At 35.7% G+C, this 72,089-nt stretch overlaps 3 protein-coding genes, 1 long non-coding RNA gene and 1 pseudogene across 7 annotated transcripts; 4 read left to right on the top strand and 1 right to left on the bottom strand.

Annotated features, from left to right (window-relative positions):
• Positions 1–22,200: 22,200 nt before the first annotated feature.
• LOC120359523 lies at positions 22,201–22,819 on the top strand. Its single transcript, XR_005576283.1, has 2 exons — positions 22,201–22,258; positions 22,692–22,819. It is a non-coding gene; the product is annotated as an uncharacterized LOC120359523 (long non-coding RNA).
• A 12,357-nt stretch (positions 22,820–35,176) lies between these two features.
• On the top strand, positions 35,177–36,249 carry LOC120359544 (annotated as a pseudogene).
• A 15,784-nt stretch (positions 36,250–52,033) lies between these two features.
• Positions 52,034–53,495, top strand: LOC120359533 (101 kDa malaria antigen-like). 2 transcript variants are annotated; one of them, XM_039457376.1, is made up of 2 exons: positions 52,034–52,733; positions 53,103–53,495. In XM_039457376.1, the coding sequence occupies exons 1-2, from the start codon at positions 52,712–52,714 to the stop codon at positions 53,372–53,374; spliced, it is 294 nt and encodes a 97-aa protein (XP_039313310.1). In that variant the 5' UTR covers positions 52,034–52,711; the 3' UTR covers positions 53,375–53,495. The 2 variants fall into 2 exon arrangements, with proteins under 2 accessions (XP_039313310.1, XP_039313311.1); XM_039457377.1 differs by having other exon boundaries at positions 53,096–53,495.
• On the top strand, positions 53,320–53,873 carry LOC105206473 (leucine-rich repeat extensin-like protein 3). Its single transcript, XM_026142176.2, has 2 exons — positions 53,320–53,370; positions 53,544–53,873. The coding sequence occupies exon 2, from the start codon at positions 53,556–53,558 to the stop codon at positions 53,826–53,828; it is 273 nt and encodes a 90-aa protein (XP_025997961.1). The 5' UTR covers positions 53,320–53,370; positions 53,544–53,555; the 3' UTR covers positions 53,829–53,873.
• Positions 53,874–56,966: 3,093 nt separating this feature from the next.
• On the bottom strand, positions 56,967–71,863 carry LOC105205445. Of its 3 annotated transcripts, none has more exons than XM_039457195.1 (11): positions 71,658–71,863; positions 60,178–60,365; positions 59,959–60,108; positions 59,738–59,869; positions 59,512–59,646; positions 59,249–59,329; positions 58,958–59,047; positions 58,085–58,189; positions 57,785–57,996; positions 57,299–57,458; positions 56,967–57,195 (listed from the first exon to the last, which is right to left on the bottom strand). In XM_039457195.1, the coding sequence occupies exons 1-11, from the start codon at positions 71,843–71,845 to the stop codon at positions 57,089–57,091; spliced, it is 1,548 nt and encodes a 515-aa protein (XP_039313129.1). In that variant the 5' UTR covers positions 71,846–71,863; the 3' UTR covers positions 56,967–57,088. The 3 variants fall into 3 exon arrangements, with proteins under 3 accessions (XP_039313129.1, XP_039313130.1, XP_039313131.1); XM_039457196.1 differs by having other exon boundaries at positions 58,178–58,189; XM_039457197.1 differs by lacking the exon at positions 71,658–71,863 and adding an exon at positions 60,765–61,096.
• Positions 71,864–72,089: the final 226 nt, after the last annotated feature.

Here is a 72,089-nt window from a genome sequence, read left to right as displayed (position 1 = left end):
GAAGAATAATGTTGTAGCACGAACTATTACCTTTGAAGATTACATGCGTTGTCTGAATGATGAAATAGAATTGACTCGACGTCAAACGTGCATACGTTCGAAGTTACATGAGGTTTATTCTATTAATGAGAAGAAACTTGCGCTTAGTTCTCTAGACGATAAAAGATATGTATTGCCGCATTCAACAAAAACATTACCCTGGAGACATTGGCAGACACAGTTATAATATATTGTATTACATCTCATGTATTGTTTCACATATTTTTTTTTTTTTACACGTTTAATATGTATTATGAATAAGATATTTTGTATTTTTTTCATTTGTTTAAAAAATAGTTTTATATATAAATTTGTAAAATGAGGACAAAAGGAGAATAAAGGAAAAAAAGTGTTTCTATAATGATATATATTTTATTCATGTATACATTTATATCGTTTACAATATATATATTTCATACCAAAAGATAAATCAAATAACATCATTTTTATTTATCCATGAATTATGCGATTCATCGAATCCCAGCCACTTGACGTAAACCTTGTTTCCTTTCTTTCTTTTAATTTTTTCAACGAGATAGATATCCGAATATCTCGCGCGATTTAGCTCATATTCATAGAAGGCACCTGAGATTTGTTTACCGCGATAATCTTTGAGTAAATATGTAACGGGATTAATACACTGCACTTTCACAATCTTAAACACCTCGGTGGTCCAATTGGGGGTGTACCCCTTTTCGAATGCAGCTTTGATCTTGCTCACGCGTACCGAATCGTTTACTTTGAATTTCGCCGGCCCTGCAATTTTGATGCGACTGTATACAGTGGATAAGAGTTTTTCGGCACTCGTTGAAGTTACGTCGGCTGGTCGCATGCCGATAGTACGATGCCTGCGGTTGTTGTAATCCGACACCAGACGCGGCAGGACGTCGACCCACTTGTGCGACCCATTAAGTGTAAACATACGCCACATATCGTTCTTAAGTGTGCAATTCCACCTCTCTATTATAGATGCTTTTAAAACCGAATATGTAGAATAATGATTAATGTTATGTTTTTTCAAGACTTTCTGCACATCGGCGTTATAAAATTCCTTTCCCATATCCGTTTGCAAATTTTTCGGACATCTTCCGCTCTCTCGAATTATCTTGGCGATTGCGTCAGCCGTCTCGCGCCCGGCCTTGCTCTTGAGCGGTACTGCCCAGGCGTATTTACTTAACGCATCGATGACGGTAAGTATGTAATTATGACCTCTATTATACTTTGAATATGGGCGTATCTCGACGATATCAGCTTGCCACAGATCGTCGAATCCTTCGATTATAACATGTCTTCGAGGAAAATTGCGCCTTGTTGGGGCGTGTAATTCCTCGACGAGCCGTCGCCTCTCGGAGCTAATTTTCTTCGACGAACTCATGTTTCGGCGCGTAAACGAGTTATATTACGAGTGACTCGTATCGCGGGCACGCAATTTAATTTATATTACTATCGCAAAGTTCCTCTACTTTGTTTTAAGTTGTTTTGTCAAACGTTTTCTTTGTTACAAATTTCTGTCATCCATCAATAACTTTTCTTTGTCTTCCGGTATTTGGCGGTTAGATACCTGGTGGTAATTATTCTTGACCTGATTTACGGTCGTTCGACAACGATCCAACACTCGTTCTTGAGTCTTTTCATAGTGATCTTGAGCCGATCGGTAGTAATCTAACAATCGTTCTTGAACCGTTATATTTTTATTGAGGAACTGTTCAAAATCATTCGTTAGACGTTCGTAACCGTCTTTTCGATGTTCATTGCCACTCATTTTTTTCCTTTGTGACTCGGCTTTTTTTATAATTATACGCTGAAACTTGTCGTTTTATCGTAATGCTCACACGTCCTTCTCGAACAAAGTCAGCCTCTCGTCTAATTCGTTTTCGCGAATACGCGATTAATTTATAATAATACCGGCTTCGCGAAGTTCCTCTACGATAGACAGCATCTCGTTGCCGTGAGCGTCGTTGCCGGCTTGATGCGAAGCTTCGAGCAATCGAAGTCGATCCACCAACTCGTTGGGATCGTCCCAATAAACGTAATCTATCTTATTATCGTTTAGTATCATAGCTCTAGGTAATCCCTTTCCGGATTTATTCTTTTTCTTTGGTGTAAATTCGGCCGACATCAATGGTGCAATCACGTGTCTGTACTTGTATCCTCTGTTGCCCCGTAATTGCCTTCGCGGTGTAATTTTTTCTATGTGCGCTTGTAGTTAACAATATGCTCTTGTACTTTTGCAAATCGTTTTCCGTATAAATAAGATCATCGGGAATTCTCTTAAAAATCAACTCGTAAAGACCGGGTGTGCCAGCATATCGCACACCATCGACAATTATGTTCTCATTGCAGTCCACGTCAAATTTTTTATTACCTAGCATCATTCTATCCTTGTCGAGACGAACGCCATATATGGTGTCTATAATTTTCTCTTTTCCGCCACCGCTGAGAAAATCTCCAATGTACTTTTGACCCATTGGACCCAAATGCTGCGACAATGTTTTTGACCTTCCAACGTTTGCATCTGATGCTGGACAGATGTTCCGAACGAATCGTCTGTGATTTCGAAAACGTTCTCGGGAGCATCATCCGTTAATTTTACAGTTCCAACCGTCGTACGCGGTGTGAATGTTATCACTGATGAATCCAACGTGACGATTGTCGTTCGATTGTTTCGAACGTTTCTTTTTGCTTGATGTTACTTTCGAAAATTTATAAGATGCGCTATCGTCGTCGTCGTCGTCGTCGTCGTCGTCGTCGTCATTGTTATCGTCGTTATCATCGTCGTCGTCGCTATGCCTTTGTTTCTTCATAGTATTTTTCGACACTTCTGCCTTGATACCTTTAACCTCTCTCTTAATCGGTTGAGATTCCTCGACGATCTGTTTCAGAGGTTCGACGATGGGCTTGAAACGTCTCTCTATCGCAATATCCTCCTCGATCTTACCGGTTTTCAGAGCGCGATGCTTCTTGCGGATCGCCTCGCTCGTCTTTTCGATCTCCATCGCAAGTTTTTCGCGTTTACGCCTATTAACCATGACGAACGTCTCTGCCCAAGATATCGAGAAAGACTAACTGTTTCGCGGTACCGCGAACTCGTTAAATCCTTTTCTATATCGTCCGTTACTAAGAGGGCTGTCCTTGTCTATCACTAGAAATCCGTATTCGCGTTGCCAACAAGTACGGCATAAAGCGCAAAATTCATCGTACGACATATCGGTGTTAACGTGATCGTTGTAAACGTGTTTCAGGTTGGTACCATCCTGTTTAAACAGGATTAGAAGATTCGCGTTATCGCGTATCAGATGTTTAGGTATCCTCGCGTACGTTTGACACAGATAAAAACAATCGACATTTGAGTGGCGACCCATTGAAAAGTATTCTCTCACTGCATCCTGCTTATCGCATGCAACGTCGTCGAAGACGAAGATTGAATTCGGACGCGCCTCGCTCGACGGAACAACATCGCTATTATTTGAGAACGTAAAATAGCCGATTTCGTCGATCGATTTCAACAGATTTTCGAGATATTGATATTTAGGCTGCTGCAGCGATTTGGAATATACATAAACATTCTCGAAACGTACGCCGTGCAGACTCTCGAGCAGGCTTATCAGAACATTAGTCTTGCCGCAATTACTCGGCCCCGCAATTATTGCGCGTATGGTACTCGGTAGCATTTCGCCGTGCTTCTGCAACGGTGCGCTGTCCTCCATCATTCGCAATTTCTCGTCACAGTTTGTGACGCGTATAGTACGCGATTGCCGCACAAATTTCATGTTTCACACTAAACTCGCGTGACACGTCGAGCGCCTATTTACAGATGTGCGAAACCGTGAGTCGCTCAGTATCAAAAATGTTTCTCGCGCTGTCACATTCCTGCGATATTCTTGATCTGAGCACTGAGCAGTTGGAATATATACCAAAAATCGTACTTTTACGCGTATACGGTAATTACATCGACCACGTTTGGGAACGGCTTCCGAAACATATACAAGTAGACCCGGAAGTTCGAACTTATCGTCGCTGCGACAAGCATTATAATCAACCTTGGCAGCGTACGCACATCGACGGTCCGACACTGAGGGTAAAGGATTGCAGCGAATGTCAGCGTCGAGCGAAGACTGCGTCGGAGATCTGTTGAATCGAGCGATAAACGCGCTTCCTTTCGAGTTACATATCCCAGGCTATCAGTTTTGCGGTCCGGGCACTCGGCTAAAGAAACGATTAACCAGAGGAGACAGAGGCGTAAATCCATTGGACGCGACGTGTCGCGAACACGATATTGCGTATTCTGAAAGTAACGAACTCGTCGACAGACACGCGGCGGACAAGGTGCTCGCCGATAAAGCGCTGGGACGCGTCATCGCAAAAGATTCGACTGTTGGTCGGAGAGAGCCGCCGCAGCAGCCGTTTGGGCAGCGATGAAAGCCAAGACCAAAATCGGCATAGGTATGAAAGCAAAGACAAAAAAGAAGAAAACGACGAAGAAAAAACGAATACTTCCGTCGGCGAAACGAGGCGGTATGTTACCAATCCTGCCAATGTTAGGCGTTCTCGGATCTTTGATCGGCGGAGCGACAGGTGTAGCAAAAGCGGTAAACGCCGGCAAAGTTACGCGACGTCAGCTCGAGGAGCTGCAACGTCACAATCGCGCAATGGAACAAGGTCGCGGTCTTGCTCCGTATAAAGGCGGACGAGGATTGTATCTTGGACCATATAAACGCGGACAAGGAGTATCGGCGAAGAAAAAAAAAAAAAGTCGAAAAAACGATAAAAATGCCCGAGGGAGTGACCACCGATGTGCAATTGAACTATCTGGCGAAACGTATGCGCATATCATATTTTAGGGGCGTGTACATGCGTAATGCTTTACCGACCAGTGGCGTACAAAGAAACGAAAGCGGTATCGTCAATCTAGACGATATCGCGGGCCCTGGAACGCACTGGGTGGCTTACGCAAAGAAGAGCAACTGCGTAATTTATTTTGATAGTTTTGGTAATCTTCGACCGCCTCAAGATTTGGTGCAATATTTCGGAAGCAATGTTACGATCGAGTACAATCGAACGTCCTACCAGACGTACGTTCAAAATTTCTGCGGGCAAATGTGCTTGCGATTTTTACAAACTGTCGACCTTTAAAAGACCGACGAAGTACCGCAAAGTCTCAGTATTCGTTGAGCTCTTTTTCCATCATGTCGTTTACGCTAACGCTGAGCGGAAAGAACAGCGTTCTCGCTGCAAATTACTCTCCAGCGATAGATTTAACCGATGCCGAATACGAACTCGGTCTAACGCTTGTTGAAACTTATAACACAATACCGAACGTGAACGCCTCGAACAATAAATTCTATTTCGGCAAAGACGATGCGGAGATTACGATACCCGAAGGATCGTACGAGCTGCCGGCCATAAACGAATTTTTGAAACGCGCAATTTCGCAGAAACGTCCACGACGCAACGCACCCGATGCCGGTGACATGCTAGTTGTCCGCGGTGATATCGGCGTGTTCAATGATGACAACGAGGAAGAAGAGTTCCCGATAATGATTCGCGCAAATTATAACACGATGAAGTGCGAGATTAGATGCGCCTACAAAATAAACTTTAACAAACCAAACAGCATTGGATCGCTGCTTGGATTCTCGAACCGCATACTACAACCGCGTAGATGATACGAATCGGACGAGTCGATCAACATAATTAACGTAAATATAATTCGTATCGAATGCAGTGTAACTGCGGGTGCATACAACAACGGTGCACGTGTGCATACGATTCATGAATTTTTACCGAGCATGCCTTCAGGATATAAGCTCAGTGAAAGGCCAAATCAGATCATTTACCTTCCGGTAATCGTACGGAGCGTTACGACTCTCACCATACGAATTGTCGATCAAAACGGACAATTATTGGACTTTCGAGGAGAAGAGATTACAGTTAGGTTGCACGTTTGAAAGCGAGCGTGACACATGAGATGCTTGTGCTGAGTGGAGCCGAGCGCGCACAGAGAGATAACGCATTCTTTACAAGGACGGTGACATCATCGATTGATAATCCGACTCGGTCAACTGAGAAGAAAAAGCTCAGCGCATCAAACGTTAAATTTTTACAATCACTGGGATTCGCGGTACGAAAATCTTAAAAAAAAAAAAAGACTGATATTCTAAACGTCAGAGACGAGCCGATCTTTGACGATCGAATCGTCAAGATTGAAACCCACGCTTATTCGCCGTATGCAAACACAACGTACGGGCACAGCGACGAGATAAGAATACCCATACAACAACAAGATTTGTATACATTGCCGTACGAGAGCTTCCTATACATCGAGGGGAGAATTACTAAAAAGAAGAGACCTGAAGGGGCCAGCGGTAACGTGGTATTGGGAAATAATTGTGTTGCGTTTATGTTCGACGAGATAAGATACGAGTTGAACGGCGTTGAAATTGATCGTAATAGAAACGTGAGCATAACCAGTACGCTCAAAAACTATGTAACGCTGTCATCCGACAAAAGCGTGATTCTGCGAAATGCCGGTTGGGAAACGCAGATGACTACCGCTGACGGGTATTTTAATTTTTGTGTCCCGCTCTACGTGTTGTTGGGATTCTGCGAAGATTATAGACGCATAGTGATCAATGCTCGTCACGAGTTGATCTTGATACGAGCGCGCAACGATAACAATTGCCTGAAGGGCAATTCGGCGTTGGAGCCCGTTCTCGAGTTGTTTAAAATTCAGTGGCGAATGCCGCACGTGCTCTTGAGTGACATAAATAAACTTTCGATGCTGCGCACTTTGGAGAGCGGACGATATCTTAGCATGGCTTTTCGCTCATGGGATCTTTACGAGTTTCCACTATTGCAATGCACTACCAAGCATTCGTGGGCTATCAAGACCGCTACTCAGCTCGAGAAACCGCGTTACGTCATTTTCGCTATGCAAACCGGTCGAAAAAATAACATGTCTGAGGACACGAGCCGATTCGATCATTGCAATTTGACCAACGTGAAACTTTATCTGAATTCTGAATCTTATCCCTACATCGAAATGGATCTTGATTTTGCCAAAAACAAATGGGCTATTCTATACGAAATGTACGCGCATTTCTGCAAAAACTACCTCGGATACGAGTATCTCGAGCCGAATCTCACCGTCACCAACTTTCTAAACAGAGGTCCGTTCTGCATAATAGATTGTAGTCGGCAAGTCGAATCGATTAAGAGCGCAACCGTTGACGTGCAAATAGAATTCGAAACTAAAAATAACGTGTCGGAGAACACCGGCGCGTATGCTCTCATAATACACGATCGCGTGATTCAGTACAACCCGTTGACAAACATTGTGCGCAAAATCACCTAATTCTGCGCATATACAGGGTGTCCGTCCATAAATGTCCGAGCAAATATCTCGTAACTGGTTGAAGTTAGAAGAAAGTTTAATAAGGAAAATTTACATGGTTTTTAGTCGGCTACAAAATGCACGTAAAGAAATTTTTTTTACTCGTCACCTTTTTGAGTTATGAAGGTCAATGTAGGTTTTTTAAATGGGTACCTATAATTTTTTTTGCATATTTACATAGTAGAGGTAATTTTCAATCAAAATTATATTAAGAAAAAAATTGCTACGACGCATCGTTTACGAGATAATCGGCATGCAAAGTATTAAAGTAATAATTTGGATCGAGTATTGTTGAACAAATTTGGAATATCAAATAGGTTGAGAAAGTAAACATTGTTTTTTCATGAAATATTTATTAACAAATTAATTAAGAAATGGTTCGAAATTGTTACCATCATGATCGATACAGCATTCAACGCGTTTAATGTTTCTTATTGTTAACTGCAGCATTTCTGTTGTAATACTTTCAACAGCTCTAGTGATTTTATGTCGTAAATCTTCTTCATTTTCAGGAACAGTTGCATAAACAATATCCTTAATATACCCCCAAAGGAAAAAATCGCAAGGTGTCAAGTCCGGAGATCTCGGTGGCCATCGTACAGGACCATTAGTACCCATCCAACAATTAGGAAATCTATTATTTAAAAAGTTAATTACAGCACGTGTATTGTGTGCTGGAGCACCATCTTGTTGAAAAATAATATTTCGAAAAACTGATAATGGAAGATCGCGTAAATAATCTGAGAAAGTTGTTTGCAAGAATTCCAAGTATTTGTCACCATTAAGATGACCATGGAAAAAGAAAGGTCCAATAATTTTTGTTCCGATGATTCCGCACCATACGTTCACCGAAAATCTGCGTTGGAAACCTTTATCTCTTTTCGCATGTGGATTCACATCGGACCAAGTATGCACGTTATGTCGATTTTCCATACCACAATTGGAAAAACAAGATTCATCAGACCATAATATTTTATTAAGAAAACCAAAGTCAGTGCGATAATTAACTCGAAGCCAGTGGCAGAACATTAATCGGCGATCTGCATCTCCTTCATGTAAAGCTTGTACTAAATTATCACGAAACGGTTTGAATTTGAATATTTTTAGTACAGCGTGTACGTAACTTTTCGATAATTCTAAATTACGTGCTACTGTTCTTATGGATGTACGTCTGTTTTCAATAAAACTTAATAGCACACTTGTCTCTTTTTCTTCATCTGTTTGGATTGTACGTCGTTGTCTTGTTAGCGATCCTGTTTGACGCAATTGATCTTCAATTCGTCGAAATGTACGATTATTTGGTATTCTTCGTTCTAGATATTTTTGTTGATAAAGTAATCGTGCTTCATTTTCATTACGCATACTTAAATACCAGATCTCGAGCATATCACACTTTTCCGTAATTGTAAACATTGTTCTCACGCGCTCGTATGTAGACGATTGACTAACAGACTCATACTACCCTGTAATTCATATTACGTGCTATACAAATACTTTATTTACAAATCAAACAGTCGTGTATTTTGAAAAGTTGAAGGTCAGCGATCCTGTTCGATATAACAGACTTCATACGAGCGCGTGAGAATAATGTTTACAATTACGGAAAAGTGTGATATGCTCGAGATGTGGTATTACAACAGAAGTTGGGGGTATATTAAGGATATTGTTTATGCAACTATTCCTGAAAATGAAGAAGATTTACGACATAAAATCACTAGAGCTGTTGAAAGTATTACAACAGAAATGCTGCAGTTAACAATAAGAAACATTATAAAACGCGTTGAATGCTGTATCGATCATGATGGTAACAATTTCGAACCATTTCTTAATTAATTTGTTAATAAATATTTCATGAAAAAACAATGTTTACTTTCTCAACCTATTTGATATTCCAAATTTGTTCAACGATACTCGATCCAAATTATTACTTTAATACTTTGCATGCCGATTATCTCGTAAACGATGCGTCGTAGCAATTTTTTTCCTAATATAATTTTGATTGAAAATTACCTCTACTATGTAAATATGCAAAAAAAATTATAGGTACCCATTTAAAAAACCTACATTGACCTTCATAACTCAAAAAGGTGACGAGTAAAAAAAATTTCTTTACGTGCATTTTGTAGCCGACTAAAAACCATGTAAATTTTCCTTATTAAACTTTCTTCTAACTTCAACCAGTTACGAGATATTTGCTCGGACATTTATGAACGGACACCCTGTATATATATATATATATATATATATATATATATATAATACGATACATCGACGTGGACCACAGTCTTCATTTCGACCGCGACATGTCTGTGCCGACGTTCGTGGATCTGCAAGGTTTCCCCCTCGGACGATTAAGTGGTTTTGTCGTAAAAGAATTCGCTGCTCTTAGAGGGGGAAACGTTCTCGCGCATTATATTTTTGACAGCCCCCAGCCATGGGATTGGTTGATGAAATCCGAAAAATCCTGTGCTTCCTGGCTCACTGCCTGTCATCATGGGCTAAGATGGGGCACCGACGGGGTGGTTCCGTACCGGAAAGCGAGACAAGTGATTACAACTGCAGTACTGGGCGCTGAAAATTATGACAACAAGGAGATTGTGTACGTCAAAGAGCACGAGAAACGAGAATGGCTGGGAGAATTGATTCTGGACAGTCGGCGAGAATACGCATACATCGAGAGCCTGGATGTGGATTACGAAGACGTGGATAATCTGAATAATCTAGATGATGCTAATACTTTTCAATGTGGACAACACCGTACGAATAAACATTGTGCTTTACAAAATGTATTCAAACTTTTCAATTGGTGGACACAATTACGTGAATAAACATACGTAATATACGAGATTCGTTTTCTATTCCTTTCCCCCTCCATTACATCGACGTTTCTCCAACGTTTTTTTCATGTTTCATATAGGTTGTTCATATTTTGTTTAACGTTCTTATACATGTTTCATATTTCACGTACGTCATGTACATTATGTTTAACGTTTCGTTTTTATACAACGTTGCCGGACCGCAAAAATTATTTTAAAAAAGAGAGGGAAACCTCCCCTCTCCTTAAAAAAAATGCAGAAGCATAAACGTGTCGTGACATGTGAAAGCGATAACGACGACAATGATGAAATTGTTGAAAGAGGGGGAAGCCTCCCCTCTCCTTAAAAAGTGCAGAAGCATTAATCTTCAAATAAGCATCATAATTTCTTGCAACATCAGTATTGCATCAGAGGCTCGAACGAACGATTCGCAATGTACTTTGCCGAGGGAAGTAACACATTGTACAGTGAAGTGAAGAAGGAATGCAATGGGTAAGTTTCGATATTCTAATAGCGTTTATGCAACGTTGTGTGATAAACTTTTGATTTTTCTTTTACAGCATTTCGACGGAGCGTCGTACAGCGCGCTTATTAAACAGACGTTACGCTTTGACAGCTACGAGTTACAAGTATTTGGAGATTGGAATTAACGTTGGTCCACCGAGTTACGTGGAGATTGCCATAGGAGATCATCAAGGATGAGAATTGATACTGTCTGTCGAAACGTGGAAAGGTCTCTACGATCAACGATGGAATATTTCCAAATTAATTCGGAATGACTACAAGGACAATTTTATAATCGTCGGACCCTTAACAATCAAAGTTAGTGCGATGAATGACGTTAAGCTCATACGTCTCGAATCTTCTAACGTGTATGTGACAGTGATTGAATCCACGTTACGTATGTTCAGTTTGTACGAGTGTATCAACGTGATGTTTGAGCGCTTAGTTAGAATCGTTGATACAGTCGATGTTAAGTACACACAATTCTTAAACATCCCGTCCAATGTAATGAATCAAGAAAAAGCTATACGCGAGAGCAATATCTTCGATATGCGTCAACTCGTCGATTGTGAGCTGTTAGCTTTATTTTTTACTGCATAAACAATGTATTCAAAACAGACAATAAATTGTTTATTATTAAATTTAAATTGCAAACTTTTTTTATTCTTCCTCTTCCAAAAAATCCACAGTTATACATTAGTATCAATACCGCGATATTTAGTTTTGAAATATTTTTAAAAAGAATGTGCGAAGATACGAGAGTAAAGTCAGGCTAAAAAGATGCGAGTATACGAGAGTAAAGTCAGGCTAAAAAAACATGTGTTTCAAATGCTCAGTCGTCTAAGGTTACTTTAGACGAATGGTCGAGATAGGTCGTCTGTTTATATGAAATAGATCTCCTTACGAAAGTCCGCATGGCCCTTAGCGACGAAGAATGCTCTAGCTCTTCAGTCTCAGTCGAGCTCGCGTGACTGTAACAACACAAAAATGGGTTACGGTCCAAATATTCCAGTGCAAATATCGCTTCCGGAAATAGAATTAGGTTTAGTGATGCCTGAGCCTCTTCAACCTATAAGTTTCCGGGAGTTTGTGCTACGTTTTAGTGAGCTGGGTGCCCGTTACCGTTTCTTTAGGCTGGAAGAACCAGCCGTTCGCCATCGTGCTGCGGTTGTGCCCATAGACAATTATGTAAATTGGTGGCCCGATGGACCAATTTTCCATGGTGGTCGCGGGAATGGCCGCTTGGTGCCCCCCCGTATAGACTTGCAGCCTATACGCCGACCTCATCTCGATCGCTACAACGCGCTTCTACGTGGCCGCGGACATGGTCGCTTGGTCCCCCCTCGTATAGACTTGCCACCTATACGCCCGCCTCGTCATCTAGATGATGATAATGCTCCCGAAGTTGCTCCTCGTGGTCAGGGGGCAGCTTTAATGCGGCGTGAGAGGGCTCAAGATCAGTCCGGACCTTCTCAAGATCGGGCTCCGGTCGAGAAGAAGAAGGAGGAGGAGGAGGAGGAGGAGCAGGAGGAGCAGCAGGAGGAGGACAAGGATCCAATATCATTTCGATCCTCTTCTCCCCGAGGACGAGGATTCCGCGGACGAGGACGAGGACGAGGACGAGGACGAGGAAGCCGCGGACGAGGAAACCGCGGACGGGGAGAACAATAACAATAGTAATAGTAATAGGGGAGGGGGGGTGGCAAGCGGCGGCGGGCAGCGGCGGGCAGCAGTTGCAGGCGAGCGGTAGTGGTGGCAGGCAGGAACAATTAAGCGGTAAATTTTTTTTTTTAATTATTTTTTTTTTTATTGTTTTTTTTAATTATTATTTTCTGCGCGGCGGCGTTAGGCCCGCGCGCTTCTAAGAAATTCGCGGATCGGTTCAAAGTCGGACAACGAGGGTTCCTCTCCCCCCTCCCCCTCCCCTCCCACCCAACGGCGGTTATCACGTGTTGAGGTATGCCGCTACCGACAAAGTACCCTGTTTTGATAAACATTGGTCGGTACACTGCCCTTGTTTATCAAAACTGATAAACGGTGCAAGCACGTGTACATTCATACCTACTTCCCCGCACCCACAGTTCCCCCGCACACCTCACCCCCCTCGTTGCGCCTGGCTTTGAACCGGCTCTTATATGCTACTCTGTGGATATGAGTTGGTAAGAATAAATGCGCTTATTTTATGCTGCATTAACTATTAAAAATAAATTTTTTTATAATTAATTAATACAAGGGTTTTTTTATAGATTGAAAGCGATTTTACGTTCGAAAAAGGAAGAGAAGGAGCGCTATATACTAGGTGGCCAGAATTGTCTAAAAAACTTCACAATTTAATGAAAATTGAAATAAAAGATCATGCTGCGAAGGAGTTACTGGAGACTCTTTCTTTTCCTAATGTTTCTGAGGGTAAATTATATTACTATTTTAATTGAATAAATATACGAGGTGTGTTCAAAAAGTATCGCGAATTTTGTGTTTTTTCAAAAATTATTTATTTATTCATGAATATCTATTTTGTCCCCTTCAAAGTAATCCCCATGAGATATTATACACTTGTGCCAACGGTTTTTCCAATCTTCGAAGCACTTCAAAAAATCATTTTTTTTTATCTTGTTCAGCTCCTCCTTCGATGCCGTCTTTATCTCGTCAAGCGTAGCGTAACGTCGTCTTTTCATGGGCCTCTTCAGTTTAGGGAACAAGAAAAAGTCACAGGGGGCCAGATCTGGGGAATACGGTGGCTGCGGCATCATTAGTGTGTTGTTTTTGGCCAAAAAGTCGCGCACAAGCAACGATGTGTGAGCAGGGGCGTTATCGTGGTGCAAAAGCCAATTTTTGTTCTTCCACAAATCCGGGCGTTTCTGGCGGATTGCTTCGCGCAAATTGCGCATAACTTGCAGGTAATATTCCTTATTGACCGTTCTACCCTGTGGCAAGAACTCATGATGCACCACGCCCCTGCAATCGAAGAAAACTGTCAGCAAAACTTTCACATTCGACCGAACTTGGCGCGCTTTTTTCGGTCTTGGTTCGTGCGGCAGCTTCCATTGAGATGATTGAGCTTTGGTTTCCACGTCATAACCATAAACCCACGATTCGTCACCAGTTATGACCCTCTGGAGCAAATTTGGGTCGTCGCGGACAGAGTCCAACATCTCATTAGCAATGTTCATGCGATGCTGTTTTTGGTCGCAATTGAGCAATTTTGGTACGAATTTCGCGGCGACCCGTCTCATGCCCAAATCATTGATAAAAATCGAATGGCACGAGCCAATCGATATGTTTAGGTCCTCAGCAACTTCTCTAACGGTGATTCGACGATTGGCCAATACCATTTTCTCCACTTCATTAATTTTTTCGTCTGTTGTTGAAGTGCTCGGGCGTCCGGCACGCTCTTCGTCGTTCACATCTTCTCGGCCTTCTGAGAACATTTTGTACCACCGATAAACGTTGCTTCGGTCCAAGGTAGCTTCTCCGTATGCCACAGTCAACATTCGGAATGCATCCGCGCACTTAATTTCGTTTTTCACACAAAATTTGATACAGGTTCTTTGATCCATTTTTTTGAATAGATAAAAATCGAAGACGATCCAAAACACGTGCAAGCAAAGCAGCTGTCAACAATTAAGTGAACATTCAAAATGGCCGAGCTTGTCGGCATAAGTGAGAGACATGAGTACCAACATAACGCCACAAAAAGATCAAAATTCGAATATACGTAACCCGCGAAAATTCAAAATTCGCGATACTTTTTGAACACACCTCGTATTTTGATGTGAAATAAATACTTTTTATAATAAATACGTAATTACGTTTTACAGCTGAAAGGGACTTGAAATTGTTATTTCTCTTACCAGCTCTGTGTCCACCAGTATGTAAAATCAGAAAGTCAAAAACTATATGGAAACTAAGTATCGAAGAAGCACAGGCTTCTTTTATTTTGCACGTTAAGGTACATAAATAATTTAGAAATATATATGTATATTTTAAAATAATGCCGAACATTGTTGCTATTTAATTACTATATTTTTTTAAATCTTGATTAAATTTGCAGTAGCACATTTTACTTTCAAATATTTCATTATTGTATCATTATACTTTCTTTTAAAAATTGTAAAGTTAATATATCCTTTTATTTTTAATAAAATAATTATCTTCAAAAATTATTCACTTTACAAAATGGAAATTTAGCAATATTTAAATTTCAGACCCCAGGTGACATCGATAAAACAGTGGCCGAAATGCGAGATAAGTATGCCAATTTTGGTGCTCAACTTCAACCTTTCGTCATTGTGGTAGGACCAGCATTGTCAGAAATTACTGGATTCTACGTGAACATAGATGACACAAGATATCGTTTTGAAAGTATTCTCGCTGCTGTGGACTTATGCTTCAAAAGCTTTCATGTTTTGCACGCGGAATACCCAAAACCAAGTGAGCCAATTTGGCTGTTTCTCCAAAAAGTGTGTATTTTTTAGACACCCCCTGGGATAAAAAACTGTCTTGTGTCGCAACTCTCGTTGCTTCTGTGCAAAATATTAATAATCTTCCAATGTAATATTAATTATCTTTCCATTTAACAACATAATTTAGGACTTGTTACAGTTAGACGAACTTGAATGCACAGACATTAGCGCACCATTATCCCACAGCAGAGTCAGTCACTTTATATAATTATTTGTTAAAAATCTAAACGAGCATTAGCAATTATCTCTCTAAATTATAATATCAAAATGTTCATTTGCTATATTTGTCGTTTTTCAGCACTTACTTCATCTCTTTTATGGCGTCATTTTAAAATTCATCATTTTATCATTTCTCGCAATAAATATGTATGTAAACAACAAAATTGCATTAGTGAATTTCAAGACGCATGGGCTTTTAAAAAACATCTTGATAGAAAACACAGCCATGAAAAAAAAAAGATATACACGAGCCAGACAATTCTTCAGATACTAAATCACAATCTCTTTCTTTTCCAATATTGTCAACAGAACCTATCTTAACTTCCCCAGATGAAAATGAATCTTTTGAAAATGTTAACAGTAATATGTCCAGAGATTTAAAAACTCTAATAAAGAATTCAGCAGGACTTTTTGTGGCTAAATTACATAATCAAACAGCAGTTCCTTGAAATGTCGTACAAAACTGTATTAGTTTTACTGAAGAATTTTTTAAATGTGGTATGTTCGATATTTTATTATAAAAGATAAAATTTTCAATATTCTTAAAAAAGAAAATTTTACAGAAATGGATAAGAATAATTTGGAAATTATATTCAGTAGTGCAAGAAACCCTCTACAAGATTTCAATACAGAATATAAGAGAATACAATATTTTAAGCAGACAGGATATTTCACTGGACCTAAATCATATATAATTGGTGAAGCTAAAACCTATAAATTAATTAATGGTGTAAAGATGGAGGAAACTGTAAATGTCAAAGGCCAATTTATTTCAGTAAAAGAGGTTCTCAGCATTTTTCTTAGTTTACCTAATTTTTTACAAATTATTTTAGATTACATGGAATATTGATACAACAAAATAGATACACAATTCATGTGCAATATTGTACATGGAAAATTATGGTCTCAAATAAGAAAAAATTTTGGTGATAAAATTGTAATTCCACTCATCGTATTTATTTTGACGAATACGAAACAAATAATGTTATAGGTTCTCATACTGGGGTTGACAAGATAGGAGCAACGTATTTTATGTTATCTACTTTACCTCCACAATTTCAGTCTATGTTAAATCATATTTTTTTAATTTTATTATTTCGTGATATGGACAGAAAAACTTTTGGAAATAAAGCAACTTTCAAGCCTCTCTTAGAAGAATTACATGATTTAGAAATAAATGGATTGCTAATTAATAACGTTAGAGTTTACTTTGCTTGTATTCTCGTTACAAGTGATAATTTAGGAATACATCAAATTTGTGGGTTTGTTGAAAGTTTCTCAGCTAATCGGATTTGTCGTTTGTGTAAGATTGAGATAAAACAACAAATTGTGGAAGATCCCAATTTATTCCGTCAAAGCCGAGATTATGAGGAAGATCTTAAATCTGACGTTTCTGAAACAGATTTAACTGAATATTGCATATGGAATGATTTACCCTCTTTTCATATAATGGAAAACGTGTTTTTTGATTCAATGCATGATTTCTGGGAGGGTGTTTGTGTGTACGATTTAAGCACATTATTATTACATTATATACAAATAAAACGTTTTACGTTACAAGATATTAATGAATCATGGCATTTAATTCCCGTAGACAAAGGAAATGCTGTACCGTGTTTAAAAAAAGAGAAACTAATGCAAAACAAATTAGGTTTTTCTGCTTCTGAAACTTTAACTTTTGTTAAATATCTCGGAATTATAATTGGTGATTGTATTCCAGTGAACAATAAATATTGGGATTTGTATTTATAGTATACCTTAGAAATATTGGTGACATTATCAATTTGAGATATTTTCATAAAGATTGCATTACTCTATTAAAAACATTGATTACTGAACACCATGAACTTTATGTACAATTGTTTGGTGAAAAATTAAAGCCAATACATCATTTTCTTCTGTATTATCCGAGAATAATTAAACTTATTGGTTCACTTAGGAATGTCTGGTGCATGAGAGCAGAGGCTAAACCATCAAAAGTAACGGCTCACGTATCAAATTCACGGGTAAACTTACCGTATACACTTGCCATAAAGAATCAATTACAGCAATGTTACAGTTTTATGTGCAAAGATTCTCTTATTGATAGGTTAGAATGTGGTCATGGTCAAATAGTTACAGATGAAACATTACGTAATATGAATCATATGTTGCCCGATGTTTCTACATAAATTCCATAGTCTATACTGTGCCATGGATTATTATTGAAAATATTACTTATAAACCATCTATGGTAATTATCATAGGATATGAAAATCATCTATTACTTTTTGCTGAAATCGTTAATATTTTAGTTAATGCTGAAAAAAAGGGGGATTTTTTTTAATAAAAAGCATAATTACTTGTGGTTGGTCATCTCATGTCTGTGCATTTCAAGTTCAATTAACCAATAACTTATCTTCAGTCAGTTACAACAAACTGTTCAACAAATTTCCAACCTGTATTCAAAGTTCAGGAAATGGAAAATATTTCATAGTATATAATGAATCTTAGTTTTAAACGAAGCATTTACAATGAGATACGGAAAAAAGATACAATGACTCTTTAATAACAGCATTTAAAAGAATCTTTTAATGTTACATTTGATGCGCTACATTAGATTATAAAAAAGCTTTGTACAAAAAATGTCCCTTCCATTTTTTAAATAGTGTAAATCATTATCAACTATTCGTTATTTTAAGGAAAGGAAAGTTTATTTGATATAAATTTTAATTAACACACAAATTGCATAAAACAAATTATTAAACGAGATTATAGATTTATTAGTACTTAAAGTATTTAGATGTACAAAAGGAAGGTGCAAACAGAAAATTTGTGATACTATATATAATAAAATTCATTTATAGGAAAAAGATTATTTGTAAGCTCAAAACTTACATAGCAAAAGTATTACAGTAAAAGTTTAATGTAAAGATCTTTTTTACAATGTTATATTTTATATAACTTTTACGAATTTGTTGCTTTAAGAAAAGCTTGAGATACATTGTTTTATTGTTCTCCAATTTGGCAAAAAAAAACAAAACTTTTGTTTACAACATAATAAAAACACATGTAATTGAATATTTATCTTGTATCTTTTCCTTTATTGTAACTAAGATGTTAATTTTCACTTGTAGTATTTTAAGATGAAATAAACATAATGAAAGAAAAGAAATGCACTTTTTTTGTGTCATTCAATATACTATTTGTAAACTATGATATGGGTGTAATTTAAAACAATGTGAATAAATTAATTTCTTGTGTACTTAAAAAAAACGAAGAAAAACATTTGCATACACAGGGTGAGTCATTTTAGTCTATAGACCCGAATATCTTCCAAATAACGGTATCTACAAAAAAATGATTTAGATAAAAATTGACCAGAACAGAGGGGGTCATTCAATTGTACCGATGGTTTTTTTAAATGGGACACCCTATTTTTGACTGCGGATTTCAAAAGAGCGGAAAATTTTACATCAAACTTGTCTTATGAAAAAATTGTTTTTGCGACCTTGGAAAGGTCAAAAATGAAGGTGAAACGCCTGAAAAACGATCTGATGTACTTTTTCTGAAATGACGTGGTTTTCTGGGTAACACAAATGTGCATAATGCTTAAACAAAGTCAATGAATTGTAAAAGTGTTAATCACTTTGACTAGCTTGACCTTGAGGTCAATTTTCAGGTTGTTTGATGCTCATAACGCATTTTTTGATTAGTAAATCCTATTTTTGACCGCAGGACCCGTTTCTTGACAATGGGCTCTTAAACAATGGCACTTTTTACATGAGCATAGGGATTGTTTAGTTTTTCGACCTGACCTTTTAATTGTCATATCAAGGTCAAAAGCACTTTCATCTTACTTTTAGCGTTACCCGGAAACAAAAACGTGGACGTAGTAAGTTCTGTTTCCTTTAGGGTGCTTGATTATCGTGAGTCCCCTTCCCTCTCACGTCGGAGTGCTTGATTATCGTGAGTCCCCTTGCCTCTCACTGACACTGTAATTTAAATGAATTACTCACGGAGTAATTGTTCAAAATTACCTCCGTTGGCTTCGAGGCATAACTGCAATCTGTTTTGAAAACTATCCACAGTTCTAAGCAGGGTAGCTCTAGGAATGGCTGCACAAGCTCTACAAATGCGGTCCATAAAATCATCTCTTGTGGTTGGTCGTTCAGCAAAAACAACATTTTTCAAGTATCCCCATAAAAATAAATCAGGCGACGTCAAATCTGGTGAGCAAGGAGGCCATTCAACTGGACCTCTTCGTCCAATCCATCTGTCATTGTAACTGGCATTCAAAAAGGCACGTACAATGAGTGCATCATGTGGTGCAGCACCATCTTGTTGAAACCACATTCTTGCTCTTATTGCTAAGTCAACATCTTCTAATAAGCCTGGTAAGTGATCTCTTAGCAACGATAAGTAACTGTGTCTATCAACGTTCTCTTCAAAAAAATAAGGTCCAATCAAATAACCATTTACAATGCCGCGCCACACCATAATACTCCATCGATTTTGATGATCTATTGGCCTATACCAGTGGGGACTAACATCTGACCAATAATGGCAGTTGTGTCTATTAAGTTGTCCGTCACTATAAAATTTAGCCTTATCTGAGAAAAGCACATACCTAAAAAAATTAGGATCATCGTGTAACATTTGTAAAGCCCACTGGCAAAAAGCAATACGCATCAGATGATGATTAGGCTGTAAAGCCTGCGTAAGAGTGATGTGGAAAGGGTGATAATTTAGAGCTCTTAAAATTCTAACAACAGTTCTTTGTGGTATACCTATTTCCCTTTCAATCTGGCGAGTACTAGCACGAGGATTAAGGTGAAGTATTGCTAAAATAGTTACAGCTCGCGCATCATTTTCCTCATATTCATGATGTTGACGTTGACGAACAAGATGTCCATTGCGAGCTCTTTGGACTAAACTACGTATTGTCATATCAGTTGGATGTCGCCTTTCAGGAAAGCGTTGAGCATAAAGCCTTGATGCTGCATTGTAATTGCTATGACACTCCTCTAAAACTAATATAATATCAACAATCTCATTAGGACTATAATCAGCCATTCTGGAAAGGTAACTCGTGAATGTAATTACTTACATACCCTGTATGTATGTTTGGAATTTTTAAATTTAAGCAACTTTTGTAACGCTGGGGGTTTTCGTGCGGTTCTGGTAGGTGTCAGGATACGGTTGCGGATAAGCTCGTCGGATTGGTCGGGTTCGGTATAATAATCGCACTCGGTATTTAGTTAACAAAAATACTAGATCGTTATTTGGATGTGATGTTTACAAGTAGCTTCATTAGCTGATTGTGTCTAACGCCTCGTGACAAGTGGACCCAGCCTTAGCGGGGGCGCGATTGGCTCGCGGTGGTCGCGGCGACCAATTGCCGCTGCGCGGTCGGAATTGCGAGCGGTAGTAACGATAAGCGCGCGGTGACGCGTGGGCTAACGAGCGCGCTAGGCGAGAGCCAAGACTGAAGTTCGAAACAAGAGTTTTTAATAACCGCGAGAGTACGCATGAACCGGTAAAGTGTCAAAAGATAATTCTAACTTAAACAGAGACATAATAAGAACTGAAGTACTAGAACTACGAAATCATAAGAATGCAAATAACTCTAACTTAAATTAAATCGCGAGGTTTGAAACGGACTCGGTGTCCGGAGATCGGGGAGCCGCGGAACGCGGGATCGGAGCGACGGCGACGATTCCGCCTCTCGCCCGAGCCGCCTCGTGCAAAAAGAGGCGAAGTTCTCGTCAGGACGCGGATGCCCTGACGAGGCTTTAGGTTACGAGAGACTCTTCCCTGAGGGAGAGGACGGATGGGATTGGCTAGGGATACCCAGCCTGCGGACTTGACGAGGATGCTCGTCTTGGGCGGTGATTCGCCGAGGATACTCGGCTACGGAACACGGCGAGGATGCTCGCCGTGATTGGCTGTGTACGGTATTCGGTATGACAGGATTAGCCGAGGATACTCGGCTAGCCGGAACGACGAGGATGCTCGTCGAGGGTAGTCAGGATGAGGCGAGTATTCTCGTCCTCTTGGGAGTCGGAGTGCGGTCGAGGATACGGTCGGATTCGGCGGACCGGGAAGATCTGTCTCGGCGTTCCCACTGCCGGCTTATATATCCGAACGCACGGTTGGGCGGACCAATCCGTGCGTTCGGTCGGCTGGTCCGGAGTGGGAGCGTTGCCGAAAGCCACGGGCGGCGCGCGTGCTGCCGCGTGATCGCAACGACAGGTTAGCCCATGGTGGAAGTATAACATGGGGTGCGTTCCACTTAACGACCGCAACGCCCGCGAGCATTATCTGTCTTTGTTTAACTTCAGGCGAACAACAAGGATGAAATGATTCCGCGGGCGTTGCGGTTGTTAAGTGGAACGTACCCATGGTGTGCTCAATTTGGCTAAACCACGCCCCTTTTCACGGCAAAGTGTCTCTTATTCCTGAAGGCTGCCAACTGTGAAAAAATGAAATATTTAATGTCGGAAAGTTGCTGAACCTAGATGGTCGCATCTTTGTCACATGTACGAATGCGTGCATTGCGTCTTTTTCTGTCATACCAGCGCCGCCAGCGTCATTGCTCCAATTTCAGCGCCTTTGCTTCATAGCGTCCATAGCGTCCATAGTAACAACACGTATTTTTAGGTTATTTTTTAAACTTTATTGTAAAATAAAGTGAAAATGGTACGTTGTGTAGTGAAATCGTGTAAAAATTGCAACGAAACGTGCTTGCCGGCGCAAGTAAGCTTTTTCCGATTTCCGGAAAATGCGTGAAGGCTGAATTCAGAGAATCGGAAAGAGTTTTATGCCGAAAAATATTAAGAATGGTAAGTCTTATTAAATATTATTAGCCAATTTTTTGTAATGACATTATTTCCATTACAATTTGTATTACACACACACAGGCACACACACAACATTCCAATACTGTTCCAATAGAAAATATTGTAAATATTCGTATCTTAATAGAGCAACCTAACCTAACACCAATTACTTGATATACATACTAACCAACAACTTTCTATTTAATTATCTTAACTTTTGCAATAATTTTAAAGAATAGTACATTAAACTGATGCAATATGTTTCAAGATAATTTAAATGTACATATCATGTATACATTTATACATATTGTCGAAATTAAAATAATTTAATAGGAAGTTACATAGCACACATCAAGTGCTTGATGTAAACTAGGACAATTGTTAACTTATTAATTGTTAGTTAACTTAACTATTATTCTGTCATTTGAATTTTCAGCAAATATACGCTTAGCACACTTCACAGAAGATTTGTTTGTGAGAAGTAAGAAGATTTGACCTCCTATGGACATTCGAAGACGGTCGCATTTGCCGAGTGCAGTTCCAACATTATTGTTACCAAAAACGGAAAATAGATAAACATGAATAAATAATAATTGATGTATTAATTACTGAAAAATACATTCCTTTTTTTGCATAACATTATCAAAGTAACATTTATGTTTTCTATTTTAGTGACAATGAAAGTAATATGGACTTCAAAGTCATAGCCGAAGATTTTCCGCTTCCCGTCATGAAAATGTACATGCAGTCTTCCGAGTTACTCGTCAGCCCTGATGATCCATCGAATATACAGGAATGTATGATAGATGTAGAATCACCAGGGTCGATTTAGAAGGTAAGAACAACATTGAACGATTACTGATGATAGTAATTTGCTATCTTAATGTGCCACGAAATTCTTGGTATATACAATAAACAATAATGTTTTGTTTCATTATTACAGTAATTGAAGGCTGGAGGAAACATATGCAATGTGTCGAACGCCACCAAAAACAAGAAAAAAATGAAAAAATCAAATAGAACTTTTAGCTCTTAGCTTTTTAACTTTGAAATGTATAAAATAATAAATAATTATGTGTATCTAAAAACTGTATAATATAAGAATTGTGTATAATAAATTATTATATTTATCATGAAACCTGCATAAAAAATAATGACTTATTTCTACACATTTTCTCGGTAGAGATTGTCTTAGTCAGTTCATTCGAAAACAGCAACATATACCTCAAGCATAAAATCAATGAATATTATTTTATTTTATTTAATTTAACTATCTCAACTATTTTTTTCTTTTTATTCTTAATGAAACAATATCTTCAATTTTCAATAATTTCTTATTTACAAAAAATTGATATTCTGTAACAATTTGTGGACTTAATAATTCTATTTATTTCTTGTTTTGGAAAAAATTCTTGTATATCAATGGTTGTTTTTAAAATTTTTAAGAACTTTATTTTTTATTATTAAAATTATCGTAAAATTTATTACGATATTTATATTTGTAGTGTTATTTCAAATATTATTTTATTATTAAATACTATTAATCTTTATATTTTACACAAACTGTTTAATTTTTATTAATTTTTTACAATGAGCGCAGTTAGTCTTTCGTGTCGTGTTGTATTTAATAACATTTATTTACAGCGGTAACTATCTACAAGAAAAGAGACAGAGTGAAAATAGAAAACGTCCGACAAAGACAGTTATATCAGGTGTACAGACTTTAGAAAGTGAAATACTTCAACTTTTCACAGTTGGCAGCCCTCTGGAATAAGAGGCAGAAAAACGACAGAGAGCGCAGATTTTAGAGAAAGAAGGCTGCAAATTGAGCACACCATGCTATCCCTTCCACCATGGGTTAGCCCTGTGCGCGCACGTGGCGTTCTGCCGGTGTTTCGCTCGGGTGGACGGAGTGGAGTGGCAGTGCGCGCGAGGTGGAGGGGCGTTTTGTTACACTTTAAATAGTAAATTTTTCAATTATGCAGAAGTGAGTAAGAAAGAAAAGGAATAAAACTCTATTATAACAATAATTATAAATCTTAAATCAAACGTAATTGTTTAGTTTTTTCAATCGTTGATTATTAGCATTAGGTATCGCAGTGCTGTCAGCTACTTGCAACTTTCGGCCGGATTCTTCGACGCACGCCTATTGCTCCCCTCCCACCACTCGCGCCTTAGCAACGGCGCCGCCGGACGGCGTAACTAAGGAGCGCGATACATCATCTCAGGACCGTGCGTTACGCCCTCCGGCGACGCCGTTGCTAAGGCGCGAGCGGTGGGAGGGGAGCAATAGGCGTGCGTCGAAGAATCCGGCTGAAAGTTGCAAGTAGTAATGTTTAAGCATTATGCACATCTGTGTTACCCAGAAAACCACGTCATTTCAGAAAAAGTACACCAGATCGTTTTTCAGGCATTTCACCTTCATTTTTGACCTTTCCAAGGTCGCAAAAACAATTTTTTTATAAGACAAGTTTGATGTAAAATTTTCCGCTCTTTCGAAATCCGCAGTCAAAAATAGGGTGTCCCATTTAAAAAAACCATCGTGACCTTGAAATAACCTTCAAAATTGACCTCAAGGTTAAAACCAATGGTACAATTGAATGACCCCCTCTGTCCTGGTCAACTTTTATCTAAACCATTTTTTTGTAGATACCGTTATTTGAAAGATATTCGGGTCCATAGATTAAAATGACTCACCCTGTATATTAAGTGAATAGGAATAATAAATCATGTGTTTTTATATTGCTTGAATCTGTATTTTATTTATCAGAATATTTAAATACGTTTATTATAATAACTAAAAATAATACTTGTTTACTTTGGACAGTTTAATTAAAATCTGAATAGCAAAACAAATAAAAAAATTAATTTACATAATGAATAAAGTTAACTATTAAAAACTATTAATTAAGAACAAATATTATATATAGATGTGGCAGTCTATAAGTATCACAGTTTTGCCTTTTTTGTGCATTAATACTTAAAGTAAATAAAAAATGTTCTTTCAGTAATTAATAATAATTATCGTGGAAACACTTAAGTATAACATAAATATTCTTAGCAGATAAAACTTTATGTATTTATATATTTAAATTATTGAACACTTCATCTATGTTCATACAACAACGTAAAAATATTGGAAGTATGATAAAGTCTGCACTCAGAAAAATCTTTTTGTTGTTATAACAAAAATTTTGTTGCGATAACAAAATTTATTTGTCAATATATAACCAACATTTTATTTTGTTAAAAATACCAAATAATTTTGTTAACTTGAGTATTGTTGTTCCAACAAAATATTTTGTTGTAGTAAAAAAACTAAAGTTAACAAAATTATTTGGTATTCTTAACAAAATAAAATGTTGGTCATATATTAACAAACAAATTTTGTTATCGCAACAAAACTCAAGTTAATAAAATTATTTAGTATTTTCAACAAAATAAAATGTTGGTCATATATTGACAAACAAATTTGTTATCGCAACAAAATTTTTTTGTCATTGTACATCCACGGCAATTGATTCTGTCCTTCGAAAAATTTTCTAAACTAACAAGTCGCTATCTTTCTACATACTTACAATTCATGACTAACGTAATGACCAATAAGCTCTAGTTGTTACATTAATCATGAAATGCGAGTATGTTGAATGATAATGACTTCTTAGTGTGGAAAATTTTCTGAGGGACAGAATCAATTACCGTGGGTGTACATATTTTACAGAAATATTTAGAAAACATTATATAAAAGTTTATTAAATATATATACCATAATAGATGCGTAAAAATAAAAACATTAATTTTATTAAAATAAAAGTACAATATATATTCTATACCAAGAAAACTTTGTTCCAAAATTGGTTTACCCACAATTAATAATAACTGAAACAATTTGTATCAGAATATAAATTTATAACAAACCGCACCCCCCTCGGGCAGTCCATCGTTCCAGGCTGTCCGGCCGAACAACCGCCGGACAGCAAGAAACTAGAGTCCCTAGAAGTACAGAGTCTGGACATCTGCCCCTAAAATGTCGGTAATGAATATGCGAGTGTATGTACGTGAGTTTTATGTGTGTGTATGTTTATCATTGTGTGCACTTGAACGTGTGTATGCTGTTATCGCATTGGCTAAAGAGGATTAAACAGAGATCCGTATTGGTGCTGCCATTTTAGGTGCAGTCCAATCACGTGGAACCCCGAGATGTCCAGACTCTCTACTTCTAGGGACTCTACAAGAAACCGGCGCACAGCGCCAATAAGAATTGTAAAACCGGCGTAGCGCGCGTATACGCATCCGCGCGTCGAAAGATCTCCGCGCGCACGCGCTCGACCGAAGTGGCGGCCGCTGGATCGATCTCGAGCGGCAGGGATTCCCCCTCCGATACCGTACCGTTCCGTACCCCCGCACCGTCCCTGCCCTCGAGACTCGATTATATAAGCGCCGCCGCTCCTACAGTCGAGGTTTCTTCTCCGTCCGCCTTCCGTCCGAGAACGAAGTATATCCTGAACGCTCAACGGAGTTAAGTGACTTAGCTTCAGTCAAGCGATTTTCACACGAGCCATTCGCGTCCTAGACCGCCAGTTCACAGGCTCAAGTCTATCTTGGGCTCCATCAGGAGATCCTGGTAGTCGGCACTTTCCCGATCCGCCGTCCTGTCTCGGTATCGACTCACGACTCGGGGTGTGGAGTTCCGCGCTTCCACCAAGAGATCTTGGCGTGAGTCGATTACCACCGCCGCCGAACATCGCGGTACTAACCGCAGCGCATCGCGATCGGGTATAAGTACAGCTGTACCGCGCGCGCGATGTCTCCGGCCGTGGCCACGGCCTTCGGCAAGGCCACGGCACCAGCGCATCAATAGGGATTCCGAATTCCGAGAATCTCTGCTCGGAATCCCGCGCCTGTAAATAAACACCGCTTGTAGATACCGCGTTTAAATCCGACCGTTCCGACTCTCGCGTTATATGTACCGTTTTTCCGTCTGCGCGTTCTGATTTTCCGTTTATCCGTCCGCGCGTAATTTTAGGCTTTTTGTTGCGTCCGTCCGCGCGTTATCGTCATTCGTCCGTCCGCGCGCCCCGTCCAGAACGTCACGATCTTGTATCATACCGTACATACGCAAAATAAAAACTCGCTTATTTAACACCCATCCAAGTCTAGTTTTCTTAGCGACCTTATCCGCGTCCTCGCCCGCCGAACTCACGCCGCCCCGTGCGCGGAAAAGCTAGGTCGTTACAAATTTATATATGTGTTTACATCTAAAATATTAGGAATACAAATTGAAAACCGCCGTTTTTTGTCAAAATTTGAGGATTGATTGTTGAAAAATGGTTACATACTTATTCTTGAAAGTATTGTCCATCGCTGGCCACTACTTTCTCCCACCTTTCGGGCAGCATACGAATCCCGCGTCGAAAAAACTGCTCATCTTTTGCGGCGATCCACGAATCGAATTTTGGCCTCTTCGTAATAATGGAAGTGCTGCTCAGCCAGGCCATGCGCCATTGATCGGAACAAGTGGTAATCTGAAGGGGCGATGTCAGGAGAATACGGCGGATGAGGTAAGACGTCCCATTTCAATGTTTCCAGATAGGTTTTAACGACCTGAGCAACATGTGGCCGAGCGTTGTCGTGCAGCAACATCACTTTTTCGTGTCTTTGCTCGTATTGTGGCCGTTTTTTCTGCAATGCTCGGCTCAAACGCATTAGTTGTGTTCGGTAGCGAGCTCCTGTGTTGGTTTCACCCGGTTGCAACAGCTCATAATAAATCACGCCGAGCTGGTCCCACCAAATACACAGCATGAGCTTCGAGCCATGGATGTTTGGCTTGGCCGTCGATGTTGATGCATGGCCGCGGTAGCCCCACGATTTTTTTCGCTTTGGATTATCATAATGGATCCACTTTTCATCGCCGGTTACAATACGATGCAGAAAACCCTTCCGTTTTTGCCATTGGAGCAGCTGTTCGCACGCGAAAAAACGCCGTTCGACGTCTCTCGGCTTTAATTCGTATGGCACCCAGTGTCCATGCTTTTGGATCATTCCCATGGTTTTCAAACGATGTGAAACAGCTTGTTGAGTCACGCCCAATGAATCTGCAAGCTCCTGTTGCGTTTGAGATGAATCTTCATTCAGTAATGTTTCCAATTATGCGTCTTCAAACTTTTTCACCTATCCGGGACGCTCTTTGTCTTCTACGCCGAAATCATCACTTTTGAAGCGTTGGAACCATTCTCGACACGTTCTTTCACTAATGGAAGCCTCACCATAAGTTTTTACAATCATTCGACGCGCCTCAGCCGCAGATTTTTTCGAATTGAAGGCAAAAAGCAAAACTTCCCGCAAATGACGCTTATTGGGCACAAATTTCGACATTTTCGATCACAAAAAAATATATAAAACCGATAAAAATTCACAACTTCAATGATAAGGAATTGTTGCCAGATGCCCAACCTTACATTTAAAATTTTTGATCTAACGTTTGGCGCCAGCATTTACCGCTGGCGCCATCTACTGGAAAACGGCGGTTTTCAATTTGTACTCCTAATAGTTATAAACATGACATAAGGTGTCAATTACTGTAAAAATATTTATTTTATTGTGTATATATATTTATGTAGTGTAATATCGCGCGCACGTATCAGTATTTGAACAAACTATATGTACCTTATATCAAATAATAAAAATTTTGTTTGGATATAGAATATAGAATATAACAATTTTATTATTAATAATTATATAAATTTTATTATATTACATGTATTTTAGGTATACAAATTTTTCGACACAAGCATTTTGGTGTATATAAGCCGTTGCCCGATTATGTAAAGAAGCATATGGAATTATTAACCAAGAATCTAAAATGTGCATTTTGAACGCATTTATGTGATTATTAAATGATACAGTCTTCATTTCTTGAACTAAAAAGTATACATTTTTCTTATTATCTAAATAAAGTATTGTTAAGAAACCGAAAATAGGAAACGAATTATCTTCGATAGCAATATTAAGAACTAGAGTACTTTTATAAACTATACTGTTAACCCAAGAAATGGGACGATAATATTCTGGTAAAAGATTACAAAACTATAAGAAATTAGAAACTTTGTGAATGCGATGTGTAATCTTGGGACCATATATAGTACGCATCTCAAGTCCAGTGTTACTAAACGACCTGCTGCACAATATCAACTGATGCCTTAAAGCTAATGTCTTTGGTATATTTACTCTTGAACATAAAACATGCGCACTAATCTTAAATGGCTTATGCTTCGCTTCATATCGCATACATGAAATATTAATCAAAGGTCCTACGGAACGTATTATGCGAGCATAATGCACCAATAAATGATGCTTGGGCTTTAAATCTCCAAATAAGTGTACGTACATTTCATGATGTTCTGTTATCAATTGTTCAAGGTATATCGTATCTTGAACAGTAATGGAACACATAGAAAGCTGGTCAATAATTTTAAATAAAGAAATTCTAGTACGTGTTATATTCTGGCACTTTATTACCTATAATAATCCCAAAGTATTTAGAGAAAGTCATAGTTTCCAAAGCAGAGAAGCCTAATTTCGACATTTTTAATTTTTCATGTTTTAAAAATGGGGGTCTATTTCTTGACTCTACAGGGCCAAAATCAAACCCCCCTATCCTCATATTTAGTTCGTCAAGTGTAAATAATCGTTCTTTTTCAATAAATTGAATTATAATTTTTGATCAATCATACTGGTAAACACCTTCAAAAACATCGTGCATGACGTCGACAGCAATATTTTCTAAAACGTGGAAAGAAAGCAATTCATTGAAAATACAATTCTCTGCAATGCCAGTTTTTGATACGTCATTTGTTTGAATGTCATTTTTATATTCATTAACAAATCGAATTAGGTCAGTATTTTCAGATATTTGCTTATGCATATCTTTTTTATATACTTTGCACACTCAACATGAATAATTACTGTTGAAACTTCGGGTAAATCTAAAAATTTCATGAACCCCTAAATTGTCTCCAATTATTAAAATACAGGACACAATAATTTCAACATTATTATAAACATGAATTGGATTTTGCTCCATGTGTATCAATTCATTAAGAAGTGGTAAAAAGGCAGCTCTATTCCCAAATTCAACTCTATCAGAATCACAAAATAAAAGTGTTAAAAATATATTTTCATGCTTAGACTGGAATTCCGGCGGAATGCACGGCAAAGAAAAATATGCAGCCCCTAATTTATGTGTACCAGCATGTGCACCTAACGGATTATTCACTTCAAATTTATCAAAATATATTATAAGAGGTAGCACTGTTTTTCCGGAAATCGAAGACATATTTTTTTATATAGTTCTCTTTGTATTATATTTGAGATGCATGAAGTCGTTTGTAACAAGTTGTTCATGTAATCTAACATCGTATTTAAAAAAGAAGACATCTGAATTAACTTTTGTAGAATCAGTCGTATAGAAAAATATTGACCCGTTATATTTACTGGAATTATAGTAAATACTTTGTTGACGTACTTGCTTTCTACGCGTTGACCTATGACATATGGTATAGGTTTTATGTAACAACCTTTACGTTCAAAATATTGTAATCTCTTATGCTCAGTCTTTAAATCACGAAATGGAGTTTCATGCGCAGTGAATATGTCCTCAATTTTCTTTTTACACAATTCATTTACTTTTGTTTTATTTAGAACCGACATTATATTATTTTTGATTTCGAATAATATGGAATCTTTAACGAGATGATCTGTTAGTTCAACCAAATTCTGAACGTGCTGCCGTGTCATTGAACTATTGTTATAAAGCTGTGAAATAAAGGATGCACACGAATTTTGGATTCTATTTTATACTTCTGATAATGGCAAATTAAGCAAATTAGGTGATTCATTGATTTTAACTTGTAACTCATTATTGTTATCGGCATTTGCATTGAAATTTTTAGAAATTTCGGTTTGATACAGTCTATTACTAAAGGGAATAATATTGACATAGGATACACGCAACCTGTGTTTTTTTTCTAAATGCCGTTTAAAAATATGAATATTATGAAATTCCCGAATGCAGTTTTCTTGAAGACAAACGTATTGGTTATTTATACTAAATCGATGAATTAATTTGAAATGATTTAATAACATTGGAATTTCCGAAAATTCCAGCTCACAGATATAACATCGGAACATCATGAAATGCAAAATAATTTATTAGACAGATTAGCCCAAAACGCAAAATAAAAATTAAAAAAAAATAAAACTCAAATGACGAAAATTGATTGATTCCTTACTTATTAATTCTTAGTTTGGTGCTTAAATTGAGTACTGACATTATGTGTTTGTCCCATTTTGTTATCTTTTTATACACGTAAGTTTGTATCCAAAGCCACACCTAACTGAGATGGATACGAAGCGTGCAGTACTTGAAAAATCTTGTAGCATATATCAATGGCCTTTAGCGGTGTGTCCATCAAATATAACGTGTCATTTACATTTACGTACGATTGTTCCACAGCCAGAGTCGTCCCTATGATAATAACGTACGGTTGTAAACTTAAATTTCTTTTTGCAACTTTTTCTTTTCTCTCTTCGCGTACTTGTTGTAGTAACCCAGGAGTCTAATTAACAAATAAAGTTAGTAATTATTATTAAACATTACATACTATTACATGTACATTTTTATAATCTTACTTTCGCGTGTAATATAAAGCCTTCGATCAATTCTGCAATAGATGGTTTCCATACGCCCTTTTTTCCATCCTTTATTCTGGCAGATGGTGGACACAGCACAGGCAGCAATGTCAGTAGCGTCGCATCTCTTGAGTCTAAAAGTAAACGTTAAAAGTGTTTTACTTCAATATTGAATACATTACATACTTTGCTCGTTATGTAATATTTACCTGAATTATAATTGTTGATTTCAATGTCTTCGAGTATTGCACGGTAAGTTTTATCAGTTATTTCTTTTTTCATTAACTGTTGAAGTCGAACTGAAAGATCTGACCAAATATTATAGAGCTGGAGACCTTCGTCAAACATTGCTTTGTAGTCATTTTCCAACTGGATAAAATAATGCAAATATATTGTTTGAAAAAAATTATAAAAACTTTCTACAGATTCTACATGCAGATAACATGTTTCGGTACTTTTTTTATACATACATATGTATTAAGTGATTCAAAACAATTCTTTTTTCTCGCTTCTACCGGCTTAAGTTTCAGTATTTACCACCATTTTCACTCTCTTGAAATGATCTCCTGAAGGAAGAACATAAGCTATTGTACATTATAATCGAATCCTCGATGCTTCTTTCTCATTGCTGAAAATATGACTTACCAGGTGTGTGCATAAGTTTTTCCGGTTTTTTGGTAAAAAATAACACGTAATTTTCAAGGGAAATTAATTTTTTTTTATTCAAAATATTGGCCATCGGCTTCTACACATTTCGCCCATCTTTCAGGTAATTTATGAATACCATGCCAGAAAAACTGCTTGTCTTTTGCGGCAAACCATTTGTCGAGCCATTTTCCAACTTCCTCGAAATTGCTGAAGTGCTGCTCTGCGCGTGTCCCATTGATGCGAAGAGGTGATAGTCAGATGGCGCCAGGTCTGGGGAGTACGGCGGGTGCAGAAGGATGTCCCATCCAAGAGATTTTAAGGTGTCTTTCACTGGTTTTGCAGTGTAAGACGGCGCATTGTCGTGTAACAAAATCACTTTGCCATGTCTTCTGGCCCATTCCGGTCGTCTTTCGATTAATGAGTGGTTTAAATTAATCATTTGTTGGCGATAGCGTTGTGTATTAACGGTTTCGCCGGGCTTCAAGAGTTCACAATACACAATACCGCTCTGGTCCCACCAGACACAGAGCATGGTCTTCTTGCCGAAGCGATTTGGCCTTGGTGTTGATGGACCGGCTTCGCCAGGTGAAAGCCGCAATTTTTTCCGCTTCAGGTTTTCAAAATAAATCCATTTTTCGTCACCCGTCACAATTCGATACAAAAATGATTTCCTTTCGTGGCGTTGAAGCAGCATTTCACAAGTGACTTTGCGATTTTCCATTTGACGTTTATTCAAATTGTGTGGGACCCATTTACCGAGTTTATTGATCTTTCCCATTGCTCGTAAACGTCTGCTAATTGTTTCTTGTGATGCTTCATGTAATGCTTCTGCTAATTGCCGTTGAGTTTGAGTTGGGTCATCATCCAATAATTCCTGCAATTGCTCGTCTTCGCATTTTTGTGGTCTACCAGAGCGCTCACTGCCTTTCACATTGAAATCACCACTTTTAAATTTTCGAAACCATGTCTCACATGTTCTAATCGATGGAGCGTGTTCACCATATGTTTCTACCAGCAAACAATGACTTTCAACAGCCTTTTCCTTTTGATTAAATAAAAAAAGCAATGCGTGCCGCAAATGTTGTTTTTCAGGCACAAAACTCGACATGATCACTGAACAATAAAACAAAGACGCTAGTTTTTGGCGGACTCAACTTGTGTGTGTTTGTAGTTCTATGTCAGACGAACAAAATGACGTATGTGTCAAATTAATACGCTGCGTATTTTTTGCTGGCACCATCTTTTAGTGAAACCGGAAAAAACTTATGCATACACCTGGTATAAGGAATTGTTAATAACAATGTATTTATAGTTGACATTTTCGGTTATTACTTTTGTTATAATAAAAAAGCATTGTTTAAATAAAATATGCTTTGTTTAACATTAATTACGTTGTTTACGACTATTTTTTATAATTATTATTTTAGATTATATGGTAACTCTCTTAAGCCGGTATAAGAAGCAAGAAAATTGTTTTTTTATCGGTCTAATACACACAGTGTTTTATAATTAGCGGACCAAAAAAACTGAAATATTATTTGTAATAAATCAATAAAATGTTTCCTCTACAGAAATTTAATCCGAATCTTACTTTTTGAGATAAATATTTAACTATTTTTATGTAAATTTATTAAAAAACAGGTTTATATTATGACTTTATAGCGAAAAGTAAAACCCGAATTAAATTTTTGTACAGGAGAAATTCTCTTGGTCTTTAGTTAAAAATTCTTTGATTTCTTTTTTGTTCCGCCAGTTATAAAACATTGTGAGCATATATTTACACATATGTAATTATAAAAATACCTACATATCAAGACATATCCGTTCGGTTGTTTGAGTATAGGTCACGTTTCAAACAGATTAAAAGTGGTATTCGAAACGTATATAAGATTCTGAGCGTAAAATCTGAGACGCATTCCAATGCTCTAAAACTGCGGCCTAAGGTGAGGTATTGTAGCGAAGCCAATCGCAATGCTCCAAACAAGAACGTTTAACTATTTTACAAAAAAATACTTTTTACAAGATTGAACAATACGGCACTTCAGTAATATTTTATTGTTATACTAAAAAATGAGTATTAAGACATAAAGTGAAAAAAATCATACACACATACATATATAGACATCTTATTCTCATTCACAACAACTCAAAAAGTATAGAATAAAATTTAATAAAAAATATTTTAGTAAATTACTTAAAACAGACTTTAACAGGTTGTGAAAATTTAATTAATGTGCATAAGAAAAATACACACTTTAAACAATATTTGCAAATTGTTTCATTACAAAGATTCAAATTTTTAATGATGTAGCCATCACTGAACGCCGAGCAAAGACAGATGGTTATTCAAATATTTTATATTTTTTTCATCTAAAAAAATTAATTGACCCAGGTTTATAATTCATATTAGTATTGTCAGCTAATCATACGGAAATTTAAAATCAATAATTATTAAGATAAAACTTATATTATAAATTTAATTCTTTTTTAACATAATACTACAATCACAGATATCTATACCAAACTAGATCGCTACCTTCGGCTGAATAGCTGTGTCCGGCAGGATATCCGGATTCGGCCATCTTACCCAACAAGAAAATGGCGTCTACGTAGGTTGGGTTAGTGCGTATGTGTTTGACAGGTTTGACAACTGAGCCGGTTGACCGCTGAGCACCGTTGAACATATTAATATTAATTGTGATTATCGAATGTGTTTTTTTGATCGTGCCATAATGCCAAGCAATTGCTGCATAACGGGTTGCAAAAATAGCAATAAAAATGGTTTTCATTTATTCAGGTAAGTAAAATGTATATGTTTGTAACATACGAGTTTTATGATATTCTGAGATTATATTTCAAATAAGCATTACGTATACACGTTTGAGATTTCCTTTAAATCGGCCTGAAATATTGCAAATGTGGATTAACGCAATTGGAAGAGAAGGTTTTCAACCAACTAAAAATCACCTCATTTGCAGTGCACATTTTAAAGCTGAGGACTACATGGACAGAGTACAAACACAAGTGGTGTACGCTTGAAAAATCTTGCTGTGCCTTCTATATTTTCTAAGGTTTTTGCTCCTGCATTCATACCTAATATAACTAATTATGTAACAAATTCACCCGCTGCGAGTTCGCCTGCAAAAACTTGGAGGAGTATATTAAAGAAACCAGATATCGATCAATTATCACCTAATATTGATTCTGAGAGCTCAAGCACTTCTTCATTTAAACATACTCCAATTGTATTGTCTGAGAGTCCAAAAGCAACTACCAGTGCAAATTCAATTGATGATACAATTAAAATAACTACGGTAAAAAAACGGAAAATAATGGATCCTTCAGTTTATTATTTAAAGATGCAGAAAATGTCTCCAAGAAAACAACGAATGCAAAGAACAATTAAGACATTGATGCAGAAGGTATCACGAAGAGATGAAAAGATCCGTTCATTGGAGAGTCTATTAAAAACATTACGGTACAATGACAAAGTATAAATTCTGTGTCTGATACAATATATGTATTTGAGCACTCAGCGTCATTGATTCTGTCCCTTGGAAAATTTTCCAAACTGAGAAGTCGTTGTCTTTCTACAAACAGTTTATAATTAATGTAACGATCAATAAGCTCTAGTCGTTACATTAATTATAAAGTGTAAGTATGTAGAAAGTGGTGACTTCTCAATTTGGAAAAATTTTCGAGGGACAGAATCAATGACGCTGGGTGTACAGCTTTGTAGACATAAAGTTGACATACTCAAATATATGTATACCCTTACAAAAAAATATTCTGTAGTTGCAAGAAAATAGTATGAAAGTATATAAAATCGGTAGATATTTGTGAACGGAAAAAAAATTATACATAAATTGCCGGAAAAAGAATTGTATATAAATTGTAATTGTTATATAAATTGTCAAAATATCAGTTATATAGAAATATCAGTTATATTAATAGAGCAAAGAATCTACTTGAAAATAATCCAAGTCAAGTTATTTCTAATACTTTTGGTGGAAGCCTTGGCGAATTATTCCAGAACGAATGAAAGAATGCAAAATGAAGCCGGAAGGGTTGCCGATATAGTGACGAAATTAAGAAGTTTGCGGTGACTCTGCATTATTATTCGCCGAAGGCTTATAACTATTACAGGTATGAACATTTTTTTAACAATTTATGAGTAATAAGTTAATTTTATAATCAATAATGATGGTATTTTCAGAAAAATTTTACATTTGCCGCATGAAAGCAGCATAAGAAATTGGATGTCATCAGTGAATGCAGAACCTGGTTTTATGATGGATGTTTTTCAAGAGATTTCAAAATTCCCACAAGTTTCGCGTAATTACAATATAGTGTTCGATCAAAGGCAATCCGAAAGCAAGTAATCTGGGATCCTATATCAGCAAAATTCGTTAGATTATGTGAATATGGTAATGGGGTATCCATTGAACCTGTCGAAACAGAAGCCACTGAAGCCCTCGTCTTTATGTTAGTTTCACTTAGAGGCACGTGGAAGTGGCCTGTAGGTTATCTTTTCATTAATAAAATAACCACTCCCGTTCTAGCAGAACTAGTGAAAACTGCACTAATACTATCGCAGCAATCAGGCATTCGGATATGGAGTGTTACTTGTGATGGTGCTCACGTAAATTATTCAATAATGAATTTATTAGGGTGTAATTTATTTACAAATTATTGTGATTTAAAAACAACATTTAAATATCCGAGCTCTGATTACAATGTATATTTCGTACCCGATGCATGCCACAGCGTAAAACTTGCCCGAAACGCGTTGGGAGATTTAAAAATTTTTAAATCTCCCACTGCAGATATCAATTGGAGTCATATAACAAATTTAAATCAACTTCAATTGGAATTGAATTTAAAATTTGCAAACAGGATTAATTCTGCGCATATAAATTATAAGGCAAATATTATGAAAGTCAAACTCGCAGTACAGACTTTAAGTTCTTCAACTGCGGCCGCCTTAGAATTTTTACAATTGTCCGAAGATGAAGAATTTAAAAACTGTACTGGCACAATAGAATTTATAAAAACCATTGATGAAATTTTCGACTTTTTAAATTCCCGCAATCTATTCGGAAAGGGGTTTAAAAAACCATTATTTTATAACAACATCAGTTTTTTGCAAGAGAAAATTGAACAAAAAATTGAATATTTATATACTTTAACTGAAGCTAACAATAAGCAATTACTGTGTGTTGGTCGAAGAAAAGTTTTTATTATTGATTTTGCGGCTGCCGTTAAATCGATATTTCAAATTGCTAAAATTATATTACTAGAAGATTCTTTTAAATACTTAATGACGTACAGGTTCGGCCAGGACCACTTAGAATTATTTTTTGCACAAGTGCGTCGACGACACAGTTGGAATAACAATCCAAATGTATTACAATTTAAAGCTGCCATGAAAAGTATACTTGTGAAAAATTCGATTTCAGCGTCAGAAAAAGCAAATTGTGTCGGTTTTGACCTAGAACATACAGATATAGTATTTAAATTAACATGGATGAAGAAAACAAACGTTAAAAATTAGCATGATGATATTCATGGTATAAATTCCGATATTAACAATGACAATTTTTTTTCTGACGTTGAAAACAAAGAATTATACAATATTATCAATGTGGGTGACAATAATTACCTAAAAGATAATATTTTATATTATGTAGCAGGTTTTGTAGTTAAAAAAATTCTTCTTAAATTAACCTGCAAAGGCTGCATTGCCAATCTTATTAGAAAAACTGATGATAGGCAAGAAAACTTTGCATCATATATAATATTAATTGATGTTAAAAATAAGGGGGGTTTAGTTTATGCATCGAATCCATGGTGGCAAAAAATTATTTGTGCCACCGAAATTGAGTTTCTGCAGTCCGTAGCAAGAGGTACAAATAATCTAGCGAATAAGGATGCATACTCTCAAATTATTTACCGAGTGACACGCAGATTCGTATTAAACGCGAATGTATTTAGTAATAATGATGAATGTTACGAAGAGTTGGAAATACGTACAGATATACCTCATCGCTTACAATTAATAAAAATTGTATGCAAAACATATTTGACTATTCGAATGCATTCACATTCCAAAACATTAAATAAAGACGTTGTAAATCCCGTAAGCAAACGCCAAAAATTATCCAAATTGATTCTTTTTAATAATACATAGATTGTATTATTAACATTTTGTCTGTAATTCTTACAATAAAATTTATTTTTTTACTATAAATAGATTTATTTTATTACTATTTTATGCGTCCCTAATTAAAATTAATGTTTTCTTATTTTATACACTTTCTAAGTGTATTTTATACACTTTACCGTTGAGCATATTAATTGTGATTATCGAGTGTTTTTTAGATATCGTGCCATAATGCCAAGCAAGAGCGGCATTAGAGCGGCATTGGAGCGGCCATTTTGTTGTAGGTAACATGGCTGAAACTGGATATCCTTCCTGCCTCAATACTGTCATATGCTAATGCCACAGGTTAGCGATCTAGTTTAGTATAGATATCTGTGACTACAATATCCTCCTATGTGAGAAAATCCATGTTAAATCGATAGTCGCATTTATTGTTGACTTTCCATAATGCTGATTGGTTCGCTCGATGTGCTTACTTCGCGAGTTGCTGTTATCGCGGAGATTACGTTTTGACAGTTAATAGACATAACTGTTACATGCATCACGAGGTTAATGGTGTAATAATAATGTGTTGGTTCTCTTTCCTGCGTCGATGAGGACTTTTCTTTTCCGTTTGAACAATTTCACGATTATTTTAGATAAATATTATTAAACGTTTATGTTTATGGTTATAATATCATTATAAAGAATTGATACTTTGTGTTATATTTTATTTTCAGCAATTTAAAAAAAGAGTAATAAAATAATGTAAAAAAGAAGGAAGAAAGGAGGTTGAATCAAAGGAGTATAAAATGGTAATAAAATAGAAAGGACAAAGGAATTAAAAAAGGCGGAGAAAGTAAAAATTTACAAAATTAAGAATGTAATTAAACACGCGTTTTAAGGATTTTTTAAATAACGGTGAATATTATGATATTTTGCGATTTTTTGTTATTAAAATAAAATTTTTTAAAATAGAACATTTTCTTTTTCAGTGAAGAGTTTAAAAAATGTGCAACGAAAGTACAGATTGCGTTTTGACAGTTAAGAGACATAATTGTTACATGCATCACAAGGCTAATGTTGTAATTATAATATTGTGTTGGTTCTGTTTCCTGCGTTGATGAAAACTTTTCTTTTCCCTTTGGACGATTTCACAATTATTTTAGATAAGTCTTATTAAATGTTTTTATTTATAGTTATAATATCATTATAAAGAATTGATACTTTGTGTTATACTTCATTTTCAGCAATTTTGTTTAATATTATTAAAATATTGCTATTAAAATGTTATTAAAAGAAGATTAATAAAATGTTGTAAAAAAAAAGGAAGGAAGCAGGTTAAATTGATTAGTGTAAAATAGTAATAAAACAGAAAGGAGAATGGAATTATAGAAAGCGGAGAATGTAAAGCTTTAAGAAATTAATAATGTAACTGAATACGCTTTGAAAGTTTTTTTTAATAACGAGTGAATATTATATTTTGCCAAATATAAAAAACCGTAAATAAAATTTTCTTTATCTATTTCTAGACTCCAGGTACACATGAGTACCATCAATTGTAAAAACCGTCAAGAAAGGGTTAATAGTACATCTTTTAGTAAAGAGTTTAAAAGATGTGCGATGAAGGTAAAGAAAAGAAGAGTAATAAATACTTTTATTTAATATTGCTATTAAAATGCTATTAAAGAAGAGTAAAAAGGAAGGAAGGAAGGAGGTTGAATCGAAGGAGTGTAAAATAGTAATAAAATAGAAAGGACAAAGGAATTATAGAAGGCGGAGAAGGTAAAGATTTAAGACATTAAGAATGTAATTGAACACGCTTTTTAAGGTTTGTGTTTAATAACGGGTGAATATTATATTTTGCGATTTTCTGTTATTAAAACGAAATTTTTTTTAATAGAACATTATCTCTTTTAATAAAGAGTTTAAAAAATATGTGACGAAGATAAAGAAAAGAAGAGGAATAAATACTTTCGTTTAATATTATTATGATATTGCCATTAAAATGCTATTAAAAGAAGAATAATGAAATAATGTAAAAAGGAAGGAAGGAAGTAGGTTAAATCGAAGAAGTGTAATTTAGTAATAAAACAAAAAGGAGAAAGGAATTAAAGAAAGCGGAGAAGGTAAAGATATAAGAAATTAAGAAGGTAATTGAATATGTGTTTGAAAGTTTGAAAGTTTTTTTTAATAATGGGTGAATATCATATGATATTTGTGATTTTCTGTTATTAAAATGAAATTTTCTTTAATCCTTTCTAGACTCTATGTACACATGTGTATCATCAGTTGTAAAAACCGTCTTGAAAGGGTTAGTAGAACATTATCTCTTTTAGTAAAGAGTTTAAAAAATGTGTGATGAAGATAAAGTACAGAAGGGGAATGAATACTTTTGTTTAATATTATTATAATATTGCTATTATAATGCTATTAAAAAAAAAAGAATGAAATAATGTAAAAAAGAAAGAAGAAAGGAGGTTGAATTGAAGGAACGTGAAATGGAAATAAAATAGGAAGGAGAAAGGAATTAAAGAAAGCGGAGAAGGTAAAGGTTTTAGAAATTAATAATATAATTAAACATGTGTTTGAAATTTTTTTTTAATAACTGGTAAATATCATGATATTTGTGATTTTCTGTTATTAAAATGAAATTTTTTAAAATAGAACATTATTTCTTAGTAAAGTGTTTAAAAAATATGCTATATTAAAGGTAAAGAAAAGAAGAGGAATGAAGTAATGTAAGAAGGAAGGAAGGAAAGAGGAAGAATTGAAGGAGTGTTAAACAGAAAAAAAATAGAAAACAGACAGAAACTAAAAAACGTGGAGAAAGTTAGAAATTTAGAATAGAAAGGATGAAAGAAACTAAGCGTGCAAATGAACACGGGTTTGAAGATTTTTTAAAATAATGAGTAAATATCATATGATATTTTGACACTTTGTGTTTTAAGAATAAAATTATCTTTTTCTTGAACATTATCTCTTTTAATAAGGATTTTAAAAAATGTGCAATGATAGTAAAAAGAAGAAGAGAAATTAAATAATTTAAGAAAGAAGGAAAGGAGGAGGAAAAATTGAAGGAATGTAAAATGGAAATGGAATAGAAAGGAGAAAGAAATTAAAGAAGTTGGAGAAGGTAAATACTTTTAAATAAAGGATGAAAAAAATTAAGAATGCAATTGAATCCGGGTTTAAAGATTGTAATTGAATCCGGGTTTAAAGATTTCAATTGAACCCGGGTTTAAAGATTTCTTTTAATAATAGGTAAATATCACATAATATTTAGACATTTTGTGATTTAAGTTTTAAAATATTTTTTTTAACAATATCTCTTTTAATAAGTTGTTCAAAAAATGTGTGACGAAGATAAAAAAAAGAAGTGGAATAAATTAATGTAAGAAGGAAGGAAGGAAAGAAGGATGCCTCTGAATAGGAATGACCAACAGTTATCGGATTGTACGAGTAATACTCTCTCACTAAATAATGTAAATGAAACATAAATTCTTATCTTAATATACGTTATATTATTGGTTTCATTGTTGTTATTTTAAAAATAATCTAAATTTATCTGTTTGTATTTTAATTGACAATTTTGTAATTATTCTAATAAACATTATTTATTGAGTTTTTGCAATCAATTTTTAATATTGTGTTTTACAGTTATGACTTTTATTTCTGTACCGTATATTTACTCGGAGAGAGAATTAATATTATTTATATTTTTTTTGTTCTATGAGGATTAATATTATTTTTATTTTATGAATTTTTCTAAGGTCATCAGATGTGTTAAATATTAAATTGCTGTCTATACAAATATACAAAAATTTATAAACTTTAACAGTCATTATCAGAATTCAGATCTCGGCGGTGTTTTTCCCTATTATGAGTGGTAGAACATGTATAAGGAAATGCATCAATCAATTTGCATATTATGTAGCTATATAAAAATGTGTGCTTTTCTCTTAAAAAATGATATCATTGCATGTCATTTTAATCCATAGAATTGAAATCATAACTGTTATTTTTTATTTTAAAAAACAGATTATATGTTTAAAATGTTAATTGCATATTATTAAAATATATTTGAAGTTAAATATGTTTTATTAATCCTTAAGGGGATCCTAAAGCGACAGACGAACTCAATCGAGGTCGATAATATAGATTTGGTAAATCTAGCTCGCGGCAGGTGGCGCCGGCCGTGGCAGGCGACGCGGAGTAAGAAAGCTATTTTTAGCTTCTCTCTCCTCACCGCGCTACCGCGCGTCGGCCGTGGCTAGCTTTGCGACTGCCGCTGGTTTCGCGGCTGACGGGCCTCGCTCCCCGCTCCCCGCTCCCCGCGTGCGGTGGGTAGGGAAAGTACGTACTCACTTGCCGACTTTGCTAATTTTTATCTCAACTATTGCGAATTTTAAAAAATCGTAAAGGACTTTTCTTCTCAGTTTGACTTGCTCTTTCAACCCAGGAGAGTAAACTTTACCTGACACCCTGTATATATACATACAGAAAAGAAGAAAAGTCCTTTACCATTTTTCAAAAATTACAATAATTACCGAGATAAAAATTAGTAAAGTCGGCGAATGAGCGCGTACTTTCCGTATCCACTGCGTGCGGGGACCGCCTAGCGGTCGCCTAGCCATCAGGAGCAAACTGCGTGCCGAGATCGTCAATGACGCCCTTAGTATTTATCATACCAGTACCGTCGAAATAGACGCCTTTGGTATTTATTTTATCAATCAAAATTGATCAAAATTAGTGCTCCGCTATTGCATACACGCGCTACTAACAATAAGAGACATTTACGTGTGCGTCTTTGGGTATGTGCGATAGCGGAGCGCCGCGCGCTAAGACATTTATGCCGATGCGTGTATGTACAAATCCCAGCTTGAAAGCCAAAGTGCTTCCACCTCTCTGTCCGTCGCCTTGATAGAGTAAGACGAGAAGTAAATAAAAAAAGGATAGAGGTTCTCAGTTCTGCCTGCATTAGTTTTAGAATCTATCGTTTATATATATAAACCCACGCGCGCGAATTTAATTTTCCTGTAACCAAATATTTTTTAACAAAACTAACAGAGCAACAAATTTGTTTGTAATTTTTTTACAACACACGGGCAACAAACAAAAAAAAATACAAATAATTTTGCTCATATTGTTTTTGATAAGTAATTCTTATTTCATTGTACAGAAATTACATTTTTATTAGGCGAATCACTCGAAAAATTATAAAAATCAATTTTCAATTTTTAAAAATGACGTTTTATTTATATTTATACTTTGTCACGTTTACAGAATATAAATATAAATTAGTAATAAAAATATGCTTCTTATTTTTATTACTATGAAAAATATTCGAAAAGAGAATATTGTCGCAAATATACTAAAATTATATTTCAAAATCGTGTTATACGATTTAATATAGAATGGGCCCCTCCATCGCCCATTCCTGTGAGACGCAACCAATCTTCCTTCGTCTCTCCAACATTCTAATTTATCAATTGATACATTTTTTATATGTGTGATAGCCAGCTCACGCTGTGATAATTATTTGAAACTAGCTTGTTCCGGATAAACGCCCCTGGTATTTTTTACATCTATCTAACCTAGTAACAATTAGCTGCAAAATTGCTGTAAATATTGGCAAATTATGCCAGCAGGACGTTATGATCTGCTTCTTCATTCTGCTCAAGTTCTTCGAAAGATTCTGTAAGGCAGATTCTTGTAAGAAATTTGCACATATCTGCTGTAAGAATTTCAGTATTTTGTTTACAGTCTGCAGTAACGGGAAGAATCTGCTCTGCAGCAAGAATCTGCTCTGCAGCAAGTATCTGCAACCAGTTCATTTGCATGCACATTGCATAAATCTTGCTGATAGACTGTCAATAGGAGAATATTAAGAATAATCTTTGACACATCTGATTCAATTTTGCTGCACGCAGTTTATGCTCTTCAGAAGATAGAAAGAGATATGCTTCTGATTTTTCGAATAATTAGATAAACGCGTTTCTAGAATTTTACCGGTACTTAGGAGAAGACGCTTCTGATTTTTATAATTATCTGTACCATCAGATAGATACTTACTGCTAGTATCAAATTTGATGCGTCTAGTATTTTGCCAGAACCATAAAAAAATGCTTCTGATTTTTATAATAATCAGTAACATTAGATTTAGAAACTTCTAACTGTTTGTTTGCTAATATTAGTATAAAACAAACGTTTTATTTATTGAGATATCAATGAATTACATATATTAATATTTTAAATTATTTTTCAAAGATAATAATGCAGCACATTTTTTATCGTGTTGGAAAAGGTAATAATTTATTGCTTTCTATAATTTTTATAAAGTGTTGTCTCATACACTTTACATGCTTGGAATATTTTACATTACAAGGATTATCTCCTAAGGCTACAGTTGTGGCAAAAGCTGCGGAATATATACCACAACTTAGACCATCAGGTTGTGTATCAACTTTTTCAAAAATTATATCACTTTGTCTTATTTGTGGATATCTACAAAGTATATAATTTTTTTCTTTGGCCACTAATTTATCATACGTACAGCCAGGTATACTATCATATATGTGAAGTTTGATGCCATCAAAAAATATACATCGCCAGTGTTCAATTCCCTCTCCAGTCCATTGATTTTTTCCTCCAATTATTTGTAAGCTCTTATTACTCTGACTAGCGTCAATATAATTAAGACATCCTTGATATTGCACACTTTGCGTTTCAAAAAGAGTAGTTTCTCTTACAACGCGTAAAAATGAATCTAACGATTCATCGGACAATAAGTTGTTAGACAAAACATTTCTTTTTACACACTGTATAGGAATATTAATTTCATCTAAATTTATTTTTTTTGTTGCCTTATCTTTTTCTGTTATATCTTGTTTGTAACTCGTTTCAATATATATGCAGTCATCATCCTGCTCCATATCTTGAACAATCATAGTAGCAGTTGCCTTTTCTATAGGCACAATGTTAGATGACATTTTCTTTGTTTCATTGATGACATTTTTCTTTTCCATTGTATTTCGTTGCGTGGTTTCTTTACTCTGAATTTGTTTAGCTGCTTTTTCTTTTGCTTCGTCGATATAGCTTGGATTTCTAATTGGCATATGCCTATTATAGCGACTGTCCAAGATTTCTGGAAGCATACATTCATAATAGAAACGTGTTAGGAAAGGCAACATTTTATTTTTCCAAAAAGCATCGTCTCTATTGACATGTACTATCTTCATGCTTTTTGGTGTCCAAACAGCAAAAACGCAATATTTTCGTTTTGTAATATTTAGCTGACCTTGAACTTGATAATAATATCGATGCTTTTCATTCATTTTATGCGGATTTTTTTTATCAAAGATACCTTTCAAACAAGATATTGTCTCAATGGCTTTTTCCGCCGTAGTATTTTCAGCCGACAAAGGGCATTTAATTTCCACCAGACCATCTTCATCAATAAGTCCGTCAGGTGAAGCACCTAAGCATGGATTTTCAGTATCAATAAATAATCCACAAGGTTTTATTTCTTTCTCTAATTTTTTACTCAATTCTTTCCTTGCCATTTCTTCATTTTCACGACCATATGTCATGGCTGCGGTATCAATAAACGAAGGATATAGAATGACTTTTACCGTTGCTGCGCAAGACGTTGTTGGCCTCAAGCGACATACAATTCCAAAATTGGATGCCGTCAACATTTCTCGTTTCAAAGATAACCATAGTTCTGATTCGCTTTGGTTTCTTGTATTGAGTTCAATTTTTTGCCAGTCTCTCGCATTTTCGGACAATTTTTCCAAATGATTTTGCCGAAGTTGTTCGACCATATCTGGTGAAAGATCCGGTTTCTGTGATTGGGGACCATAATGATGATCGGTTCCTGATTCTCGTTTAAATTTTTTAGGTCTTCCCTGTATTTCTCGAGATTCTTTGTTTTTTGCAATTTTTATCTGTCGTTCTTTTTCCAATTTTGCAGCAACAGGCGGAACAGTTTTACCCATGCTTTTATGTAATTCCGTAAGTACTTGTTGCGTATTATATTGTACAACTGCTCCCGCAACTCTGGCATTATAAGAGCCTCGTTTACCAAAATTAATTCGCTTTGCACCAATTTCTTTGCAGATTATTGAATTGAGCGATTCTGCAGGATTGTTGGTGTGATTGAATATTAGGCTTTCGGAATAACAGCTGAGATACTTAAATGCATTTTCTATTTTTTGATATAAACCATGCATTTTTAGTAGTGGTACGTAATTTTTTTCCACATTATCATTTTTCATACATTTTAGACCGCGTGCTTCGCATCGCTTATGTTCACCAAAAATATGGCTGGGAATGTTTAATATATTTTTTTGTAACTCCGCAGCTTTAGAATGTAGAGGTTTTTCTTCTGTCCTTCGTACATCAATTGCCATATTTATTTCTTGTCGCATTTTTAACCTTTTGTTTTTCACAGTATTTCGCATTTGGACAAACCCACGCGGTCTTTGCTCTTTTGGATGATTCATCTTTATTGCAGTATCTACGTGTTTAAATAAATTGCGAATCTTATGATTTTTGCATTCTATTTTTTTTACTGATACCATTTGTTCGCGGTATGGATGGCTGTCACGAATTCTTTGGAAAACGCTGCTATCACCATCGGCAATAACCGTTTTGTAAATTAATCCATGCATTTCAAGGCTACATTTGAAGCCTTCTGGAATTATATCGCTCTCCATACTTGTGGAGCTTGCGTTGCGATCAAAATTCTTATAGCATTTGTGAACTTTTGGTTTGATATATTCTCGCTCTATCATATCACATGTACAGCAAAATTTATTTCGGACATCAAAATAAAGAATCTGTTTAGTATGATATCCAATTATGGCTGCCATTCCAGAAGGAGAGTTGTAAGAATTGCCATATGATCTTTTCATCCAACTACCGTCTACTATAACGGTTGTTACTCCATAACCGTTTATAATATCGTTTCTCTCGAAAGCAAGTTGTTTTTCAGCTTTACCAGCTTTAATCATATTTTCCATGGCTGTTTTTTGAAAATCCTCTACTAAAATATCTCTGATTTTTATGTAAGTTGGCTCACTCATGCAAGCAATATTCATGGCTGCACATAGCTCTTTCAGCTGAGCATATCCAATTCCCATTGTTATAGTTCCAGCTACAGCAGCTGTATTTATATCTAATTCTTGCGAATTTATTGATTCTGACCATATGTTGCCTTCATAATTACACATTTGGCACTTGAAGAACAACTGCGTCAGCAAGCCACGGCGATGATAACTAATGAGTTTCCAATCCTTGAACTGGCACTCTATTCCTTTTGCATGGTTATCAAAAGTTCTATGAATTTCATCCCACACAAAACTAAAATTGACAATGCAACGTCCTTCAGGTTTGTCTTCTTGGATACGGTTTATATCCAATTGGCCTGAGTTATCGATAACAAAAGTGTTGTTATCTTCGCATTGTTCGACAATCAGTTCCATCAAAGAAGACGCTTCTGATATTTTTTCAGTACCGTCAGAGCAGATGCTTCTGATTTCTATTTCACTACTATACGTACCTTTATTTTTTAACACATTTTTATTTGCTTCTTCGCCTAGTCTCTTTAACATGTGCCGCCTGCAAGAGAAAAAAATCATATTAATATGCATAGTAATAAATAGAAAAATTTATTAAAAAATAATGATATAAAATAACATGACGGAAAAGATATGAAATATATATATTACAAAAACAATCGTAACTAAAGTGACACAAAAAGTTTACACAATCCTTTGTTAAAGAAAAAAAATTCAAGAAAATGAATAAGCTACAGCTAAAGTTTAAGAATAAATAAAAATATTGATAAAAAAATCATTCTGTATTTTTGTATCAATGTATATGTTGCGCATTTTTGTAATTGTCTTTTTGTCTTTCGTATATACTATGTAAAAGACACTCATAATTTTTATTATAAGTACCGTCTAAGGAAACGCATCTGATTTTTATTACAATCAGTACCGTCTTGAGAGACACATCTGATTTTTATTACAATCAGTACCGTCAAGATAGACGCTTCAGATTTTTATTACAATCAGTACCGTCAAGATAGACGCTTCAGATTTTTATTACAATCAGTACCGTCAAGATAGACGCTTCAGATTTTTATTACAATCAGTACCGTCAAGATAGACGCTTCAGATTTTTATTACAATCAGTACCGTCAAGATAGACGCTTCAGATTTTTATTACAATCAGTACCGTCTTGAGAGACGCTTCTGATTTTCACTACAATGAGTACCGTCTAAACAGACGCTTCTCATTCTTTATCAATATCATTATAGAAAATTATAATTACAATTATAGTTATACAAATATAATATATATAGTTATATACTATACAATGGACTATGAGTATATGCATATTATTATGCGAATTAGTTTTGAATTTTGTATAAATGTCTCTCTCTCTCTCTCTCTCTCTATATATATATATATATGTATATAGTTATTTAACAAAGGATTGTGTTCTTATATTTTTCCAAAATAGTACAAACAAATTATTTAGAACATAAATATGAGAAATATATTTAAAAAATTAATCATAACCAGACCAAAAATGATTTCTACATTATATGTAATTTTCACTTTGATAATAAATTTGAGTATTACGTGTAAAAAAGATGTAACATAAAAGATATATGTACCAAGAAGTTGAAAACATTTGGTCCTATGCCATTTAAAAATTAGATTTGAATTGCTTACACTTACTTTTCAAGCCATCCTTTTTTCCGGGATAACCTGGCAACAGATGGAGGCTTCTTGTGTGCAGAATGTACACCCATTGTACACTTGTATAGCACAACTTGTCACTACACGAAAAACTTTGCCTAAACGTTGTCTGGACACAACGTTCTTTCATCGTTACTGTGTAGCGATTGATTTCCGCGATGCTTATGTTTTTGTTTCTTTCCGCGCTTCGCGGTTCACTATCCTTTTCTCTCTGCGTGCGTTCGTTTTGACGCTCAGAGTGTTGTGTATGTGTATTCATGTTTGATGAATACTTACACAGCTCAATATTTCATAATATGCACTTTTATATTTTTATTTGGTTGCGGGTTGTTCGTGCCCTATGTATAACATTATCTGTGATAAGTCTAATTGTATTGCCAGATAATGTTATAACATTTTTATAAATTTCTCCGAATTAAAATCATGTATTTGTAATGCAAATTATTTTAAAAAGTAATTTTTTAAAGAAATTTACTAGTTTTATTATTCACATTTTGTATGATAATCAATAGAATTTTATCTAGTTGTGACACTCAATATATTTCCCCAAATATTATATTTCAGCAAGCTATTGAACATTATAAAAAAAAGCAAAAGCGGTTTATAAAAAAAATGTAAATATTTTGACACTATGTCATTATATAGAGGAGAAGAGGGTATTATGGCTATTGTCGACAATATGGTATCCCTATTTCCGTTATTAGGTGACGTAACAATTGCTTATAGAGTTATTCGTTTAGTAGCCCGCCGTTTTTTAGTGGTGCTAATATGCCAATACGTAATGACTAACAATTGTTATAAGGCATTCTTACTTTTGAGCACTTCTAAATTTTTTCAAGGTACACCTTTTAACTTTAATTACTCATACTTTCTCATTATTTTTAAACTTGAGTGTTATCATACGAATGTACGTACACTTGAGTGTTGTTTTGTTATTTACCTTTTTATTCAGCTACACACATTTCGAGTTATACAAAGTTAAAACAATAACATGGAATTTCATTAATATGGTTTTTTAAGCGAAATTTTTATATCAAAATATTTCTTCGATAAATCGATTATCATTCTAGAGAGCGGTATTTAGAAACATTAGAGACATTATTTTATGCTTGTTGTTTCATGTTAAATAGGGATAAAATGATATTTCTAACAAAATTTCTAATGGTATTTCTAAAGTTTCTGAACACAAGCAAATTCTAAATTAGGAAAATTCTAAACAATGGAAAATTAAAAATATATAATTTTGTAACAAGATACTGTGTTTCTTTTAAACTAAACTAATTTTTTAAAATTATTTTTATAGATAGCCATATTACAACCACTTTTTTTCTGCCATCGATTATGCAGTACATTAGATTTTTATAAATCACGTCCTAAATAATAAATATCTCATTACTTTGAGCTTAGAATCTGTCAAACAACACTTTGATGAATGTAATCGTTCAAGTTTCAATAGAAATTATTAATTATGAACAAAATGATTCAATAAAATGAAAATGGGTGCCATATTACCCTCTTCTCCTCTATTAATAGTAATATTTCTCAAAATTTATTGTATTCATATATTCGTATTACAGTTGCAATTATTAAGTTTATAATGTAATAATAACTAATCATACTTTAATTAAACAAATAATATGACCATTATAATGATTTATGTTTCAATTTATAACTTTATAGTTGCAACTTTTGTTATTTTTTTTATTTTTACTATTGCTAATAAATAACCTGATAACAAAATGCGCGCGTAGTGAATTCACAGAGCGCGCATGCCGTGCGGATTGTCTGCACGGTGTGAGCTCACGTTTTCTGACAGATGCGTCAGTATATTACTACGTTTATATGGCCCGACTTACGCCGAAGTTATAACATCGATGTTATAAAACTGGCTAATCACGAGTACTTCTCAGAAGAATGAAAAGATTGTGATTAGTTAGTATTATAATATCAATGTTGTAACTTCGGCGTAAGTGTAAACGTAGTATATGAGAATTATATCGGTCGCACGCGTGCGGTACTCATGCGTGCAAGCGATAAGAACTTCAACTGCGTTCTCCAAATAAGACTCATATTGCTTGCATGCATGCATACAGCACTCAAAATTGCCCATTTTTTTATGTTTCAATGAGCACAAATTATTTCAATAATGTTTGTAGAAACATTGTAAAAACTTTTGCAATAAAAGTTTTTCAACTTTTTTTTTACGTTAAATAAATATTTTCCCAAATTATTATTTCAAATATTTAATTGATGTTACATAAACGTTATAAATATTAAATAAATATTTTCTCTAAATCAGTATTTTAAATATTTAATTAATGTTAAATATTTAATAAATATTTTTGTTATAATAAATTGTGTAATGAAAAATTAATATAAATGTTAAAAAAACAAAATATTGTGTGCTGATTGGGATACTTTGCATTATTTTATATATCAATGTTTTTTATTTTTTTTTAGGATTTACAATTAAAAATTAATAATATTATTATTTACAATATCTTTAGTAAAAGCATAAAAAGTACTTGAAAAAAATGCACAATGATTGGAAGTTCATATAATATTTTGTTAATTTATTAATTTTATATAATATGTGAGAGGGACTTGTTTGATTACGTTGCGATTGAGCACAGCGTGCTCCCATCACATTAGGAGGGCAGCATGATACGTTCTTGTGCGTACACTCCGCGCTGACGCTCGGCTGCCGCATACACGCGAAGCCGCGCACGTCGTGTTTCCTTGCAGCGCGGTGGAGGTCGGAGTGCGGGCGGACAGTAGTGGGGAGCGTTTCAATAGCGCATCTTTCTCGCTTGACGTTGGGTCGAAAGAGAAGACACGAATCGACATGTTACCATGGAGAAACTCAAATAAGAGAAATTTAATAACTATAATGTCTCTATCATACTTTAATTAACTAATGATATGACCAATGTAATGATTTATTTTTTAGTTGATAACTTTAGTTGCAACTTTTGTTTTTATTTTTTTTAGTTTTACTATTGCTAATAAATATATTGTATTAGAGGTCGTTCATATTGAATATTAGTTCGTTTACGTATATTCACCTAGGTGGCGTTCAAAATGCTATTCCAAAGCAAACTGCGGGAGTTAGTTATCTATTCACTTATATGATTTGTGATAGGCTTCGCCGCGTGATCTGTGAAAATATACAATTGCAGTGAACAGCAGAGAAGGGCAAAATGCCAAGAATTCCACGCAAATGTAAGTATTATATAATACAAATTTATAACACACACACACACACACGAGAGAGAGAGAGAGAGAGAGAGAGAGAGAGAGAGAGAGAGAGAGAGAGAGAGAGAGAGAGAGAGAATGAGTGAGTGAGTGATAATTGTACATTGTCCGACGATTCGTTCCGTGGGGCGCTCCTCACGGTGTAAGGAAGACGTGGATTTTTCTCGATCGAGCAACTATTTTGTACCGATCATATTTTAATCAGCTGTTGTTATACTTCGCGTTTCCCTTGCCCTGCGAGAAACGAATGCCAAGGAACAAATAATAGTCGGACAGTGTACAGCAGGCAAAATATGTAATTATTTATTGTTTTCTTTTTCTTGTTACAGCGAAAAGCGACGGCGCCACGCCCGAAAGAAATGGTACCGATGGTACCCCTCCTCGAACACCCCTCTCGCAAAGAGAAGAAAGAGAAGAGTGGAGGGAGGAAGAGAGGGAAGGAGGAAGAAGAGGAGGAAGAGGGGGAGGAAGAGGAGAAAGAGAAGGAAGAGGAGGAGAAAGAGGAGGAGAAAGAGAAGGAAGAGAAGGAGAAAGAGGAGGAAGAGAAGGAGGAAGAGGAGGAAGAGGAGGCGGAAGAGGAAGAGGAGGCTTCCTACATAAAAATGTAAGTAATTTATAGACACTTGTATAACTGTTTGTACTGTATGTCCGTCCATTTAGCAAACTAAGTTTTATGTCAAAATGACATACACATTTTGATGTAAAAATGACAGTTCGCTATTTGGATCTGTTTATATATTTTCATATATATTCATAAAATATATTTTTTTGTTGCAGCAAGTCAACCAAATGGTGCGACGGGCTATACAGAAGGAAAGGAGGCGGATGTATGCTGGAGGATACGCGTATCAAGCGTACGTTCCTCCAGCATACGCAGCACCGCCTCTTCCGCCGCCGATGGCGATGCCAATGCTGCCACCGCCGCCGCCGACGGCGATGCAAATGCCGCCACCACCGCCGCCGCCGACGGCGATGCAAATGCCGCCGCCACCACCGCCGCCGCCAACGCCATATACGTATGGATACGGTAGTAGTTATTACTACCGCTATCCATACATATAAATATATTATATATAAAAAATTATGAAAATATATATATATATATATATATATGTATACAAAAATATAAATTGTTTACTTTATTTATTTCTCTCTCTCTCTTTCTCTCTCTCTGTTTCTTTTTCTCCCTTGTTCCTTTTAAACATATATACACGCACACATGCACGCACATACACATACGCACGCGGCATATACATGTAGGCACGCACGCTTGCTCGCAAAAGAAAAATACACTTCCACGCACGCACACACACACTTGCATCCACGCTTACAGCACGTACGCATACAGGACATAAGATCAGTTTCATGTGAAAAACGAAAAAAAAATTTTTATTTGGTACGTAGAGCTGCTGTCACATGATGACAATATTTGCTTAGTGTGTAAAATCTATGATATATATACACAAAATAACACCTTATTCCCCTAGGGATAATATATGCGAATAATATCCTGCAATTAAAAGTAAGATTGAAAGTCTAGAAAAAAAGATTAGCTCAAATAAAATTTTTATAATTGCAAATCCAGATACAAGACGATGAAAAGAGGAGTCTCATTGCACGCACGCTTGCACGCACGCATTTTGTAGAAATGTACTTGCAATTTTATTATATGCATTATATTGCATTACAATATTTAAAAATGTATGCAATGAGGTACATTTGGGAGAGAAAAAGCGAAAATTCGTAATTGTAAAAAGTGTATACATTTTTAAACACGAACAGACTTAGATGTCTAGCCAGTCTGGCGATATACGAACAGTCTTACATGACGATGGCGGCACCATCTATCGCAAGAGTCAGCAACTATTTTTATAGAGAGACTCCTCTTTCATCGTCCTGAATCTGGATTTGCAATTATACAAATTTTATTTGAGCTAATCTTTTTTTCTAGGCTTTCAATCTTAGTTTGAATTGCACGATATTATTCGTATATGTTATCCCTAGGGGAATAAGGTTTAATTTTGTATATATATATCGTAGATTTTGCACACTAAGCAAATATTTTCATCATGTGACAGCTCTACGTACCAAATAAGAAACTTTTTTTCGTTTTTCACATGAAATTGATCTTATTCCTCTAGATTTTGGTGCGTACTTTAATTCTATAAAAGAGTTTTGCGATTCTATAAAGCCAATTAAAAAATTAGTTAAAATAAAAAATGTCGGTAAAACAGACGACTTTAGAATCCCCTTAAGGGGATACTAAACTTTGTCCTTTTTTACCGACAGAAAACGATTAATTTTCTGTCAAACTTTTCTTTTAATTGCAATTATTAGATTTCAAAATCCTTCTCTACAATTAAAGTATAAACTTTAATGTACCTCACAGCACGCCACTTTATGCCGAAAACGTTAAATTTATATCATTTTATCTAATCATAGTCTTGTATGGCATCCAGAGCTGTCAACGAGTGGCAATATTCGCTTCGTACAAATATTTGACGGTCTTTTCCTACAAAATGAGTGTGCAGTGAGGTGCAGATTAGACGCCAGAACAACGTAAAATTTTCAAAATTTGGCTTAGAAGTCTAATATAAAAGATTTCTTTGACAGAAAATTTGTGAGCACACATACGTCTGATCTCGATATATCACAGCTGATCGCAGCAGAAGAAAGCAGACAATTAGTTGCCCTGTATTTTGACAGATAGCAGTGTTCAAGTCGGACGAAGCAATCGATCTGTTTATCGATCGATTGGATTGAATCTAAGCTAAGCGATAATAGGTTAGGTTTCCTGTCAAATTTAACTGTGCAAGCAGATTATCTGCTTCGGCTTGAACTTTTTGGCATTCTGCATTTCGAAATTCACTGCTAGTATTACAAATCTATAGTTCCATATACTGTAGACGTTATGTACACTCAAGGACTTTGATTCTGTCCATGGGGAAATTTTCCAAAATGAGAAGTCACCACTTTCTACATTCTTGCAGTTCATGATTAATGAAACGACTAGAGCTTATTGGTCGTTACGTTAATCATGAACTGTAAGTATGTAGAAAGATAGCTTCTCAGTTTGGAAAATTTCCCCATGGACAGAATCGAAGTCCTTGGGTGTACACTGTAGATTTTCAGTAAGTGAATTTCGAAACGCAGCCCTTTGCATTACCTACTCTCTAAAACTGAATCAGTGAAATTTTACCGATTTACAGTGCTATACTTGTGTCATTAGTAAATATTGTGTCATTAGTAAATATTCACTATAATTGTGTCATTAGTAAATATTTACTATTTTTCAGTGATACATTACTGACAATGAATAAAATACTTATAAGTATATAGTAATATATTCAGTGAAATAAAATAGTTATAAGTATATTACTGAAAACAGCTAGACTATTCACTGTCTGTCAATGAATAATACACTGATTTCATTTTAGAGACCCACACAACACGAAGTCGACTATGAGCCGACTTTAAGCTAACTATAAAAGGCAAGAGTTGACTTTTAAGTCAATCTGTCAGTCGACTGTGAGTCGACTGATAGTAGACGAATGTCCCAAAAGTAGTTGACTGTCAGTCGACTTTTCAAGTTGACAATATGTTGACAATATGTTGACAATGTGTTAACAATATGTTGACAATATGTTGACAATGTGTTGACAATATGTTGACAATGTGTTGACTCTAAAATGACAATATGTTGACAATAAGTTGACTCTAAAATGACAATAAGTTGACCGTCAGTCGACTATTACTAGCCAAGCTAACGAAAATTGACAGGTTAGCGAATACTCAGCTATTGGGTGGTTTACGTCCCACTTTTTTGACTTATTGGACATTGATAAGTACAAGATATAATTATCAGTGTTCAATGAGTTTAAAAAGTGAGACGTAAACCATCCAACAGCTGAATATTCGGCAACTTGTCAATTTTGGTTAGTTGGAAATTTATAATAAACTTTAGTTTTTAGAGTAGCACAATAAATACGTTTAAAGAATTAATGCGTTTAAATAAATAATTATCCAAAGATCGTTTAACTCGTGTGTAAATTTTTAATTTGTCACAATAATAATTTTATATAAACTTTTCAAAATTTTCCATTTTTAGTTTTAATGTGATTTATTGTGCTACATATATGTATATAAGGATAGGAATAAATAAATCATATATAAACTTTATTAATAAAATTACATATATTATTTTATCTTGTATATATTATTATATATTTTATCTCTCAATCACCTTGTAGAGCGAGAGAACATGAACAATTTGTCCTCGTTATTACGAGTAGAATGACGCATCTATTATTAATTAATAAAATTTATTTTTTTGAGAGCGATCTAATTCTATCGCTGGCTCGTCGCACCCATTCTTTCATATATCCTTCCACTTCGGCCATTGTCGTATTTATTGAAATCATAATTGCTTCTAGAAAAAGATGATAAAATAATGGAACGGTTAAATGCGAAATGAATAAAACAAATAAAAAGTATATTGTGTAAATATGAATAAAGTAAATGAATATATGTACCGATAATAACGTCTGAAATTTTAGTTTTCTTTAATGCTAATCTATTTTTTTGACCTGTCCACGTATAAATTTGGGCCAATTCATCTGTAATTGTTTGAGACATGACATTTCGCACTGTCTTACTGACAGTATCTCCGCCAATCTTTGACATTTTTTTTACCTATAATACAATAAATATATTTTGAATATTAAAAAAAAACAAAGATATATATTTCTTATAGTGTGCTTTGAAGCTGGATTTTCCAATTTAGCTTTTTATATAATACTAAAATTTATAAAAGAAGAATGCCTAATTATTCAATTATGAAACATAAATTACAATAGTTAAAATAACTAAAAGATCATACTAGTTTTGCTTTTATTATTATAGTTTTGTTATATTTTTATATTATTGTAATTTTGTTTTATATTTCATATATTTTAGTGATATTTTATGTTGATATATCTTTATAAAAGATTTAAATTTATAAATTATAATAGACTTACGAATTGTCGTTGAACGTCATTCTGCATCAATTGCTCGTTGAAATTATTCAATTCCTGTATTGTAGTAAGAGGAAAATCTGGTAACAAGTTATTGTTATTTTGTTCGACTGGATCGGCTTTATCACCTCCTTTATTTTCCAGCAGATTAATGATGCGGTTGAGCTTATGCTTTATTTTTGCATTTACTTGTAAAAATTTTAGTCGGCATGCATCTGAAGGACAAAATAATTTCTTTATTAGTAAACAGAACGCAATTCTATAATATAAAAGTAGCAGTGAAGTAAAAGCAATAGAACTTACCACAGCAAGATGTATGGTCTTCATTTATACCATTATGAACTGGATTTTGAATTCGTACATTAATCGGAATATTTGATATTACTCGCGGCCTACCTATTGAATCTTCTATAAAACAACAAAAAAATTTATATTAATTTTTTATATTAAGGGAGTAGAATGTCACTATCGATATCAAAAGCAGTTTGTAATTTTGATTGCGACTTCAAATATTACACAAAAACGGAAAATCCTTTTCGTGATAGAAAATAAATTGTTCAAAATGGATATATACAAGTCTCGATTTTGCATTTCTGATGAAAAGTTACAAAATATATCTTTTGATTTCCAACACACATAATTTAAAACTTCTGAGTAGTCACCGCTGCCAACATCAAATCACAACATCAAAAGCGAGAAATGACACGCTGAGACGGTTAAAAATTCTTACGTGCCATTTTTTAATAAAAAGATATTTTTATGAAATAACATAAATCATTTTAACATATTTTTAAAATTGTCTGAAAACTGTTTTTAATACACAAACCGTCAAATGAATGTCAATAAAGTACGCCTAGTTATGTACATAATGAGGCACAATTTTACAAGTATGTTTAAAGTGATTTATGGTCTTATTTTATCAAAATATCTTTTTATTTAAAATAGCACGCAAGAATTCTTAACCGTCTCAGCGTGTCATTTCTCGCTTCTGATATCACAATTTGACGTTGACAGCAGTGACTACTCAAGAGCCGTAAGTGACATTATACGTTATCATATTTGCCACTATTATAAATTATGTAGGCGTTCAACAACAGATTCGACTCTATTTATCAAATTCATTCAATTAATGTTATTCTTTGTAAAGTTTTAACATAATTACAATTGATAATATACCTTGTTGCGTCTTCTTTTTTGCTTCATAGAACTTTATTCCTGTATTGTTCGGTTTTTCAGGGATACTTAATTGTATTTCTTGTAGCGGTCCTAACAGGAAAATAAAAAAATGTGAAATATTTTATGTGCAATAATCTTGAATTAAATAAAAAAAAGAATTAAATAAAAAAGAAGAAAGCAACATATATCTAGATTAACTTTTAAAATGTATATATTGTATAATATATAATGTAAATCTTTCTAAAGATTTTTTTGGGACGAAATCACGCGATGCCAATTGCTTATATGTACCTTCTTTTCTGTCTTTCCTAATTTCTTGGGACTTCATATAATTTTTATGTGTATCTGTATTCTTCATTTCGTCTGTATTTTCTGAATAAAAATAAAAATGTAAATATTACATATTGGAAAACATTAATGCTTTTTTTATTTAAGTAAATTATTATTTTAATTCAGTTGAAGTTGTCAATATCGTAGAATTAAGTACAAACAATATATTTAAGGCTACTGAATATTTTATACACTTCGTGTTTAATCTAGTTTTAATGTAATACCTGGTACATCTTCTTCATCAAAGTGTTCGTGCGATGAATGCGATAATTCACTATCTTTCTCCAGATCATCCAAGGAATTGTTGCATTTATCATACAAAATAGAGGCATGTTTTCTCATTTTCTCTGATCCGTATTCTATGCATTAGTAATAACACATGTTAAAATTATTTTTGTATTATTTATGCATCATTGACAATATTATGCATTTCGTGTAGAAAAATCTTACCTGGCTCAATAGAAGAAACAGACTTTTCAATTGGTTGACTATAAGATATATGCTTCTCTTTTTTTTGCGGAACGTAATTAGAAGGCGCGTTTATATTTCCCTTATTCTTTTCTCTTTTCCTTCCTTGCTCATCTAGAATTTTAAAAATTATACATTAAAAATTACACTAGTATTCTGGATTATAACGAACAAAAAGACATATCCTGTACGAACGTAAATACCTTCATCCGTTGATGTGTCGCCATAAAACTTTCGTTTTCTAATCAATCTTTTTTCTTTGTCAACGGTTGTCGACACAAATATGTTTTCATCATTTGATGTTGACAATTCGCTCACAGTTTTTTCGACTGCTCGTGCATTACTGTAAGTATCTGAAAGAAATTTTAGAATATATAATACATGTGTTAACTGTTGCATTTGTTGCAAATCATGACACTCACCAAACGGTCCAAACTTTTTCTTGAATGACAGTTCGTGCCAATTGTCTAACGGAGTAAGCTGTTTATGACACGCTTTAGATACTTCTGTATGCTTTTTGGGTATCTTGAAAGTACTTTGATCGAAATTGATCCATGACGATGGCACAGATATGCAGTACATATCATACAATAAAACATAATACTCCATTCTGAAAATAATATATAAGTTATAAAATATACATATATAAGTTATAAATTAAAATATACAAACATTTATTTTATAACTGCACTTTATAATAATGTAAAAAATAAAATATAATTTGTAAATTAAGTTGTAATGGATTAAACAAAACACAAAATATTAATGTATTACTTAAAATATATGCTAATAATAATAACATAAAATGTTGAAACGCGTAGTCAATCGGGTGCCATCTAAAATATACTAACAAAAAATACAAATAAATTAATACGTTACACATAAAAATATATCATAAAATGTAGTACAATAAATAAAAAAATATATATGCAGTCCTTAAAAAAATGCATTCAAATGTGCATAACATTAAAATATTGTCGCAATTTATGAATAAAATTGAATCATATACCTTTCTCATTAGCGCGCTATCAGGAAGTATAGAGGTAGTAATAATTTCTAATTTAATGCTACAATGAATGTAACAATGGCATACAGCACCATGAGTCTTCCCCGAATGGAAGTTGAACAGCTTTATTCGAAATTTCGGTAACTTCCCATATCATTAACTGGGATAAATTGTTTACAATATACATATCCATATTTTCCGATAAACATGGGTACAAAGATAATGAATTTTTCGTTAAAAACTTTCTTGCAATTATGACGGCAGTATCTCCGTTATAGCAAATGTGTTTAATAACAACAATTGTATTATCTTTTAGATAACAGCAATTGTCGGGTTTCTTAGCCGTCAGAATAAAGTCTTTGAATTGAATTACACAATGTGCTCTTTTGCAATTTGCAGGAAGAATTTCTCGAAATTCCTTCTTCAGTATGGGATAAATGGATTCATTGTCAGTAATTTTAAGTTCGGTATTTATTTCGGAGATTCTGTTGTACAGCTGCTGTAGTGGCTTTTCAGCTTTTCGGAGCATTTTCTTTATTGTCTGCATGTAATTTTCATAAGGAAATGCAGAAAAATTATCGAGTGATCCATATTTGAGTGCGTCTTCGCTTAAATGAATTAAATTGTGTACGTTATAAATAATTGAATCTGCTCCGTATAACTCTTTACAGATTTTCACAAAATGTATCAACAAATCTCTGCTATATTCATTGTTGTGTAAGAAATCGGTTGAATGACATAGTATGCGAATAGCACAATGTAGCACATTGAAATGTCGTAAATTATCTTGCGACAGAATACCATGCAGAGCAATTGGTCCTACGTATAGAAGAAACAATCGCAACTCAGTTGCTTTCCATCGAGACAAGTCATCCAATGATCGTGGTTTTCGAGGAAATTCCTTTGGTATCCATTTTGAAATAGCAATTAATTTGTCAGATAACTGCGTTATTTTTTGACCACTCAGTTTTGACGTATGATATCCATTTGTCCACAACTGTAACAATTTCTTTGTGACTCCCAGACACACTAGATGCATATAATCAAGAGGGAAACGTGACACCATAGGCAGTATGGATTCTAATGGAGACGTATTATTATGGTGCTCTTCTTGCAATCTATTTTTAAAATTTTCATCGGTGCGAGGAGGTGAATCAAAGTCTAAGAAAAGCATGCGACGATTATCAAACGTGCCTTCTTGCATACACTTGCCACATCCAAAAAAGGCATTGTGTGCTTTAGTGCCTGTAACAAATGATCTGGCAGGACTATCGCAAATTACGCATCTTATTTTTACTGCATAAGTTTTTCTACGGAAAGCGATTCCTGTGCGTTGAAGTTCACGATACTCTTCGCAGAAAGGAGCCAGAAAATCTGTTAAAGATTTCGGTTTTGTGTACCCATAATAAGCACTAATAATAAAAGGCGTGAATGCTTTATTTCCGTAGATCTTTCCCAATATCGGCCAAATTTGACTTTTGCTGCTCTTACTTATTGGCAGTCCATCAATATTCAGATCTATTTCAATTACGTTATTTTCATTTTCATAATTAGTACGTATCAATTGATCAATTAGACCGTTTTCCAAACCGTAATGAAAATTACTACCTCCGCTGGCTGAAATCTTGATAGAGTTAAACCTGGGTGTTCGTAACAGTGTTCTTGCATCCTTTGGTAAATCGGCATGGCCGCATATGCTCAATTGACTCAAAAGTTCCGACATAGCACTGTGTGAAATGTTATGTTTCAATTTCCACGAACGTAACCAAGTAGAAAAGTCTTCATTTTTGTACGCATTTTCGGAAAAGTTTCCATTACTCTCATTTATAATATTTTCTCGATCGTGAGACATTGAAATATTATCGGATCTATCGTCATTATCGTCACTATCGTCTGAATTATCAGCAATGGATTGGTAAAAATTAGAGACCAATTCCACATTGGTACGGACGTTAGCTAGAGTATTTTTTGGAGAAGAATTTGTTTCCTGTTCTTGTTGACTTTCGTACGCCTGCAAGCGACGATTTTGTTGCCTTGTTGACAATTCACGAAAAGATTTCCGCATCTGTTATAAATGTTATTATTATTTATTATTATTATTACTTTAAAAGATTTAAATTGAAAAATCTCCGTTCCGTCCAAGCCGTATAGATGGCTCCCATACACATTCATGCAGAGAATTATATAAGATCAACGCCTTCAGCTTAGTTGGTAACATCAGTTCCCGTTAGATTACTAAAGTTTAAGCAGCTAGGGCACGGAATACCGTTTGGATGGGTTATGATACCGTGGGGTATGATACCGTATGGCGTTGACAATAGGTCTAAGATATAGAAAAAGTGATGTGATTTAGTTCCGCTGTGGCCATTGGCCAGGGCATTTAGTTTACTGCAATAAAAAAAAAGTATCACATAAGGGGACGCGCACGCGCGAGAAATTAACAATATACATATACGTATTTGCGATAGTTACAATAAGCTTGCTTTATATAATAGTGTTCTTGATTTTTACACATTGGTGTTTCCCGCAGAAACATTTAACCCTCAAAGTGCACACTTTCATTTTATACCTTTAAAGTGCACAATATGTGCGAATTGGGATTCGAGATTTCTAACTTAACATAATTTTAAGAAAATAAAAGAAATTTAAATGTAAAACCAGTGTTTTTTATGTAAAATTTTGTCAGCAATCCAATTGTAATATGTACAATTTGATAAACATTTATTTCTTACCGATAATGCGTGTTTTTGAGAAGTACAATTTTAAATATCAATTTCTTTAAATTTTGCGATTTTGCATTAGTGTGCACTTTAAGGATTAAGTAATGGTACATTATTCAACAAGCGCGGGGATCAGCGATTGACCACGAGTGGGGGGAGGGGAGGGTGGGCGCACGAGCCGGAAGGCGAGTGCGACCATCCCCTCCCCCCACGAGTGGTCGGTCGCCGTCTCGCACGTTGTTGATCATAGTATTTTGTGAAATAAGCGCAGAGGAAGTAGCCCGTAATGGGCTACTTTCGCCGCACGTATGTTACAAAAGTTTTACTGATTCAATGATATGATATATCAAAATGAAAAAAAATAGAAAACTGTGTTAAATGTATCACAGAATATACTGTATCGATTCGTATTTGATGTTCCAAGTATAAGATAATTAATAAAAATGAGAGGTACAAATGAAACAAATTACGAGGAGAGACAGCATGTTAAGATATGGAGCAAATTTTACAAGCAATTATATAAAAACAAGTGTAATTTAACTTAAGTATAAAGATTCAAGGTTCTCGGATTGAATATAACTAATAACTAACAAGGCAAATAAGAGCTGTATGCGGATGGATTTGTGCATGAATTAAATTTTAATTTTAATGCACAAATCACAATATTTCTTGGTATTTCACAAAGTATTAAAATTAATAGATCTCAATTTTGAGATTTATTTAATAAAAAACCCTCTACACCCCCTAAACATGTAAGCGAGAAAAATATCGAAGCGAAAGTCTAAGTCGGAAATCGAATCCGAGACCTTATCGTTTTCCGGACGACTGTTCTACCAACTAAGCTGCTTCAAGTGTAATTTGTTATTACAATTTTTATTGTATATTATATACATATTATATTATGTATTATATAAAAATTAAGTTATGCATATACTTTATAATAAACACAATAGTGTCATGCACATGATGAACACACAGTAAAGAAACAAAAAAATACCAACAATGTAGCAGGTTTAGAAAAGAAAGTTAAGAAGAATAGTTTATAATGTGAAATATTAAATGACGCTGAAGCTAGCAGACGGACTTCGCAGACGGCCGCCACGCGACACGCTCGATGCAACGGTTCTCAACTTTCGCTCACAGCGTCTGCTGCTCTCACAAATTTTTCTAAGGAACTTTAACAGCATACATTTTATACCACTACACAACAGTGGTACAAAGTGATATTTTAGGTGTAACAAAAAAAACATGCTAAAAACATCATATAAGATGTTCAGAGAATTACAGGCTGCATTCGGAATTAAATTTCTGGAAATAAGTTTGTACTTCGACTTCTAAGAGGGCCCTCTCAGAAGCCGACTTATAAACAAATTTATTTCCAAGACATATGACAAAAAGTCGTTCAAGTTAACAATTATTTATTTATATCTCAGCTTCTGAGAGGGTTCATTTGTTAAAAATTCACTGGTAACTCTCTAATGTCATTCCGAAGGTGTGTGCAAATTATAAAAAAATGAGCCCTCTTAGAAATCGACATACAAACTTATTTCCGAGAATTTAATTCCGAATGCAGCCTGTAATTCTCTTAACATCTTATATGATGTTTTTAGCATGTTTTTTTTGTTAAACCTAAAATGTCACTTTGTACCACTGTTGTGTAGTATATAATATATGTTAAAGTAGTTGCTGTTAAAGTAGTTGCTTAGAAAAATTTGTGAGAGCAGCAGACGCTGTGAGCGAAAGTTAGTTGAGGACCGCTGCGTCGAGCGTGTCGCGCGGCGGCCGTCTGCTAAGTCCGTCTGCTAGCTTCAGTGTCATAAATATTAATAAATATTTGAAATATTGTAGGAGAATAGATATCGGACAAGGATCGAGGGATCGAAGATCGATTGTTATCGGTCGATAATCGTAATGACCTTATATGTTGTCGGAATTTGGAAGAGCGCGAGCGAGCGGGAGTCCGCTGTGAGTCGCGAGCCGAGACAGTGCTCCGTGTCAGAGACAGAGTGTATAAGGACAGAGTAAGAGATAAACAGAGACAGAGTGCGGAAATTCAGAGTTAGCCACGAGTTCGTTTTTCCTTTTACGTGAACTTTTGCAAGAGACGATTGATATTATTAATTCGACTGAAGCGACAAGATTCGCTCTATACGTATATGTAACTATTTAAATCGCGTATTTGATTAAATTGCGACATTATTAATAACAACTACCTTTAATCATTATATTTATTTCTATTTTATCCTTCTTAAAATCATATTATCCTACAATCTGGGGGCTCGTCCAGCGATAAAGCTCGTCCAGCGATAAGGCTCGTCCAGCGATAAAGCTCGTCCAGCGATAAAGCTCGTCCAGCGATAAGATTCGTCCAGCGATAAGGATCGTCCAGCGATAAGTGCCGTAACGCATATTATATTATATTACATATTACATGCGAAAATCGTTGGAATGCGAGAACAGTTCAACGCGCGTCGTTACACAGTGATATCGGACAAAGAGACAAACACGAAAACAGAGTGTTGTGTACATAAGTGACTCACAAGGAAATTTCGCGAGAGACAAAGACACCTGTTATTGTGTAATATATTGTGAGACTTATAAGTGAGTTGCGTGCAAGTCGCAATGGACAATATTCAGCATGCAATAATGAAGGATCCGACTAAGTACAAAGTAGAGGCACTTAAGGAAATGCTAAAAAGACATAATCTATCGACGGCGGGAACGAAGAACGAATTGATCTGTCGTCTGATGGAGGCTGATCCGAATGGCGAGTGGCTACGCGAGGATAACGAAGAGTCTCGCGATCGGCGTGGCGATGCGGAGGATGTCTCACAGGCTAGCGTTTCAAGGACGCAGCAAGGTACAAGCGCACGACTATCGGAAATTGAGCTTTACGAAAGAGAGAGAGAAATAGCGCGACGCGAGTTAGAATTAGCGCGGCGCGAAATAGAGATGTTGCGACAAAATCAGCGGATGGAACGCGTGGCAATTAACGAAAATCAAAACGCTAACAATGATATCGTACGAACTCAATCTGCACAATCAAAAATAAATGTAACTGCTATCGCGGATTTACTCGGTTATTTTGATGGTAAATCAGTGCATTACGAGACATGGGAAAATCAGATCCGTTTATTGAAGACAACGTATAAACTAGAAGATGATACGGCTAGACTAATAATCGCTATGCGACTGAAGGGCAAAGCGCTGGAATGGATACATTCGAAACCGGAATATGTTGCGATGTCGTTCGACGCTCTTCTCGGTGAATTGCGGAGCATGTTTCAGCACCGTCAGTCCAAGATGGCACTAAGGAAAAAATTCGAGGACCGGATGTGGAAAAAAGAAGAGACGTTCCATGAGTATGTCCACGAGAAGATCATTACCGGAAACCGTGTTCCTATCAACAACGACGAGATGCTGGAATATATTGTCGAGGGCATACCAGACGATGCGCTTCGAAACCAGGCACGTATCCAAAGGTTTGACACAGTGGAGGCGCTTCTGAATGCATTTGAAAAGGTAACCCTGCGAGAGCGAGGTGCGTTTAACTCGGCAAAATTTGAAAAAAGAAACGGTGTCGCGAATAGAGAGGAGAAGACTGAGAAAGGTGACGCGAAAAGAAGGCCGACAGATACAGTTAGACATTGCCATAATTGTGGTATGCGAGATCATCTGGGGGCAAACTGTCCGACTAAAGATCAAGGCGCGAAATGCTTTGCATGTAACGAACGCGGACATATTGCGTCTAAATGCCCGAAAAAAGCGGGAACTTCGAAAAGCTGTCTTACCGCAACGCGATCTAGGAACCAAAAATATGTTAAAGACGTTTCGATCCAAGGTCATCAAATAAAGGCATTAATAGATTCCGGAAGCGATCTTACACTGATGCGCGCGGATGAATACGTAAAATTAGGCTCACCGCGATTGAAATTAGGCGGAATGCGATTCCGTGGAGTGGGATCAGATAATAACACGACCCTAGGAGAATTCGAGGCCGAAATTCGTGTTGACGAACACAACTATTCCGTGTGTATACAAGTAGTCTCGGACACGTTAATGCGACATCAAATGTTATTGGGAACCAACTTCTTGGATGCTGTCGAGGTCAATTTCAAAGCAGGAAAAATTTCCATTAGTCCGTTACAAGAGTCAACATGCGAGAATAAGCATTCGATACCGGAAATATTTAATATAAATTTGACACACGCGGATTTTGAGATAAATCACGTGGACGTGACCGGCGCGGGAAATGCGGAGCAAAGAGCATCGTTACAAAACCTTATTGAAAATTATAAGCCGAATAAAGCGCGCGAAACTAATATTAAAATGAAACTTATACTAAAGGACGAAGAGCCAGTCTACCAGTCTGCCAGGCGATTATCTCCGTCGGAAAGAGAGGAGGTCAACGCACAAATCGACGAATGGCTTGCGGAGGGAATTATTCAGCCATCGATATCGGAGTATGCCAGTCCTGTGGTATTGGTCCGGAAGAAGGACGGGGCGGCCAGGTTGTGTGTGGATTATCGTCATCTAAATAAAAAGATTCTCAAGGATCGGTATCCGTTACCGTTAATAGAGGACGAGATAGACCTATTGCAAGGCGCTCTGTTGTTTACCACGCTTGACCTGAGAAATGGTTTCTTCCACGTAGCAGTAGAGGAGTCAAGTCGAAAATATACGGCTTTTGTTGTCCCTGACGGACACTACGAATTCTTGAAGGTTCCGTTTGGCTTGTGTAATTCGCCGGCCGTATTTCAAAGATTTGTTAATTTAATTTTTAGAGACCTGATACGAGAAGGGATAGTGATGGCGTACATGGACGATTTGATCATTCCTTCAAATGATGTTGATATCGGACTGAAGAGGCTCGAGAGAGTGCTCAAGGTTGCCAGTGAGGCTGGCCTTGACATCAACTGGAAGAAATGCTGCTTTCTACAGACGAGAGTGGAGTTTTTGGGGCACGTTATTGAGGCGGGACAAGTGCGCCCATCCAATAAAAAGACTGAGGCAGTTCGACGTTTTCCGGAGCCGACTAATGTTAAGCAGGTACAAAGTTTTCTGGGCTTGAGCGGCTACTTTAGAAAATTTATTCCAGGTTATGCTGCAATAGCACATCCATTGTCGAGTCTGCTGAAAACAGGCGTAAAATTCAATTTTGGCGCGGCAGAGAAGAATGCCTTCGAGAGGTTGAAGAAGATGCTGAGCGAAGGACCAGTATTAAGTCTGTACCGGGCGGGAGCAGAGACTGAGTTGCATACGGACGCTTCGGCGCTTGGATATGGTGCAATATTACTTCAGAGAGGCAACGAGGACAACCTTTTTCATCCTGTTTATTATTCAAGCGGGAAAACGACATCGGCTGAAGCTAAATACCCGAGCTACGAGTTGGAGGTCTTGGCTATAATAAAGGCGTTGAAGAAATTTCGCGTTTATTTGCTGGGCATCACATTCAAAATCGTGACCGACTGTCGTGCTTTCACGTTGACAATGAATAAAAAGGACCTGTGCGTACGGGTTGCCAGATGGGCATTGCTTCTGGAAGAGTTCCACTATACCATAGAGCATCGTCCTGGAAAGAGCATGGTGCATGTTGATGCGCTCAGTCGTAATCCGTTACCGGCGTGTTTGGTTATCGACGAGACAGACGCTGGGTTGACAGCTAGGCTCAGGAGAGCTCAAGAGGAAGACGATGGTGTGAAGAGGCTTCGCGAATTAGTTTCTCGCGGACAAGCACAGGAGTACACGTTACGAGGTAACCTACTGTTTAGAGAATCCGATGGTGATCTACAGCTTGTGGTACCAAGAAGAATGCAGGCGCAGATTATTCGTCGAGCACATGAGCAAGGCCATTTTTCGGTGAACAAGACTGAAAGTTTAGTAAAGAATGACTACTGGATTCCAAATTTACGACGAAGAGTCGAGGAAATTGTGCGCAATTGTGTTGCGTGCATTCTAGCCGAGAGAAAGCAAGGAAAGCAGGAATGTTTTTTGCATCCCATTGAGAAGGGGAAGGTTCCGTTGGATACCCTGCATATGGATCATCTGGGACCGTTGCCGTCGACGAAGAAGACTTATCATCACATTCTCGTAGTTATCGACGCTTTCTCCAAGTTTGTGTGGCTCTACGCTACAAAGTCTACGAGTACGCATGAGGTTTTAACGCGCCTGAGGAAACAAGCGGCAGTTTTTTGCAATCCACGACGGATTGTCACTGACCGAGGAACTGCTTTTACATCGAGCGAGTTTGAGGAGTACTGTAAGGTACAAAACATCGAGCACATTTTAATAACAACAGGTGTACCGAGAGCGAATGGACAGGTTGAGCGAGTCAACAGAACGCTCATACCGCTACTGACCAAGTTGGCTGCTCCAAAACCGCATGAATGGTATCGGCACCTTGATACAGCACAGCAGTATCTGAATGCTGCACCTCATCGAAGCTTAGGTTTATCTCCGTTCCAAGTGCTTTTAGGGACACATCCGAGGTTGAAGGATTGTCCAGAAATTAAGGAGATATTGGAGAAGGAGCGACTGGAGTCTTTTCAAGACGCCCGAGAAGAATTGCGAGCTGAGGCGAGGAAAAACATCGTCAAAATGCAGCAGGAGAACAAGCGGAGTTTCGACAGGAGAAGAAAGAAGCCTAGAGATTATCGCGAAGGAGAGATGGTCGCTATCAAGCGCACTCAGCGAGGCCCAGGGATGAAGCTTTCTGGCAAGTTCTTAGGACCATACGAGATTATCAGAGTCCTACGCAACCATAGATATGTGGTGCAAAAAATTGGTGAGAGTGAGGGTCCAAGTCGGACAACGACGTCGGCTGACTACATGAAGCCATGGGTTAGCGAGGACGATCATGATTATTCTGAAGATGATGACGAGGTTTCCGAATGACGCAGGTCGAAGATGTACATTCGAGGGCGAATGTAGCAGCAGGAATGGCCGAGCTGTAGGAGAATAGATATCGGACAAGGATCGAGGGATCGAAGATCGATTGTTATCGGTCGATAATCGTAATGACCTTATATGTTGTCGGAATTTGGAAGAGCGCGAGCGAGCGGGAGTCCGCTGTGAGTCGCGAGCCGAGACAGTGCTCCGTGTCAGAGACAGAGTGTATAAGGACAGAGTAAGAGATAAACAGAGACAGAGTGCGGAAATTCAGAGTTAGCCACGAGTTCGTTTTTCCTTTTACGTGAACTTTTGCAAGAGACGATTGATATTATTAATTCGACTGAAGCGACAAGATTCGCTCTATACGTATATGTAACTATTTAAATCGCGTATTTGATTAAATTGCGACATTATTAATAACAACTACCTTTAATCATTATATTTATTTCTATTTTATCCTTCTTAAAATCATATTATCCTACAATATTAAACATGCAATTAATATCTTCGTATTAATTATTGAAAGTAATGTCATTTTAGAAACAATCTAAAAACAGTTACAAATAAGGTATGCAAAAATATAAAAATTCACAATGCAAAACAAACTTCAATACCTGCGAAACTCAATCAAACTTTATATAAGGCTCATATATATTCATAATTCGTTCTTATACTTAAGATCGTCTTAAGTACAGTCTTAAGATATTACGAGAGAAATAAAGATATTACCATTTCATTGATTGAATGAGATTTTAAAATGACCCAAGATCACTCTTAAAGACGATCTTAAATATAAATTCGGACTATAAATACCAGTTATAGTTATATATGCACACAAACGGGTGACACTCTTTTGGACACAGCACGATTGGACACCACCACTCACAGCGCTTGACCAGTGGAAAAACTCTAGGCATCGGCCGCTATGAGTGGTGGTGTCCAATCGTGCGGTGTCCAATCGTGCGCACCCCCACGCAAACTGCACTTACATATAAACAATTTAACATGTACATATACTTTTTTATAAAATAATATAGAAAAACATAATAAAGATTAATGATTCTAATGTATAACAAGTAAAAAATAAAAAAAGAAGCAAAAAAGTATAATAAACAGAGTACAATTAAAATGAGTTTCTATATTTATAAATTTATAATTATACAAAGATAAAAGCTGAGATTAAAATTAAATTACGTTGTGCAAGTATTGTGCAATGTACTTTTCTTTTAAAAAAACATGATAAAGAAAATAATTAAATATATGATGAAGAAAAAAATTACCTTACCTTAAAGATTGTTCTTTCCGTATAACAGAAAATAGAAGAGTCAATAAATGTGAGCGTATAAGATATAAGTCCTTCGCATCCAACCAGAAATAGAGTATAAATGTAAGCGCAGATGATATAATACAAGTCTTTCGCATCCAATCGAAACAATACCATGAGGCACAAATGTGATAAAAGATCTGTAACATATATAAATTCACAGTAAAAGAAATACAAATAAATAGATATAAAAATATATTAATCTTTTATAAAATCTGTTTGCGCAATCAATTTCTAAAAACTATTTGGGCAAAACTATAACGTTGACGAATTATTTATGTATAACAAGTATATTTGCAAAATTAAATTTAGAAATTGTTTGATAATTGAAAAAAAACATTTTCAATTACATATTTATATTGTAACCGGAAAATCAGTAAAAACAAAATGAAC

This window comes from Solenopsis invicta, chromosome 14 (genome assembly GCF_016802725.1).
Source record: "Solenopsis invicta isolate M01_SB chromosome 14, UNIL_Sinv_3.0, whole genome shotgun sequence".
Lineage (NCBI taxonomy): Eukaryota > Metazoa > Arthropoda > Insecta > Hymenoptera > Formicidae > Solenopsis > Solenopsis invicta.
The sequence above is the reverse complement of the archived record's forward strand: the minus strand, read 5'-3'. Positions and strand labels throughout refer to the sequence as shown.

Excerpts from the sequence above, each read along its gene's own strand:
- LOC120359533 (XM_039457376.1), top strand. The coding sequence starts at position 52,712 with ATGCCAAGAATTCCACGCAAAT. Across the intron at positions 52,734-53,102 it reads GCCAAGAATTCCACGCAAAT|CGACGGCGCCACGCCCGAAA; the intron begins GTAAGTATTATA and ends TACAGCGAAAAG.
- LOC105206473 (XM_026142176.2), top strand. The coding sequence starts at position 53,556 with ATGGTGCGACGGGCTATACAGAAGGAAAGGAGGCGGATGTATGCTGGA.
- LOC105205445 (XM_039457195.1), bottom strand. The coding sequence starts at position 71,845 with ATGTTACAGATCTTTTATCACATTTGTGCCTCATGGTATTGTTTCGAT. Across the intron at positions 57,997-58,084 it reads AGACCATACATCTTGCTGTG|ATGCATGCCGACTAAAATTT; the intron begins GTAAGTTCTATT and ends TTTGTCCTTCAG. Across the intron at positions 57,459-57,784 it reads ATGACGTTCAACGACAATTC|GTAAAAAAAATGTCAAAGAT; the intron begins GTAAGTCTATTA and ends ATTGTATTATAG.